The sequence below is a fragment of the Passer domesticus genome, unplaced genomic scaffold, assembly GCF_036417665.1.
Source record: "Passer domesticus isolate bPasDom1 unplaced genomic scaffold, bPasDom1.hap1 HAP1_SCAFFOLD_130, whole genome shotgun sequence".
NCBI classification, from domain to species: domain Eukaryota; kingdom Metazoa; phylum Chordata; class Aves; order Passeriformes; family Passeridae; genus Passer; species Passer domesticus.
This window is the reverse complement of record NW_026989922.1, coordinates 1-59,408: the sequence shown is the minus strand read 5'-3', so window position 1 is coordinate 59,408 and position 59,408 is coordinate 1. Positions and strand designations below refer to the sequence as shown.

General features: G+C 47.8%; 3 protein-coding genes and 3 long non-coding RNA genes across 6 annotated transcripts in view; 2 read left to right on the top strand and 4 right to left on the bottom strand.

Annotated features, from left to right (window-relative positions):
- The window catches only part of LOC135291832 (serine/threonine-protein kinase PAK 3-like), a 7,851-nt gene extending 5,590 nt beyond the window's left edge, over window positions 1-2,261 (top strand). Inside the window, exons 6-10 of the mRNA XM_064406081.1 lie at window positions 1-62; window positions 701-800; window positions 1,234-1,430; window positions 2,007-2,144; window positions 2,226-2,261. The exon at window positions 1-62 is cut by the window's left edge and continues 56 nt beyond it. Coding sequence (XP_064262151.1) covers window positions 1-62; window positions 701-800; window positions 1,234-1,430; window positions 2,007-2,144; window positions 2,226-2,261 — 533 coding nt within the window. The remainder of the gene's footprint in view (window positions 63-700; window positions 801-1,233; window positions 1,431-2,006; window positions 2,145-2,225) is intronic.
- A 756-nt stretch (window positions 2,262-3,017) lies between these two features.
- Window positions 3,018-9,496, bottom strand: LOC135291830 (uncharacterized). The gene is made up of 2 exons (XR_010354509.1): window positions 5,767-9,496; window positions 3,018-3,539 (listed from the first exon to the last, which is right to left on the bottom strand). It is a non-coding gene; the product is annotated as an uncharacterized LOC135291830 (long non-coding RNA).
- A 9,714-nt stretch (window positions 9,497-19,210) lies between these two features.
- On the top strand, window positions 19,211-20,404 carry LOC135291831 (uncharacterized). The gene is made up of 3 exons (XR_010354511.1): window positions 19,211-19,403; window positions 19,738-19,826; window positions 20,349-20,404. It is a non-coding gene; the product is annotated as an uncharacterized LOC135291831 (long non-coding RNA).
- A 3,170-nt stretch (window positions 20,405-23,574) lies between these two features.
- LOC135291838 (uncharacterized) lies at window positions 23,575-28,115 on the bottom strand. The gene is made up of 6 exons (XM_064406091.1): window positions 26,705-28,115; window positions 26,123-26,200; window positions 25,919-26,011; window positions 25,142-25,267; window positions 24,628-24,778; window positions 23,575-24,487 (listed from the first exon to the last, which is right to left on the bottom strand). Exons 1-6 carry the CDS (start codon window positions 26,793-26,795, stop codon window positions 24,124-24,126), a joined length of 903 nt encoding a protein of 300 aa, XP_064262161.1. The 5' UTR covers window positions 26,796-28,115; the 3' UTR covers window positions 23,575-24,123.
- A 7,627-nt stretch (window positions 28,116-35,742) lies between these two features.
- On the bottom strand, window positions 35,743-37,097 carry LOC135291833 (uncharacterized). The gene is made up of 2 exons (XR_010354512.1): window positions 36,592-37,097; window positions 35,743-36,111 (listed from the first exon to the last, which is right to left on the bottom strand). It is a non-coding gene; the product is annotated as an uncharacterized LOC135291833 (long non-coding RNA).
- Window positions 37,098-38,427: 1,330 nt separating this feature from the next.
- LOC135291827 (TOG array regulator of axonemal microtubules protein 2-like) lies at window positions 38,428-59,188 on the bottom strand. The gene is made up of 18 exons (XM_064406078.1): window positions 58,992-59,188; window positions 58,511-58,557; window positions 55,840-56,051; window positions 54,168-54,328; window positions 53,687-53,733; window positions 52,019-52,107; window positions 50,917-51,064; window positions 49,663-49,824; window positions 48,804-48,936; window positions 47,056-47,161; window positions 46,089-46,324; window positions 44,922-45,074; window positions 43,653-43,770; window positions 43,159-43,203; window positions 42,586-42,689; window positions 41,002-41,206; window positions 39,614-39,830; window positions 38,428-38,534 (listed from the first exon to the last, which is right to left on the bottom strand). Exons 1-18 carry the CDS (start codon window positions 59,186-59,188, stop codon window positions 38,428-38,430), a joined length of 2,487 nt encoding a protein of 828 aa, XP_064262148.1.
- Between the last annotated feature and the right edge of the window lie 220 nt (window positions 59,189-59,408).

The following is a 59,408-nucleotide window of genomic DNA, read 5'->3' as shown; positions in this document are numbered from 1 at the left end:
TACACGATGTCATCAGGGAGACTCGCATGGCAGAAGAAGAGATAGCAGCTGTCTCTCGGGAGGTAAGGGATGGCACTTGTGCTTCCCATGGCTTGGTCGGGATGGTCCTTCCAAATGGGTGATAAGGAGAGGAGAGATTTCATCTTCCAAGCCTTTCTCTTATGTCCTTGGCAGTAGCAAGAGCATCAGAAGTGCCTGCCAGTGTCCCTGCCCTTCTTCTAGTGTGTTTGTCTTTGCCTCTCTAAACACTTGCCTGGAGCCTGTGTGTGCTGCATTCCTTCCCTGTAAGGGCAAAGGCACTGGTGGCGCAAAGTGAAGCAAGGGGCAAAGACAAAGAGATACTCACAGGACTCTCCCAGAGCTCAGCCTCAAAGGAGAGCCTTGCACCCAAAGTGGTGTTTGCAAAAGCATCCACTGCTGTCTGGCTGGAGAGAGCACAGCCACTGCAGCAGGGCTCCTTCAGCCTGTGTTTGCAGGGCACTGGCCAGAGGAACAATTGCCCTTTCTCTTTCAGAAGCAAACACACCCTCACTTAGAAAGGCACTGCTGTTCTCGTGGTGGAGCAGCAGGCTCTTGCCCTTGCCAGCAGCCTGTCCTGCCATGGCTCACCATCCCCCAGGAAGTCAGTGTTGCAGATGTGCCACTTTGCTGCCTGTGGGATGAAGTCCACTTAGGCTTGTGTTTCTTTTTCCTCTCTCAGTGCCTGCAAGGCCTGGATTTCCTTCACTCCAAGCAAGTGATCCACCGAGATATCAAAAGCCACAACATTCTCCTGGGCTTGGATGGATCAGTCAAGTTGGGTGGGTGTTGCTGGCCAGGCTCAGCCGTGGCAGGCTGCGGTGTGGGGCTGCCTTTGGGTGGCTCCAGTTCCCTGCAGTGGGACCTGTGGCAGTGCAGGCTGCCCTGCTGCAAGCACAGAGCACAGCCACAAGGTGCAGGGAGGTGTTGCTGGGAAGAAAGGCTCAGGGATGGCTTTGGGTTGTGTGTGTCCCTTCCCAAGCAAGGCAGTTACAGTCTAATAGCTTCAGGGGACTAAAATCCACTGCCTGAAACTGGGGGCTTTTGCTAAGTGGCCAATTCCGTATTTCCTTGGCTGCAGGCCTGAGGAATGGCAGCATGGCTCCTTTACAGCTGGGTTCCACACTGCCTTCTTGGACATTGGTACAGTGGGGATTTCTTTTGTTTGCTTTCCTAAGTCACGCTGGCTTGATCAGAGTGGTTTTTCCTCCTCAGCTGATTTTGGCCTTGCTGCTCAGCTTACTGCTGAGCAGAACAAACGGAGATCAGCTGTTGGGACTACTTACTGGATGGCGCCAGAAATTTTCACCAGGAAGCCCTACGGCCCCAAAGTGGACATCTGGTCCTTTGGCATCGTGGGGATCGAGATGGTGGAAGGAGCGCCTCCGTACCTGATGAAAACCTCCCGCACGGTACGCTGCAGCTGCTCTCAGACACTGCTGTCACCCTAACAAAATCTGCTCCCATCCTTCTGCCTGGGAAGCTTGCCAACAACTGAAAATGATAGGTTCCAGGCTGCACAGTCTCTCGTGCTTCTTGGCCAGATCATCCCCTTGCCATTTTTGTGCATGAACAGGACCTAAAAATCAGGATGCCTTTTGCTTGGCAGAAGCTTTGCCTAAGGGAGCAGTGAGCAGTGCTGAGCTGCATTTTATGGAATAATCCTTGGAAATAGAAGAGTTGGACAAAAGTCAGTCTTCCATATCACTTGTAGAGGCTGTGTGAAGCAAAGTGTGCTTTTGCTGATGGAGTTGCTGCTACTTCCATCATCCAGTGAAATCAGGGGTCAAGGCAAGAGCCTTTGCCTACTGGACTGGCTATGGCTGCCTCTGGCTTTGGGTAGTTTTAGTAGGGGTAGGAAAGGTATCTGCCACCCTGTGGCAGGGAGTAAAGTGCCACTGGAGAGTGGAGCTTGTCCAGTGGGGTCTGTGTGAGCAGTTTGGGGTGCAAAGGAGACAGGTAGAGTGTGGCATTTCCTTCTTCTCTAGGTTCAACAGCTGATAAGCACCGGGGCCCCCCTGAAGCTACAGAAGCCCAGGCAACAGTCGGCGTGGCTGCGAGACTTTCTGCACTGCTGCCTGGAGAGGGACGAGGACAGGCGCTGGTCTGCCCAGGAACTTCTGCAGGTAAAAGGCAAAGCGGCTGCAGGTCCTGGATGTGGAGAGAGAGGTGCACAGAATGCCCTCCTTTCTGTATCTTTCTGGTAGCCAGAGAAAGCCTGCTTCAGGCTGTGGGGAAAGTAGAAGTTCATTGCTTCTTTTTCTCTTTGGGCTGCATCCGTTTGTAACATCAGCCAAGCCAGTCTCCACCCTGACGCCTCTGATCATGGCCACGCAGCAGTTCATGGCTGACAGCAGATTCTAGCCCTGGAGGAGGCCTTTGTTGTTGTTTGTAGTTTGTAGTTTGTAGTTTATAGCTTGTAGTTTGTAGTTTGTTATGAGTGATAGTCAGAATAAATACTATAATAAATAAATAAACCCTTCGTGTTGGAAGCTTCCTTTTGTTCTCACCCTGTGAATAAGCTCTAAATTTGCTTCTGAATGGTCAGGTGTTTCTGCTGTGTGGGAAGACCCATGGATGGGGTTTGTGGCACGGTTTGTGAGCGAAGATCCTTTTCCTTCCTCGCCTCCAGGCCACAGCCTCTTGTGGAGATACAGGCTTGCAGCTGTGACTAGAGGAGCAGGGCAGGGCAGAATGGAGCAGAGCAGTGGTGTCACTGCTGGGGATGCTGCTGTGCCTGTGGTTGTGTTGCAGCTCTTGGGAAAGGTTGGGAGTGTCTGTGTTGCTGTGGACAGAGGGGGAGGGAGCCGGGCTTCTCCACAGGCTCAGGTGCATGTGAGTGTCCAGTGGGAAGACAAGTTCTGCCACGGGAACTGATGCCAACACAAGGGAGTACTACACATACTTGCCTTGGTGGAGTAATTTCATGCTTTGCTCCGAGGAGCTGGCATGAAGTCTGAAAATTTGCTGAATGTGGTAAAAAGATACAGCTTTGGCGATTTGAACAAAAATAGGGTGTTTATTTAAAGAGGAAAAACAAAAAGGGAGGTAAGGAAAAAGAAGAAAGGAAAGAAAGAAAAAAGGATAAAGTCCCAAGCCCAAGGATTGAGGAAATCTCTAGCTGAACTGGCGTTTGGCCCCAAGGCAAGAACCCGAGGGCATTGCAGTGAATGCACTTAGTCTGCCCTCAAATCTGGAAAAAGGTCTCTAAAAAGAGATATTGACCAAAATCTGCAGTGTGGGGTCCCCTGCTGTAGCTAAGTCACAGTCCCAGGAACAGTAAAAGACAGCAAAGACAGCTCTTCAGGCCAGGCTGCCCCTTTGATGTTCTCGATCCCCTCAGTCTGTACTTGCAGTTCCGCCCCCATAGTCTCAGGTGATTGGTGCTAGTAGATGATGGGGTAAGATCTTCTTTCCCAGAGTGTGCTGTCACTGGGGTGGGATGATATCTCTGAGGTTTTTGATGGGAAGCTCTCTCATTAGTATGCACCATTGCTGTGGCATCAAGTTACCAGTTCAACCTGGAGTGGGTTAGAAATTGTCTGTAAAATGCTGCATGTTGTTGGTGAGAGGAAACTGCACTGGGACCTTTGAAAGTATAAGGCTACTAAAAAGAGATAAATAAATTTACAAATAATGTAATTAGGTTAAGAACAAAGGATTATAAAAATAATATAGTTCTTATTTTGCTACCTATTTTAACAGGACTGTTAAACATTCAGTTGGGATCTACTGAATAGCTAGTATAACTTGATAATGATTTTATATTATTTACTTCATTAATTTGAACACTTTTATTTGTTCAAACTAGTAACTTTAAACAATTATAAATGCAAAAGCTAATTAACAGTTACAAATATAAACCAGTCACAAATGCAAAAGCCATGTAAGGGATTTTATAAATGACAGTTCCTCCCTCTTTCTCTTATGTTAGTCGTTGGCTTTTGCATTTACATAAATGTAAAAGTTCTTTGTTGATAGTGTTTAATTGTTTAGAATTAATCTAAACTTGCTGGGCCTTTTTACCCGTTTTCCTATCGCTTTTGATTGGATTGAGATTTATGATTTTCTTGACAGTAGGCATAGAATGTTGGCTCGTTTGAAGATTTTGACTAGCGAACATGCTTTGTACTACTGAGGTAATTAGATGAATGAAACATGGGATTAAGCAGGGGAGAAAGAGAAGGCTAACTAAGGAAACTCCAAAAATAATTAAGGCTTTCTTCCACCACTCCCCAGAGAACATGTTTTTCCACTATTCAGGTGTAGTGAGGGAAAACCGGACTGGACCATGTGTAAGCTTTCTGATGTTTTGGGTAATTTCAGTAATAGTTTCACCATGGTCATCAATATGCAGACAACAGTCTGATGTGTTGAAATTGCCGCATATTCCACCCTCTTTGGCTAATAAATAATCTAGGGCTAAAGAGTTTTGATATACAGCTGTTTTCATTTGCTTCTGTTGGGCGTTGAAAAAATCAATTGCACTCTTGGCCTGATTAGATATGACGTGAATCAGGGCTTATAGTCCAATAATGCGATTTAGCATGTAAATGGGAGTTTGATAGCCCCAGCTCCCATCCTGAGCCCAAGTGGCAGGTCCGTAAGTTTCTAAAATTCTCTCTGGTGGCCCACTCTTCCTCGCCCCATTGTTGCATTCCCCCTATTTCATATCTTTTTTGTCTCTTTAATTTATCATCTAGGGGAACTCCGAGCTGGTTTCCAGCTGCTTCTGATAGTAGAAAGGGGCTAGGTCGTATTGCTCCTAAGGTACAATTGCCACACCAGTGAGAAGGGAGTTTAGAATATGCTCTTTGCCCACAATTCCAGTATAAACCGTGGGGGGCCTCCCAAAAATGTGAAGGAGTGATAAAAGTGGAGGTCCAATGCTTAGAAACTTGGGGTAATACTGAATAAGGCTGACTTTTAAGGTCCCAGCACTAATAAAGTTGTTCATTGGGATGTAATATGCAGTTCTTGTTTCTGATTTTCTTCTTTGACCAAAAGGTATCTGGTTCGTTCAGTATCCACCACGTCTTGTGATCCTCAGTTAGTAAATATCTTTTACAGGTAGTTTCTACAACTTCCTCAGTGTATCTTTTTCCTTTTCTCCAGATACATTCTTCTCCAAGAACTGTGTCCCTCAATAGCCAATTGTCTTGATCTCTTGGAGTTTGGGAGGGGAAATAATTTAGTTTAAGTCATTTGAGGGGTCCAGTACTGACTCCTTGCTGAGGCCAGGCTTCTGATTTGAAGGTGCCTCCACAAACCCAACAATTGGTTATATTTTGATTTTTACTAATTTGTTCTGCTAAAACAATAAATAAGTTTTTATCGGTAGCTAATGGATTGTCCCCCTTTTGTTTCCCCCTTTCAGTTATTACAATTTCTCGAATCAAATCAACATCATAAGTTTTCCTTTTTAACAAATCCTTCTTTTTCGTTATATAATTAAATTCGACATATAGCCAAATCTCTTGATCAGGGCACTCTCCATTCCTTTTCTGGTTTGCATTTCCAATATTTCTACCAATCCACTGTTTTTTGCCTGATTGTCAGTATCTACTCAGTGTCATCATATTATAACAAAAGGGATTTACATAAGTATGTGCCTGGAATGAGTGTTTTATGAGGCAGGAGTTTCCTTTGGTCAGGTACACTGTATGTTAGCATTGGTGGCAGCAGACGCAGGCTCTGACAAGGGGGATCTACAGGATCCAGAGGGAGAGTATGAGGAGTAGGGCGCACCTTCCATTCCCTAGGGGTCAATGGGAAGATTGAAGTGCTGTGGTACTCTCTGATAGGTGGTGCAGACCTTTCAAGCTCTCTGGTTTTTCGACTGGGTTCAGACCCCTTGGTTGTCATGGGAGTGTACCTGGATGCAGGAAAGTCCTACCTGGAACTGGCCTTGGTTCTATTCATGTTGTTTCTCCCAAGGAAATTAAAAAAAAAAAAAAAAAAAAAAAAGATATAGTTATTGGAAAGTAATTTCTCAGGGAAATTATACTCTTCACTGGTGGAGAAATGGAATTGAAAATTCGTAATAACTTGTTAAATAGTAAGTACAATAACCATTAGATTCTCTGCTGTAAAACAGTGAGAGAATAACAATTGATATAATAATTTCAGGGATAACACGGGGAGGACTGTTGTAGAGAGTAGTTCATGGAGGTTTCTCGTTATCTTGTGGTGGTGTTACTGGACCTTTTACTCGGCTGACGGAAGTGCACCCTTTTTCCTGTGCTCAGATGGCTGTCTCTGTGGTCAGTTGAACTTGGAAAGGACCTTCCCCTGATGGAGTCAGGGATTGTTCCTTCCAGCATTTAATAAGTACCTACTCTCCGGGGCATATCTTATGTAAATAGAAGTCTAAAGGAATGTTCTGGGGTACACGACCTCTCTGCTTTAAGTCTTTTAGATTCTGGGCAATCATTTGAATATACCTTTGCATATTTCTATTTCCTCACTCTTTGGCAGTTACTTGATGTGGGGTGGCTAAATAGGGAAGCCTATATAACATTTCACATGGGGAACAGCCTTAGTCAGCTCTGGGTTAGCTCTGGATTCTGAGAAGGGCAAGGGGTAGGCACTTTATCCAAGTCCACTTCATTTCTAACATCAGTTTGGTCCGGGTTGTTCTAATAGTCTGATTCATGCGTTCTACCCTTCCCGAACTTTGAGGGTGCCAGGGGTATGTAATTTCCAAGTTATTCCAAATTATTGAGCCAATTGTTGCAATACTAATGATGTAAAATGGGTACCTTGGTCTGAATCAATGTTATTTATAATTCCATATCTTGGGACTATCTATTCTAGGATTACCTTACTTATTGTTTGAGCAGTGGCATTAACAGTTGGAAATGCTTCAACCCCATTGGTAAGGTGATCTACAATCACTAAGAAATACTTCCATCTTTGGACATGGGGCATTTCTGTGAAATCAAATTGCATACTTTGGAAGGGTCTAATTGCAATTTCAATTCTTCCAGGTCTCATTCTCCTCATTAATTTTCTATTGACTTTTTGGAAAATTATACAACCTATGGTAATTTGGTTAGCTAATTCATCAATTCCCTGACATCCAAAATTTTGAAGAAAGTGACCTGCTAAAGCTTTAGATCCCCAGTGCGTGGCTTGGTGGAAGTTCTGTAAAATTTCTCGAGTGAGCTCTTTATTTAACATTTGGTGGCCATCAGGAGGATGCCACCGTCCCTCAGAATCTTCCTTTCCACCTAGTGATATGAGTTTCTGTTTTTCACTGTCTTTAAAAATAGGTATGGGAAGAGTGTTGTCCAGTGTACTCTCGGGTGTGTGTCTCTTGGATAAAATCTGTATACCTTTACTTCCCCCTCAAAAGCAGCCTCCTTTGCAGCATGGTCTGCTAGGATGCTTCCTCTAGTTTCTCCAGAGTTCCCTTTTGATGACCTGGAGAACGTACCATTGCAATTTCTTTCGGTAACTTAAGTGCCTCTAATTTTTAATATAAGTTCTTTGTGTAAAATGTCTTTGCCCTTAGATCTGAGAAACCCTCTTTCAGCCCAGCTTTTCCCGAATGTGTGGACTACTCCATATGCATATTTAGAGTCTGTATAAATGGTTCCAATAGTTTAGTCTGTGCAATGCTTTTTCCAAAGCATCTAATTCACATACCTGGGCAGACCAGGAAGGTGGTAGTTTTCCTTTTCTAACATGTACAGTTGTTTTCCATCTCTGATGGAGTATCCAGAGCACCTCTTTCCATTTACTACTCTTGATGATCCGTCGATGAACAGGATTTCTCCTTCAGCTAATGGGCTCTCTAGGAGGTCTTCTTGAATTTTTGTTTGCAGGTTTATAAAAACTATGCAGTTGTGCATGAGATCTTGTTTTTGGGGAATTCCACATAGGAACTGTGCGGGATTGGTGTGGGTAATTGTTTTCAGGGTTACATTTGTGGAATGGATGAGGGTGCTCCCATATTGTATAATATGAGAGTCTGTTAGCCATTCGGCTGCTCGTTGTTTAAGAATGGTTTGGATGGAGTGTGGTATGTATTCTATCAGATTTCTCTCAAATGTAAGTTTTTGGCTGGCTGTTACTAGGATGGCTGCTGCAGCGATTGATTGGATGCATGTTTGCCATCCTTGGGACAGAGGGACCAACAATATGGACAAGTAGGCTACAGGTTTATGAAATCCTGACCACTCTTGGGCCAAGACCCCGTAAGTAATTCCTATATAGGTTTAATATATAGGTGAAAATCTTCTTCTAGTGAAGGAAGAAAGAGAACTGGGGTCTGAATCATCTTTTGCTTTAAATTTTCTAAGTTCTTATTATCCTCTTGGGTCCAATTAATAGGTTCTGATGTAGTTAATTTTTCATATAAAATTGTGATACTTTGTGTGTATTCATCAATCCATATTCTACAATACCTCCTTAAGCCTAATAATTGTCTAACCTCGCTCTTTTTTTGTGGAGGTTGTAAATTTAAAATTCCTTCTATCCTTTCAGTACTCAATTTTCGGTACCATGACCAATTACATGTGCGAAATATTTTACTTTGGTTTAACAAATTGTAGTTTGGATTTAGATACTCTTAGTCCATTCTCTCCTAGATGGTTCAGTAATTGAATGGTGCCTAATTTTACAGTGGGTTCTTGCTCTCTGGAGAGTACTATGTCATCTACATACTGTGTTACTTGTATTCCTGAGGGTGGAGAAAAGGAAATGAACAGGCTCTCCAAGGCCTGACCGAAGAGTGTGGGCAACTCCGTGTACCCTTGGGGTAGCCAGGTCCTGGTCAGCTGCTGTTTCCTTCCAGTGTCTGGATCTTCCCAGGTGAAGGCAAACAGGTGTCTAGAAGGAGAATCTACAGGGCATGACCAAAATGCATCCTTCAGGTCAGTTACTGAGAACCAAGAGTGTGTAGGTGATAACTTAACAAGGTGTAAGGGTTTTGTACTAACGGGCACACAGCTTGCACTCTTTTATTTACTTCACGTAGGTCTTGAACTAGCCTGTAACTATTGTCAGGCTTTTTAATAGCAAGAATGGGGTGTTGTATGTGGAAGTACATGGCTCTAGTATATTATCATGTCACAGTTCAGTTATTATGGGTTTTAGCCCATACCTTTTGGTCTTTGTAAGGGGGTGCTGGGGTACTTTTGCTGGTTTAATGTCTGGAAGGAGATTCATTACAATGGGTGTAATGTTCATTTTATCCCAGCGACCTGGTTGGGCCTACACTGTAGGATTAATCAGTTGTTCATCTTGTGTGGATAAAGTAACCAATTTGACCTTCATCCTTCCTTCTTGTGGAACTCCAGCTTTCAAAGGTATCTGGAATTCCTGACCAATTAAGTTGTTACATGCTGGAGGTAGAAAAACAAATCTCCCTTTTCTGGTTAGTCCATTACCCTTTATGGTGACATTCATAATGATGGGAATGGGGAAGGATTCCCCTTTAGCAGCACAGATATTGAAAGTGTCTTTGCTTATGGCACATGCATTTGGTTTTTCAATTACACAAGATCTCTCTGCTCCTGTGTCTACTAAAAATTCCATTCATTGTTCTAGGGGTCCTATCCTTGATTTTATCAAGGGCTCTTGAAGATGGTTTTTGTGCCCCAAGAAGAAGAGCCCCTGACCCCCTCAGTTCTCTGAGGGTTGATTCTCCACTTGGAGAATCTCTTAAGTCCCTCAATGTCTTAAAACAGCAGGATTGCATATGGTCTTCTTTCTTACAATAAAAGCAAATAGGTTTCTTTAATTGAATATTCTCCCCATCCTGCCTAATTGGTTTAGGAATTTGGACAGCAGCCATCATCTTAGCTTTAGTCTTCATTTTCTCTTCATTTCACCTGGCATAAACTTACTGTGCTTCAGCTAATAACTCATCTAAACTTCTTTCTGGCCATGCATCTAATTTCTCTAATTTCCGTTTTATGTCAGGCCAAGAATGTAACACAAAGTGGACCTAGAACATTGTCTTCCCTCCTTCACTATCTAAATCTATTTCTGAATATAATTGGATGTTATTCTTTAAGCGAGTTATACAGTCAATTGGGCTCTCATCTTTTTCTTGTTCATCACCAAAGGCTTTCTTCAAGTTATTAACTCTGGGGACTGCCTCTTATTCCCCTTACAATTCGGGTTCTTTATTCTGCTATGCATTTTCTTCCCTCATCTGAGCTAGGGTTCCATTCTGGATCTGTTAATGGTAATTTCTTCTCTCCAGTTGGTCCTAAATTATGTTCTCTGTCCCATATATTGATCCCTGAAGTCTAAATAACTTTTCTGTCCTGTGGAGAGAAAAGGGTTTGCATTATTGAATTTCATTTTCCCCAAGGGTAAATCCTAGGCCCTAAGAATTGGTCAAATTGTTCTGACCAACCTACTGGGTCACTGAATGATATCTCCATTTCCTTTCTAAAATGCCTCACTTCTGAAGAGGTGAGGGGTGCATTTCCATATCCTATTCCACCTTGTGCATCCCCCATTGGGACCTCTCTGAGGGGTGGCACCTTTGTTTTATCTTTACTGTTGGAGCAGAAAGAACATTTTTGTACCGCCAGGGTTCTCCTTTGAGTGAAGAAGCCTGGACCTTCTTGATTGGATGGAACTTCCTGCATGGCTGAATTTGTAATTTGCCTGGAGGAGGATGGTAGATTATACGTTTCTTCTGATGTCCCACTGTTACTTTCAACTTCTTCAGCCCTCTCAGTTACATGACTCGTTGAAGCCTCCAATGACTCAGCTGCAATTGCAGCTGGTTTGTTAGGAGGTGCAGTAGCGGGGAGGAAATTTAATGGGTCCCACCTTGGTTGACTGGTTTTCCTTGTTGTGTCTTTATCATTGATCGTTACAGAGAGAATTTGTTTCTACTTCCTTTTCAATGTTCCAATATTTAAACCAGACCTCCACACATGCTGCAATCCAAGTCTGCATTTAATTTATTTTGGACGTAATTGTAAAGTACTTTGCAAATCCACATCCTGGTAGACCCATGCTTCGGCCAGTGAAGACCTTGTTTTAATTTCTTCTTTGGCCATTCTAACATGCAATGCAAAATCTTCAACTGTGGGTCTTTAGTAAGTTGATGTTCTTCCCATTGTTTTAACATGGTTCTCAGAGATTCTCAGGGAAGATTCTCTATTTCTGTAATTGCTTGTTGTTCTTACTATGCTTTTGTCCCATTCTGATATTATGGGGGGGGGAAAAATTAATAAATATTTAATTAAGCAAGGTAAGTATAATGATTTGAATAGAGATGCTGTATTACAATGTTGGAAAAATGAAACCTTGGGAATTAAAAAGAAATCAAAACTAAACCACTCAATATGGCTGTTGTCCATCTGTGGGAAAAGGTATGATCTCTCCCTGTGGGTATGATCCTGTGTGGGTGGATCATTGGGCCTTTCCAAAAGACAAATTAGAAGCACTCCACGCCCTAGTGTGACAACAATTATTAAAAGGACACATCGTACCATCAACTAGCCCCTGACCCCTGTCTTTTTATAAAAAACCTGGCAAAGACAGATGGAGGTTATTACAAGACTTTTGGAAAGTAAATGATGTTTTAGAAGACATGGGCCCCTTGCAACCAGGCCTCTCCTCACCTTCTATGCTTCCCAGGGACTGGCAGCTCACAATCCTTGATATCAAAGTCTGCTTATTCAACATCCCTCTCCATCCCGCACTCCCAAATTAGCATTTTCAAAACCAATCATCAACTGTCAAGAACCCTTTAAAGGATATAATTAGATCATATTACCACAGGGAATGAAAACTTCCCCTGTTTTATGTCAAATGTTTGTGGCTGGGATTCTATCTCCAATCAGGAAAGCCTTCCCTGAAGCTATAATTCTACATTACATGGACGACATTTTAATTTGCTCCCAAGACAAGACTTACCTTAACACAGTGATCAGAAAGACTATGACAGCAGTTGAAGATGCAGGTTTTGATATGGCTCCTGAAAAACCCAGTAGACCTCCCCATGGAAATACCTTGGATTCCTAATCAGTGAGCCAGCCATTATTCCCTAAAGTGTCTCCATCAAAGATAAGGCTCAAATGCTAAGGGACATACAACAGTTGTGTGGCTCCATCACCTGGATCCGACCACTGCTTGGACTCACGAGAGAAGAGCTGTGCCCTTTGTTCAGCCTACTGAAGGGGAGCCATGACCTGACCTCCCAGTGCATCTTAACCCCAGATGCCCACGACGCGCTGCGAAAGGTAGCACCTGCTATCTCATCTCGAAAAGCACACTGCGTTGACCGCTCTCTAACCTCCCAGTTTGCTATTCTTGGTAAATCCCCACATTTCCAGGCACTACTTTTTCAGTGGGACCCGTCTTCTACAGATGAATTGTTAATTATAGAATGGGTATATTTGTCACACCAAAAAAACTATTACAATCCCTCCAGAGCTTTTAGCTCAGTTAATCATTAAAGGCAGGAACCGCCTCCGAACCCCTGCAGCGTATGATCCAACATACATTTATGTAGCATTTCAGCTACACAAATTAGAGTCCCTATTACATACAAATGGATACCTTTAGTTTGCTTTAGACAGCTATCCTGGACAAGTCTCTATTCATTATCCAAAACACAAGCTACTAAAAGAAACATTCCATCTAGTCCCAAATTCTCTAAAAGGTAAGGTTCCTCTTAAAGCCCTCACAGTTTTTACAGATGGCTCTGGAAAATCACACAAATCGGTTATCACTTGGAAAGATCCAAACACACAGAAGTGGGAGTAGGATGTTCAAGTTGTTGAAGGAACCCCTCAAATTCCTGAGTTGGCTGCTGATGTCAGAGCATTTAAAAAATTCCAACAACCTTTTAATCTAGTCACTGATTTGGCCTATATTGCCAGGACAGCTAAAAGGGCAGAACACACCATGCTAAAAGAAGTGTCTAATCAACAATTATTTGGCTTGCTCTGCAAGTTGGTATGGCTTGTCTCCCACTGGGGAATCAGAAGGCAGATCTTCTAGCTGTGACTGGTAACACCAATCACAGTCCCATGTACTGGGAAAGGTGCAGCAGATGCTGCCCAAGGCTTTGTTGTGCTGCTGCCCTAAAATATGGAATTCTGGAGCATAACGTTGACCCAACAAAGCAGCAGCACCATCAAAATGGGCTTTGACTCTCTACAAATCAGTTTCTCAAGGGCTGGCACCCTCAGGTTCCAATCAGACCTTTCATTCCCCACTGCTTGCTAACATCAGCCATCTGGGCCGCCTTCATGGAGATGCTGCCAAATTTTAGAGATCTTTTGTAGCACCCCAGTGTATCCCCAAGAAGCAGCTGCTGCTGCTATGGCACTTTTAATACTTTCCTTACCAGCAAAGAGCAATTTGTTTCACAGAGAGAGACAGAGAGAGAGAGAGAGAGAGATCATTTTGGGTAGCTGAAAATGGGTAATCATGTGTCTTCACTAGTGTGACTGAATGTAAAAAGCATACCCTAGACATGTGGGGAGGAAAACCAGAGATAAATACATGTTAGGCAGAGAGGTAGAAATAAGACATGTAGAACTAGAGATAGCCACGTGTTTATCCCACCCCCTTACAGCTGTAGTGAAGGGGAGTATTTTCCTCCAACCTCCATGGTTGGCAGCCTGCTGCAGCCCACTGCCATATCCAGCCCTTTTCTCAGCTCCGCGGGGTTTGGAAGAATTTGCTTAGGCCAATAGATTTTTGGGGTGGATGCTGTGAATTCCAGCTTTCTGAGATGAAGGAAGCATTTATAAGGATTCTTTGATTTCCAGACTGTGGGCAAACGGAAGAGGAGGAAAAGGCCTCCCAGGAAGGAGACTGGGGAGACCGGGAAGAGAAGCCGCAAGCGGGCTGGCAGCGCGGAGTGTCCCTGCTGCCAACCGCGCCAGCCGCCCCAGCCGGCGGGAGGCCCCTTTCCGTGCGGGCAGTGCCAACGGTGCGCAAGCTCCTCCTCCTTCTGCTCCCAGCTGCCCCTTTGGCCTAAAGCACGCTGACCCTTTCCAAAGGCACCACAGGGCAAGCTGAGGCCACTTGCAGGATCAGGATCGCCCCTGGCAGCCCTGCTCAAGCTTACAGCCCACTTGGAACCCAAACATCTTCGTTCAAACCCAGCATTCCCAGTGAAACCTTGCCATGCCCCAACAAGACACAGTTCATACAAGCAGGAACACATGCATCAAAGCTTGCTTTGATTCTGCTGATCCAATTAAACCTAGGATGAAGCAAAAGGAGGAAGACATTTCAAAGAATTGAAACCAGAAAGATCAGACTCACAGTGCTGATCACTTTACAAAGGTGTCACAGCCTGAAAAGACAAAAATTCATTCAAAAATGGAGATCTCGGCACCTGGCTTCATGGTGTGTATGAAATTAACAATGGATGATTTGTTTCCTGTCTTCCAGGGAGTTTGAAACCATCAAGGAGAGGAAGAAGCATAGGAGAAGACATCGCCCACGCAAGGATGCACAGCCTCTCCCCAAGAAGAAAAGGCCAAATTAGCCCCGCAATTGTCCAGGACTAGCAAGAGTTAGGCCTCAAGAGGATTAGAAAGAAATAAGATAGCTTTTTAAGATTTTAGGATTCTTTATTCTTCTATTAAGTTTACGTGATAGGAATTTCTCAATTTATTAGTTAAGATACATTAGTAATATTAAAGATGTATTAGTACGATTAGATAATAAGTTGTGTTAGATTACTAGTAGATTAATAGTATGTTATTTATCATTACATGTAAGAGGTTTGGTGTTCACCATGCTCCATCCTTTCTCATTTTGTCTTTGTTGAGACATGATCTGTCTGTATCATTAAACCAAAGTTTGTTCCATTTTGCCTTTTTGTCTGTATGAAATCCCTGAGGCAGTGTTCGTTACATTTCCTTGGTGTTGGAAACACGGCATTTGCCCTGAGAGAGCAATGGGGGCACATGAGTCCCCCCCAGGCCCAGCCCCTGGCTCAGCTGGCAGCACTTCCAGAGGCGTGTCCCCATTACTGCCAATGAAATAATGGTGGAGCTTCCTCCTTTGATTCCTGAACATCTCAGCTGGGAGTGGCTGGGAAGGCTTTGCTGAATTCAGTGCACAGGATCTAAAGGAGTGCTCTTGTCTCACTGTACTTGCTGGGATAAAAGTAGTGGGTTGAGGCCTTTTGGTTGCCCAGCAACATAATTTTGTTTCATTTTGGGGGACAGATGGACTTGAGCACCTTGGAGGACTTTTCTAACCTCTCTGATTCTAGAAAAGAAATATCCACATGCACTACAAAGACACCAGGAGTTCAGATTCAGTTTCTCTTTAAAGGACCAGGCTTTGAGCCTCCAGTAATGTTCTTAGCTAAAGCAGAGCGGCTGTGAACCTGATCCTCTCACTTCTCACAGCTTTGGTATTTGCACCAAAGAAGAATCCAAGTCACTCTTTTACCGAGCCCAGCAAATGGCTCTGCCTAGCAAAGCTTTGGCAGCAGGGGCTGTGGAGGATGGCGAGGGGGCGAGGCAGGGGGGAATGGCCAGGCTGCTTCTGGGAAGTGACCAAAGCTTGCCCTTGCCTGCTGGAGCCAGTGCAGGTGGGATCTGGAGCCTACAAAGTATCTGCCTTGCAGTGGGCCTCATTCCAGATGTTTTCCCAGCAGGTGGCTGGTGTGGGTGTAACATGCAGGCTGGGAAGGAAGCAAGATTTGCTTTTGCTTAAACCTTAGGCAGGAAAGCAGTACAAGTGGCCGGGTTTTGCCATATCTGGCACCTAAGTATTCAAACAAAGGTGAAGGCCATTAGTGTGGAAAAGAAATTCTCTTGGTGTTCCTTCCTTAGAGGAATGCCAGAGTAGTAGAGATGAACATTCTCCCTTCTTCAAGGGAGCTGGAAGAGAGACCAAGAAATTCTGCATGACCTGTTGACTACAGCTATGCTGGTGCACTGCCCCAGTGTGTGTGTCCCCTCCCCATCAGCTGCCCTGAGAAACATCCCGTTTCTCCAAGTTTCAGGGATGGGGTGTTGAGGTCAGAGACCAGCTCAGCAGGCCAAAGGAGGGAAAATATCAAGTGACATTATTGGGCACCAGGCAATTGAGAAAGGGGGCAGGATGAATGCCGCCACTTGGAGAGAAAGCTTTGCACTTGGTTCTGCATGGAACGATTTGCAAGCTCTAGCTCCTCTCAGAGCCAGAGGAGAGCCAGTCCTCCTGGTTCTGCAGTGCAGGAAATGTGGAATGGACCCTTGGACAGAGCCAGCTCCTGTGCCTGTTCAGCTGCAGGCACCTTACAGAGAAGCACAGAGGAGAGCCAGAGCTGTCCTGGCTCTGCTTTTCCATGTCCAGAGGACTGAGGAGAAAAGCCCCAGTGGGGAGCTCCTCAGAGCAAACTTGCAGCAGAAGAAGTAGAAGGGGCAAAGGTGGCCTGTCCCTGTTTCTGTCCCATGGCTCCCCTGGGGTTCTGCATGGAATTTTGGGCTGTGCCCGTAGCAACTGCCCTTGTCTGCTGCTCCTGCGGCCGTTGGTGGAACACTGGTGGAGCAGCGCTGGAGCAGCAGCTGCAGCATCTGCTCCTGGGCTGTCCCTCAGCAGCCACCTTCTGCACTCAGCGCCACAGCTGGCTTCTGCAGCGATATCCTCATCTCCTCATCTGCCGCCAGGCATCCCCACAGCACTTTGGCACTGAGCAAGGTAAGAAAATCCCCGTGGGCCCCCAAGGCACTCACAGAACAGCAGGAGGCTCCAGCTGGCTCTGCCACCAACCACCACAGACACAGTGCATGGTCACTTTCCCCAGAAGAGGTTGCACATGAAAGCAGGCTGCAACTTCTCCAGGAATAATGCTGCCTCCAGGGGAAATACAGACCTTTCCATAGAGGACGTAGGGAGCTGTCACGGTGCACTTGCAGATTCTCGTTTACTGATCGCCTGATTAGAAGTTCTTGGCACCCATTTAAGTCCTAAAACTACGTTGTGGTAACCCCAAAACCAACTGGTCATTCCGGAGGAGGTCAGGGGTTCAGTGTCCACTAATCGTGTTACGCCCTCACTCTGGTCACACCTGCTGCAAAGCTTCAAAAATCAGAAGGATGGGACTTCTCCTCTGGGATGCCTGCCCATCAGAGCATGCAAGGAGTTTGCTGGGCTTGTCCTGCAATACTGGCTTTCATTCTCCAAAATGATCTGGTTGCAGCAATTCTTTTGTACTCACATACTTACATCACTTCCAGACACTGGAACAATATTCTATTTTCATAGCTTTTTTGATTTTTTTCCACCTGCCTTGCATCTCTTTTCCAGAGAGATATTGCCATAGATTTGTCTGTGTTGTTCAATGTGTGTAGGGCTGGCTCTGCCTCACGGTCAGAGGCAGCTGTGAGATGCCCTCTTGAGTGGTGCTTCTCAGGAACACAATCACAGTATCACAGCATTTTCTGGGCTGGAAGGGACTCCCAGAGATCATGGAGCCCAGCACCTGGGCCTGCTCAGGACAGCTTCAGGAATCCCAGCCTGTGCCCAAGAGCAGTGTCCAAAGACTTTTGGAGCTCTCTCAGCCTTGGTGCTGGGAGCCCTTCCCTGGGGAGGCACTTCCAGTGCCCAAGCCCCCTCTGGCTGAAGAACCTTTTCCTTCCATCCAACCCCAGCCTGCAGTAGTGCATCTTCCATGCATCCTCTTGGCTCTTCTCACTGACCCCAAGACTCAAGGCACTCTAGTGCCTGCCCTTCAGCTTTCCTTCTTCAGGAAGCTGCAGACTGCTAGAGGGACCTGCCTCAGACATTCCAAGTGAAAAACACAGCAATGACACCTAATGGAGAGGAGCTGGGACTTTTCAGTGGTGAGGATGAGAAGCAAGGCTACCGACACATCTTGGCAGAATGAGTTTTATCTGGAGCATTGTTTTGATCTCTTTCAGGTGGAAAGGAGAGGCACAATGAAGAGGAAAGCAAGAGTCCTCACTAAGCCGTGAGTTTTGGCCTAGGGTTAAAGGACAGCAAACTTGAGGAATGGCGAGCAGGACAACTGCTCTTTCAGAGTCAGGGTGGGATTGGTCCAAGGCCGTGGCTGCACACCAGGTGTCTCTTGACCACTTGCCTTTCTTACGTCCACCTCCTTCTTCCTCTAGACACATCAATGTTGGCAGTGACTTTCAGGCCGAGCTCCCTGAGCTGCAGACCGGGCCGCCAAGTGAGGATGAAGAGCCTGCAACCCTGGTCTGGAAGCCCTTGGAGGAAGACAACTGTGACATGGAAAAACCGGACAGAGGTAGCTGTCTAGCTTTCTTTCCACTCCTGAGATAGTCGGGCATGTAAAATGCTGTTTTTTGGTAAAAAGGCAGCTTTTGGCAGGCTCTGCTTCTCTCCTTGTCATGCCCATCTTCCCTTCTGGAAGTGGTAGGGGCAAGGAGAATGCTCTGCTTCTGCAGGAGAGCAGGAAAAAGAGCAACTGTGCTGCTCTCCAAATGGTTCAGAGGCATGTGCCACTGGAAGAGGGGAGATTGGCCCCCACTCCTTATGCCAAACGCTGCATGGAAAGGAGAGGCAGCACTAGGTGGGCCCTTGCTTCAGCTGCCCCTTGCTTTGCTCTCCTTTTCGTGCTCTCCAAGCTGCAGGCTTTAGCTCTTGTGCTTTCCTTCTGCCTCGTATGGCAAGCCTTCCCCTTTGTTGGCTCAAGGCTGACTTTGGGTGGGTTTTTGTTGTGCTTGCAGTCAGAGAACTGTTGGACATGGCCAGCTCCCGTGGCCTTCCCGGGGCAGCAGCTCAGCTGGAGCTCGCCCTGCACTGCCTGCACCAGGCTGGCGGCAGCGTTCCGGTAGGAAGCGGCTGTTTGGGCGCGGGCAAGAGTGGGCAGGGAATTGATAAGGCCCGGGCAGCGGGACAGCCTTTCCTGGCTGCTCCTTGAAGAAGGGAGTTCACAAGCAGCAGAGCACTCGCTGCCTGCTGTGTCTCATCCAGCTGCGGCAGGGCTGAGCCCAAATGGCTCCAGCAGGGACAAGATCTCTCCTGGAGGCAGCGCCGCAGGGTCCTGCAGCCTGCTGCCTTGAAAACCTCCTGGAGATCTGTGTTCTCGAAGACATTTTGAGGGGCAATTCCCAGAAGCCGCAGTCAGCTGAGGCAATTCAGGGTGCAGGAGGAGCAAAATCATGGAGTTGGAGAGGAAAATGCTACCCTTGGGGAGCAGGAGCCAAGGGCTGGGCAGCAGAAATGAGGGACTGGGAGCAAAGCACAATCTTTGACCCATATGAGAGCCAGTGGCCTGAATCCTCAGCTGAAGAGGCAAAGCGTCTGAAGGAAGCATGGGTGGGGTTTGGCTCCTTTTTTGTGTTGTGGGGCAGCTCAAGCCTTTTTCCTTTGCATCTTGCAGGAGGCTCTGGAGATGTTGCTCTCGGGGGGGCATCCAACAGCTCAAGGCCATCCCTTGGCTGATTATCATTACGCAGGTAACCAAAGCCCAGCTTCTTCCTTCAATGACAAATGCTACCGTGCGCTTAATGGCCGTGTCAAGCATTTCTGCTTCAATTAGTTGTGCTTTAAACTAGCACAAGATCTCGCCTTCTCTGGGGATGGGGAAAGCACCAGCATCTACTCCTTTAGCTGGACTCGTTTTCCATGCTTTTTTCTCTGGGGAATGCCTGCTCTCATCTTCATCCCCTTCTGAGGGAGCAGACATGCACACACGTGAATGATGGCTGGTGCCAGCTTGCTTTCGGCAGCCAGTGGGATCTGCTTCAAGTGGCTAGAGGGATCAATTCAGCTGCTGCTTTTTCTTGCCAGGCTCTGATAGATGGACAGCTGAGGAGAAGGAGGCCTTCCAAAAGGCTTTCCACACCTACGGCAAGGATTTCCATCTCATCCAGAAGCAGGTAAAGCCATAAGACATTCCTCACCTTGGCAGATCATCAGAAGGACATGTTGATTATTGCTGGTACCAAATACTGCACCTATGTCCCTCTCTTCTCAAAACTGTTAAAGTAGTCACAGAACAGGACATGGAAGGCCTGTGTGAAAATGGTGATCCTGCCTCTGCAGACCTTCTCTCCAGGCTCTTTTGGAAGACAAAGCTCTGTTCTGTCAGACTTGTCTCCCAGGTGTGCTGTTGCTTCCACAACACCTTGTGCTGGGATAACTGCAGTGAACAGGGCAAAGAAGAACTCTGCTAGAGGGACTTGGTGTTGATCTGTGCATTACATGTGTTACCACGTAGCACAAGACTCGGTTTATTACATTGCATAATGCCTCTCTGACTCCTGCATATTGATTTCATTTTACACCCTCCTCAATTTTCTCCATGACTTTAATTCCTACTTTACTCTGTATTCTCATTGTTCTCCAATGCACCCTACAGGACGGCCGTTTCAGATTCCTTCTTTTGCTTTTCACAACAGATCCCAAGTAAGACCGTGGCACAGTGTGTGGAGTATTACTACTGCTGGAAAAAAGAGCAGAAACTTGCCAGCAGCACTCTTGCTCAGGTGAGTGGGAAGAAAATCCAGACATGCCAGCAGGGTCAAGAAACTGGCAGAAGGGCACAAACCCTGCTGCAAGCCATGCCAGACACCGCTTTGCCTGGCTCCCTTGGTCCCACGCAGCAGGAGAGGCGCAGCAGGTGCTGCCCGGGGCTTTCTTGTGCTGCTGCCCTGAAATACAGAATTGTGGAGCATAACCTTGACCAAACGAAGCAGCACCGCCACCAAAATGGGCTTCGACTCTCTACAAATCGATTTCTCAAGGGCTGGCACCCTCAGATTCCTATCAGACCCTTCATTCCCCACTGCTTGCTAACATCAGCCATATGGGCCGCCTTCATGGAGATGCTGCCAAATTTTAGAGATCTTTTGTAGCACCCCAGCGTATCCTCAAGAAGGAGCTGCTGGTGCTATGGCACCTTTAATACTTTCCTTACCAGCAAACAGCAATTTGCTTCACGGAGAGAGACAGAGATAGGGAGAGAGAGAGATTATTTTGGGTAGCAGAAAATGGGTAATCATGTGTCTTCATTAGTGTGATTGAATGTAAAATCCATGCCCTAGACATGTGGGGTGGAAAACCAGAGATAAATAGATGTTAGGCAGAGAGGTAGAAATAAGACATGTAGAACTAGAGATAGCCACGTATTTATCCCACCCCCTTAGAGCTGTAGGAAAGGGGAGTATTTTCCTCCAAGTGCTGGGTTGGCAGCCTGCCGCAGCCCACTGCCATATCCAGCCCTTTTCTCAGCTCTTCGGGGTTTGGAAGAAATTGCTTAGGCCGATAGATTTTTGGGGTGGACGCTGTGAGCGTCTCAGCTTTCTGAGAGGAAGGAAGCACTGATAAGGATTCTTTGATTTCCAGACTGTGGGCAAACGGAAGAGGAGGAAAAGGCCTCCCAGGAAGGAGACTGGGGAGACCGGGAAGAGAAGCCGCAAGCGGGCTGGCAGCGCGGAGTGTCCCTGCTGCCAACCGCGCCAGCCGCCCCAGCCGGCGGGAGGCCCCTTTCCGTGCGGGCAGTGCCAACGGTGCGCAAGCTCCTCCTCCTTCTGCTCCCAGCTGCCCCTTTGGCCTAAAGCACGCTGACCCTTTCCAAAGGCACCACAGGGCAAGCTGAGGCCACTTGCAGGATCGCCCCTGGCAGCCCTGCTCAAGCTTACAGCCCACTTGACACCCAAACAGCTTCCTTCAAACCCAGCATTCCCAGTGAAACCTTGCCATGCCCCAACAAGACACAGTTCGTACAAGCAGGAACACATGCATCAAAGCTTGCTTTGATGCTGCTGATCCAATTAAACCTAGGATGAAGCAAAAGGAGGAAGACATTTCAAAGAGTTGAAACCAGCAAGATCAGACTCATGGTGCTGATCGATTTACAAATGTGTCACAGCCTGAAAAGACAAAAATTCATTCGAAAATGGAGATCCCGACACTTGTATGCACTTCATACACACTTGAGCTCGGTGTGTATGAAGTTAACAATGGATGATTTGTTTCCTGTCTTCCAGAGAGTTTGAAACCATCAAGGAGAGGAACAAGCACAGGAGAAGACACCGCGCACGCAAGGATGCACAGCCTCTCCCCAAGAAGAAAAGTCCAAATTAGCCCTGCAATTGCCCCAGGCTAGCAAGAGTTAGGGGTCAGGAGGACTAGATAGAAATAAGATTGTTTTTCAAGTTTTTAGGATTCTTTATTCTTCTATTAGTTTACGTGATAGGAATCTCTCTGTTTATTAGTTAAGATATATAAGTATTATTAAAAATGTATTAGTAGTGTTAGATTTAGCAATAAATGTAAAAGGTTTGGTGTTTATTATGCTTCAACTTTTCACATTTTGTCTTTGTTGAGACACAATCTGTTTTTATCATTAAACCAAACTTTGTTCCATTTTGCCTTTTTGTCTGTATGAAATCCCTGAGGCAGTGTTCGTTACATTTCCTTGGTGTCGCACACACGGCATTTGCCCTGAGAGAGCAATGGGGGCACATGAGTCCCCCCCAGGCCCAGCCCCTGGCTCAGCTGGCAGCACTTCCAGAGGTGTGTCCCCATTACTGCCAATGAAATCATGGTGGAGCTTCCTCCTTTGATTCCTGAACATCTCAGCTGGGAGTGGCTGGGGAGGCTTTGCTGAATTCAGTGCATTGGATCTAAAGGGGTCCTCTTGTCTCACTGTACTTGCTGGGATAAAAGTAGTGGATTGAGGCCTGTGGTAATCGGCGGAAGAAATGCGGCACTCAATATGAGTGATCAGCAAATCTCAAAACTTTATTGATAGGCACATACATTTATATTGGTGCTAATGAGGCCAATACATATTGCAAAAGTCGAGCTCATTTTTGGTTAGTTACTTATCAGCTAACTACGCCTACCTTAGCATTCTTGTGGCTACTATGTTGCAGCTGTCCACATCTTTTCTTCATATTTCTAACTAACGATCCTCTCCCCCATCCTGATGTTGCACCAAGGGCACAGTGCCCTTGCCAGATTTGGACACTGACTGCTGACTCCTATACCCATCTCCTTCTTGCTTAACTAACGCTATTATATCAGTGTGACCTTTGTCAACTAGCTAGCTGTTCACAAAATCCTCCACAAAAGTTCTCTGTTGCATTCCAGCTCTGGGCTTTTTTCCCATACTGCGTGCGACAAGACTGTAATTTTTATTATAATTATAGTCGCTGTTATCCATCTAATTTTTAAGAAGGCTCCTGTGATTGATAGGACATTCCTTCCCCTCTCACACAGCCCGGCTCCAGCTCTCCGCTCCTTGATGCTCCTCTCTTGAAGCTCTTCAGGGAGGGACTGCCACGACCTAAGTCACCACCTCGGGTCTCCTTGATGTGCTCACTGCTGGACAGCCATCCCTCGCAGAACATCTTTCCCTCTCTGCCCAGACCTTCCTGATTCAGGGCAGCATCCCAAATGAGCTCCCAGAGAAGTTTCTGCATGTCGCTGCTAGCCAGCGTGTCCCCGTGCTGGTGCAGGAAAGCTTTGTGAACGGCCACTGCTGGGAAAGCAGGCTGAGGTGGCACAAGCAGCTCCTGCACTGCAGTGCAAGTTTCTCAGAGCTCCTGTCACAGCCCCAGCCCTGCTCCCAGCTCTGTGCATTCTACCCCAACAGAAACAGCCGCAGCAGGCAAGAACTTACTGCTTTTGGAAAAATATTTATTTATCAAGATCAAGAAAACAATCATTGTCTGCTAATACCAAGTATCACTACCACTAAATGTACCACTATCACAAAAACAATCACCATCCTCCAATATTAACTATCACTATCGCTAAATACAATCACTATCCTCTAATATCAAATAACGCTATCATTAAAACCATCACTATCCTCTAATATTAACTATCGCTATCATTAAAACAACCACCACCCTCTAATATCAAGTATCCCTATCACTAGCACTAAAAGAATCACTACCACTATCACTATTTATGACTATCACTATCACTAATACAATCACCCTCCTCTAATATCAAGTAACGCTATCATTGAAACAATCACTATCCCCTAATATTAACTAACGCTATCATTAAAACCATCACTATCCTCTAATATTAACTATCACTATCATTAAAACAACCACCACCCTCTAATATCAAGTGTCCCTATCACTAGCACTAAAAGAATCACTACCACTATCACTATTTATGGCTATCACTATCACTAATCATCTATCACTATCACTAATCATCATCCTCTAAGAGATGGTAGTCCTGCAGGTATTGGTAGGAGGGCCAAGAGGATGCTGTGGGCTGAGGTGACTCCAGGGAAATCCAGTGGTCCCGTGAAGAGGCGTTGTCAGCCAGAGCACAGAAGGAGCAGGTGGGCAGAGGTGACTGGTCTGCGCTCATGTTCTTGTACAGCTGGGCGAGCTCTGCTGCAAAGAGCTCAGGAAACAGGCGGCAGCTGTCCCTGAACCCGTTGCCTTGGGCTCTCTCGCCGCTTCCCGCTCCTTCTCCTGACTCTGCTTCACCTCTAGGCTGACCACAGCTTTCCCAGGAAGAGTCCCAGTCCTGTCCTGTTGCCTCTTTGTCCTCCTGGCTCCTCCTGTAGAAACAGATTTCCAAGAAGACTCCTCACAGATAGGAATTTGGAGCACAGTTTCCTCAGAGCCCTGCTAGGAGCCGCCTGGGCGCTCCTGCATGCTGCAAAGACTTCCTTGCCAATGGCAGCAATTCATAACTCACCTGTCTCTCTTCAGCAGCTGATGCATGACTAGATAGCCAGACACTGCCCCAAGCAGAAGCAAAGCTGAGGCTGCTACTGTCCCTACTAGGATGTAGTACTTGCTCGGGTCACGGTGTCCAGCAGTCTCGGCTTTTTGCCCAGCGGATGACCCTGGCAGGAGCAGAGACAATGCAAGAGTCAGCGTCTGTGCTCTGCACTAGGCATAACCCCACAGTGTGCTTCAGATGCCCAAGGACTGGCACTGCTAGTGGATCAGAACTGACATCTGATGCTGTCTTCAGAGATGGCTTCCTCTGGCTCTGGTGTCTTAGCATCAGGGACCAAGAGGGATCCCATCAAGCTCTCATGCACAAGAGCCCAAGGTGTGCCAGGGAGCAGCACTGCCCCATCTACTCCTCCGGGCTGCAGGCCCGGGCTGCGTGCTGGGCACCTGCAATTCACCCATGCAGAGCACTGCAGGGATACAGCAGAAATGCTGCTCTTTGCCCAAGACAGCATCTAGCAAGCACTCACCTGAATATTCCTCAGGCTCAGCAAGTGTCCTGGTGTCCTCTATTGGTTCTCTTTTTTCATGTGAGCCTGGCACAGTGTCACTTTCTTCCACTGCTAAGGTCTCCGGCACAGTCTCAGAATCTGTCTCTTCAGAAAAAAAAAACATTGCACACATGAACCAGAAGCCACTGCCCCTCAGCACAAGCACGGTACCATGGCCTGGGCATTGCGGCAAGCAGCGCTGACGAGGCCGCTGTCCCCCCCAAGACAGGAGGAATCGACAGCTGGATTTTCTGCAGTGCAACAAGAAGTGCAGAGCCAAAGCAGCCAAGACTTAATCAACCAAATGACCCACAGAAGGAGTACCTTCAGGTTCCCCCTCACCCTTGGACTCCAGCTTCAAGCCGTCCCTGAGCCTGAGCTTTGCAAGGGGCAGCCAAGGCTTGCTCTGATGTCATTGCTGCCTCCATGCTGTGCTGAGCATGTGGCGAACCCAAATTCAGCACTGGCCTTTGCCCAACATCTGGATGCCAATGTCTGCACAGAGCAGCCCTGGCCAGGAATGCTACAACTGCAGCAGCAGCTGGAGAAGCCCCTGGCAGTCATCTGGAAGCACAGCTGCGAGCAGAGGCTGTGCTGGACCATCTCTAGGGCTCCCTGCAGGAGCTGTGAAATGGAGTGGGCCTGCAGCAAGACTCTGACTGAGTGCTTCTGCCTGTCCAGGATACAGCACATGCCTACAGGAAGCAAAAGCTCAGCTTCCCGGCTGCCAGGGTTAACAGAGTGGGATATACTAACCAGATGGGGCTTCATGCAAGGCTGCCAGGAGCTCCTCTGGAACATCTGGCAATCCTTCAGGAAACTCTTCAGGAACCTTGTCATCGTTCATCCCTATTGTTAGATTTACAAAAGCACGTTAACCTATGACGGTATTTTTCTCGTGAATAAAATAGGGAAAAGGGGCGCTCCTTTTTGTGAAGGCAGGACAGACTGACTACTCACGCTTGAGGTACCAGCTCGGAGTCAGCACGGTATCTGCCCCTCGCTCAGGGGCTGAAAGAGCACTCTCTGTGTCCACAACTACAAGCAAACACCCACAAGAAGTTACCATCACGTGCACTGCCCTGATGGGCACACCTCAAGGCCTGGATGTGGGAGGCACTGCTAGGGCACGCTCAGGCAGGTCTGCATCCTCACAGCTGCAGGGGGGTCTGGCTGCCCTTGGGAAACTGAGCTGGCAGCTCCCACATGAAGGGAAAAGCCGTGGCATGCCCACACGATCTGTGTGCGGGTCAGCGCTGGAGCCGGGCCAGAAGGCTGGACAACCAGAGCGGAGGGACGGACAGCCACTGCTGAGTGATGGAGAACTGGTGCTGAGCTTCCGGGCCTGACCCGACCCTCCCCACATCCTTGCTCCTTAGGAAGCTCTCTCCATGCTGCACCCGAAAGCAGCTGCAGCCCCTCACTCCTCCCCTGGAGCCTCTGCCCCTCTGCCTGCCCCGTGGTGCCTTCCTGGCTCAGCCATCCCTGCTCCCGGCCCCGCTGCTGCCAGCCAGGGCTGTGTGCTGGCCCCTGCCTGCCTACCTGCTCCCTGCCCAGCTGCTGGAGCACTCTGGGCATTCTGGGCTGGCAGGGCCACGAGAAAGAGCAGCAGGAGGTAGCGGCTCAGGACCATGATCCCCCCTGCTAGAAACACTCTGCTACTGCTGCTGCTGCTGCTGCTGCTGCTGCTGCTGCTGCTGCTGCTGCAGTGTTGCCCAGAGCGAGCACTGAAGAACACAGTGGGGCTCTGGAACGTGACATCAAACAGAGCTCTGTGACCTCATAACAAAGTGATGGCTGTGAAGGCCCCAATGTACGCCCACGTTGCCTGTGAATTCCTGCACCTCCCCTCTACTGAATTTCCTTCTTCTGCACAGGAATGGAAGGAGCCAAATGGAGAAGGGCTGGAGTATTTTGGAGGCAGCATTGTGCATGGGAATGCAGAGGCACTCATGTCTTATTCCTCAGAAATTCCCTAGAAGAAAACCTGGATGAAGGCTGCTGTAAAAAGCCCAAATTCAAGAGTGTTTCTTTGGTAGTATTTTTGTCTGCAAGAATTGTGGCAAAAACCTGCTTTTCCCATGACTTCTGCTACACTTTCATGACCTTTGATGGCAGCACTGCTTCCATCCTGCACTGTCACGCAAACATGGCTGTGCAGTGCTGACGCATCTCCCCCGTCAGCCTGCTTTACTCCCCTTTCCACTTCCAATGCTACTTAAAGCTCTCTCAAGGAGCCCTGCTAACTCTGGAGCCGAGAGCCTTTTTCCCTTTGAGGCAGATGTAGCCCATGTGCCACCATCAGGCCTGCTGTCCTGTAGAGTAACCCACGCTCAAACTCCCACACTGTTGCTGGGAACACCAGGCTGCCGGCCATTCACCTCTAGAGCCTTCCTGGGTCTGGCTCACTGCACGTGGCGGAAGAAAATACCACATGCGCCCCAGATCCCTCAAGCAGTCATCCAGAGCCCCTGAGCTCCCTCTGCCTTGTCCACGGACACCATCAGGCACCGCCACGGGACACACACAAATGTCTTGGTTGCTGCAGATATCAGGTAACACTGCTGGCCTTTTAGCCAAGCAGCTCTTCTGACAAATAAATATGCATGACTTATGTGTGCCAGGCAACCTCCGCTCAGAAGCTCTTGGACAGCCTTCTAGAGCACCTTTGGTACACTTGTCCCTGAAGCACCACTTAAGCCCCAGGTGTTTCCAGCTGCAAGCAAAGAGGCACTGACAGATTTCCACCCCTCGGGTCTCTCTCCAAGGCTCGTAAGAGTCCTATGCAGCTGACAAGCTGCAGAAACTCAGCCCATGGCATCCTCTGGAATCAAGCACACATCACTGCCCACTGTGAAGGCCGCAGCCCGTGATGAGCAGAGGGCCAGAGCAGGCTGGAGGGTGTCTTGGTGACATCTCCTTCCTACGCAGGACCCAGGCAGGCTGCCCAGCTGCCTCGGCCTTGGCTCTGAGCGCCATCTCGGGCCCTCCATTCCTGCCCCAGGGGAGGCACCAATGAACACGGCCCTCCTTTGTTCCTTGAGGGGCCACACGCCCAGGCTCTCCCTTACCGCGCTCCGCGCCACCGTGCTGCTTGGCGGCCTGTCACCAGCTGTGGCACCAGTGTCCCCAGAGCTCCTGTGCTGCTGCTGAAGCCGCCCGCGGCGTGTGGCCCGGCGGGGCGGCAGCGCTGCCCGCAGCCCGCGGCCTCCTCGTCCCCTGCTGCCGCCATTGCGCACGGGGCCCTGAGGGGCGGGCACGGGGCTGCGGGGCTGTGCCGGCCCCGCTTGCCGGGCCTCAGCCCCAGCTGCTGCCGCTGGCTGGCAGCGACCACTGCAGCAGGAAAACACCTCGGGCTTTACTGGAGTGCATACAAAAACTGCCCCTGGGCTTCTCCTTGTGTGTTGCTCTAGCCACTTGCCCGTCCCTTGCTTGCCCGCTATAGCCCTGTTCTTTGCCACTTGCTCTCTATTTTGTTGTCCCTCCAAAGCTTCTTCAACAGTCTCCATCCCGCCCCAGCCCAGCGTTCGCTCTCTCCTGCTCCCTCCTGCTCATTCTGCGTCTCTTCCTCTGTCCCTGCTGCCCCTTCCCGCAGCTCCGGCCCCGTTCCCTGGCCCTCTTTTGCTCCCCTTGTCTCTCCGTTCTGCTTCCTGCCCCTGTCTCTTGGGTCTCTATTTCTCGGCTCCGCTCCCTGGGCCATGCTCGCTTCAGACTCCCAGGCCAACCGCCCCGGCAGCCGCTCTCTGCAGCCGGGACACGGCGGGGAGCTCTCCTGCGGCGGCACGACAGCGGCCAATGGGGCCCGGCACCGGCGCCTCGGCCCTCGCGCCGGAGCGGGGCCGCTCCCAGGCAGCGGCGGCAGCTGGAGCTGCGGCCCGGGAAGCGGGGCCGGCACAGCCCCACAGCCCCGGGCCCGCCCCTCCCGGCCCCAGTGGCAGAGAGCAGGGATGAGGTGGCAAACCAAGGCACTGGCCACTGGACAGAGCAACACACAAGGCAAATGCCAGGCACGCTTTTTGCTGGACCCCTTTGAATCCAGAGCTCTTTTGCTGCTTCAGTGGCATGTCAGCTCCCTCAGAAGCAGCCGAGGCATTTCAGAAAGGGCACTGCAGGGCATGAGCATGCATATGTCCCACAGCTCTCAGTTGTGCATCTGGAAGGCTGCAAGTGTGGGTGTCTATATGAGAAGAGTTTGTCAGGCTTGCTTCAAGGCTAGAGGCACAGCTCTCTTCTGAACAGAGCCTTGGGCTGCCCTCTCAGGAGGTGGCTATCTCAGAGCTGCTGCTATCTCAGACAGGCCCATGAGAGACAGCGCACAGGCACAGCTGGAGCTGCTGTGGAGAGCAGAGGAGAGGAACAAGGCTGAGGATCTCAGTGCTTCCTCTTCATCACTTCAAAGGGAAGAGCATTGTCTTGGGACACTCTTTACCGCCTGAGCAAGAAGTAGAAGGACCCCCCCCAAAAGCCCACTGTCCAGAGATGCCTTCAAGCATCTCTCTGGCAATTGCTGCCGGCAATATCCTCCCCACACACTGCAGGCAACAGTCAGCCTCAACAGCAGCTGTGCTGCGTTCCTTGGACAGCAGCTTTGCTGCACTCACACCTCCAGCTTTGGCTGCAGATGGCCCAGCTGGAGCAGGCATGGGCAAAGGCCTGCAGGACCACCGTCAGTCGGACTCGTGAGCCCAGGACAGCAGTTCCCTGGCATGCTGGTTTCTTGCAGTGCCTCGCTTTCTTCATCTGAGACAGGCACTCTGTCACTTCTTTCCACCTGGAAGGCCTTCCTACATTCCATCACTTGAGAAATCCAGCAGGAAATACCCCCATCTATATTGCCTGAGTCTTAATCTCCCTGAACTAAAAGTTAAGTCAAGTCCAAAAACAGGAATAAAGGAGCCTGCAACTGCCACACTCGCTCAAACAAAAGATCACATCAAAGTTTGTGGTATTCCTCACTCTCCCACAAGCCAAGCAATTATTGAAAGAGCACATCAAACATTAAAACGCATTTTAGATCAACAGAGAGGGGGAGCAGAGGTCACACCACAGATGAGACTGAACAAAGCTTTGTATGTTTTTAATTTCCTAAACAGTTCGTTTTGCAGAACCTGATCCATCAATTTTTAGGCATTTTTCAAATAACACGCAGGCGAAACTGAAAGAAAATCCACCTGTTTTAATTAGAAACCCTGAGTCTGGACAAATTGAAGGTCTTTTCCAATTAATAACCTGGGGCAAAGGGTATGCTTCTGTCTCTACAGGTGCTGGAATTAGGTGGGTCCCAGCCAAAAATGTCAAACCATATCGCACCCCAGAACGTGTTGACAAGTCCAGAACCGAGGAAGCAAGTACGCAGATGTGAGCCGAGCACAGAGATCCCTGGTCACGCCTGACGTTCCTTGTTCATCGGTGGAACCTGCAAATTCTGGCTTTGTGTTAATGTTATTTATAAGTGTGTCAATTGTATGTCAAATGTTTGTTTTGTAGAGCTGACTTTTGGCAAAAGTTTGGGTTTTTGTTTTTGTTGAAAGCAAAATTTTAGAAATTGATATATATGTAAGGATTCTGCCAAAATTTAGCTCATGGATAAGATGAAGCAAATGCAAGTTGTATGTTGGTATTGGTGGGTTTTAATTCTTTTTTGTCGTGCAGATTTGCCTGTGGAACAACCAAAACCAAATGTTTGGGTGACCTTAGCCAAGGCAGCCGGCTCAGATACCATACGGTTGTCTAATTCGGAACCAGAAAAACCTTTCTCAACCTGTCTGGTTGGTGTGCCAGTAAAAGAGTTGCCTTTAGTCAAAAAACAATCCAATGGTAAGCCAGGTGAAATTGACAATGGAAACAATCCCACACTGAATTGGAACCTTTGGGCCAAAAAACTTCCGAGGTCAGCTTCTGAACCCCAAGAATTGGAAATCCTTGGTTCTTTAACAATAGATTTTTGCTTTACCTTCATAGCTAGTGCTTGGCGAAAAGGTGATCCTCCAAATTTCAATGTTACTCCCCATTACTTTGCATATAGAAATTTGAGGTTTTGGTGTAATTCTTCAAACAGTTGGGATGTGTTTCCTGAGGCTGACCTACATCTACGGCAATTGCCTAAGGGATATTGGTTCATTTGTGGAGACAGGGCTTGGCAAGGCATTCCAGCACACCTTGAAGGTGACCCTTGTGGCATTGGGATGCTCACTGTAATCGCACCCTCAGCTAAAGCGGTCATGAAAAGGAAACAAAGGAAAACAAGATCTGCTCATCATTACGATGAGAACTGTCAGAGTGATTTCATGCCTTGGAAAGCTGCAAGAAGGGTTTCAGCAAGTATATTTTTACCCCAATTGACTTCAGCAGTGGCTTTGAAACAATTAGATCCAGTTGGGTGTTGGCTGAGCAAGCAAACTAATGCCACATCCTCTGCCATTAGTGATATGCTGACCGATGTTGATAGTGTTGGACATGCTACCCTTCAAAACAGAGCAGCAATTGACTTTCTTTTACTGGCACATGGACATGGTTGTGAGGAATTTGAAGGACTGTGTTGTATGAACCTGTCTGATCATTCGGAATCCATTCACAAAAGCGTACAAAAACTGAAATATTTGACAGCCCAAATTAAAGAGGATGGTGAATCCTGGTTGGATGATCTGTTCCAAGAATGGAGCTTTGCACCTTGGCTAAGGCAACTTTGCAAGATAGGTCTCTATATATTGGGTGTTTTGTTAATGCTTCATCATGGCCACACTGTGGGTCAGCAGCCTGTCTTTGAAAGTGGGAGAAGAAGGATGTTGTGCCACTGAGGCAAGAAAAGTGGTTTCCAAGGCTGTTCACAGGACACCCCAGGAGCTCGTCAGGCAGCACAAGCTCCTGGGAGCGCTCAGTGTCTCTGACAAGCTCAGGAGGAGCTGGGCCCAGGGGCTGTTCAGCAAGGCCCAGGCCTCACAAGCTTTTCTCAGGCCACCATGTGGCCGCACAAGGCCGGGGGCATTCACCACCACAACCTGAAGCACAAAGTTTTGATGTAGGGTAAAAAGCCATGGCCCAGTGGAAGTGGGCTGTGTCCTCAGGCCTGTGGGAGAATCACAATGCAGATCCTTGTGCACCTGATTCCATCTCTCCCACTTTTCTAAGTTCTTGGTGGCAAGGTCATTTAGGTTAGACACACAGCTCACTGTAGCTTTCTGCACAATGAATTAAAGTGAGATTACACATCCCAAATCGTGTTCTCTTACCGTTTAACTGACTGATTTAAGGAATTTCTGGAGCAGCAAACTTGCTTCCTCAAATATTTACTGTGTGTGGCACAGAGAACAGAGGAAAGATTTAATATCAAAGGCATCGCCCAGGCAATGCTCTTTTGACAAGTTCTGCCCTGAGCTTTCCTGAGGAAGATCGGAAAGGTTCAGTGTCACTAGCACAAGCTCCTGCAATGGCTGCTGGCCAGCAGAGCAGGGCTGGCAGCTGGGAAACAAGTGTTGCCACAAGCAGCAGCTCAACCAGGGCACCAAATCCAGAGCAGGGAAGGAGCTGATCTGAAGGCCAAACCCCCTTTTAGCTCCTCCCAAGAGGGCTGGAACAGTTCCTCATCCCAGTGAGGTGCAGTGCTGGACCCCACAGCTCTGTGTGAGCACTGGACAAAAGTTTGCTCCCACTGGCTGGTGCGATGGTTTCTACAGGAGCTCTGGGCTCCTGTTTGTGCTGGACACAAGGAGGAGACGAGGAGCCAAGTGCACTGACACACCTTTGCCTTGAGCATAGCCCGGCCTGGACCAAAAACACTGCAAGGGTTCCCCTTTGGCCCATGTCTCGAAACATCAGGTGCACTGTTTGATGACTCAGGCTGGTTTGGTGTCAAGGAATTTGCCTCAGAAAGACTGGATTTGTCTCCCTCTGTGCCTTCCCCTCAGCAGCATTGCGGATGTTCCTGTGTGAAGCCATCTATCCCATGCAGTTTGAGACAACTTAAAACAATAAGTTGTGTCCTCTAAACTGTTCCAACAATCCCCTTCCAGCAACAGGAAATGAAAACTAAAGAAAAAAGGCCAGTGACTTCTAGATACCAAACTGTCAGACCTCACTGTCCCCCCTCTGGAACAAAGGCCCAAAATGCCGGAGGACAATCCCCCCAGGACACGCGTCACAAGATGGCTCCGGGTTCTCCCTCAGGAAGAACAGGAGCTGTCAGGGAGCAGTTCCAGCAGGAGATGAAAGTTTGGTGGCTCGTCTGGCATCTGGCACTTTCTCCCAATGGCAGAGCTCTATGGAGTGGTCACGGCAGGGGAATCAGCTGGGCTGGAGCCCCTCGTGTCTTTTCTGCCCAGTGTGGCACAGCTCACACTCTTGGGCTGGGAGTGGGACCGTTCCACTTCTGCCAGCACGATGTCCCTGGGCTTGGACAAACAGTTTTCTGCCAGGACAGCCCTGCAGACTGTTCCACATATCTTTCATAAAGCCCATAAAACAACTCCAAACACTCTGCCTACAGCAGCTTTCAGAAAGAGCTGCAGAAATCCAGGACAGCTTAAAGCGAGAGTCAGAAGGCTTTTGTCTTGTTCCTGCCTGCAGAATTCTTGATGATCTGATGCAATTTTATTCAAATGTAACATGGGATCTGAGTTTTTCTGTTAAAATATTTCATGATGAGTGCAAGCCTCTAGAGCATGAGGTACAGGAGTGATGTGTGAAACCATGAGCATATCCTCCAAAGTGGCCAGTTTAGTTGTCCATTTTACTATTCTTGTATTTATTCTACACTAATAAGCAAAATCAAGCTTTGCTTGGATGTAAAACAGGCACGGCATACACTACAGTCCTCACAGGATCACCAGGGCTGGCAGTGACAAAGCATGCAATCTGCTTCATTGTGAACCACTACAGAGCTACATCACAATGTGGGTTTAAGTAGCATGGTATTATTAAGACCTCCTTTTTTGCATGAGATACAAAAAGGAAGTCCCAAATGACCTTCATGCAAGCATGCAGTAAAGAACTGATCCTGCTATCCTAACAAAGCTTTGGCTTTGGCATTTACACTCTTCCCATTCATCTTTTGACACAGACACTCCAGGTTTTCCCCCCCACCCCTGCAAGGCTGGCAGTCGCTGTTTCCCATTTACTGTTCTTCCCTAGAGCCAGTACAGCGGCTGGTGAAACTAAAAGCCCTGAGATCTGGATATCATGAAGGAGAATGAAATGCTAATTAAGTGTTCACATTAGTAATACCCAGGTCTGCACTTCCCAGTGCTCTGAAGTAGCAGCTGGAGGTCCTTGCATTGTTCCTGTTTGTGGATGTTCATGTTTCAGGGCTGCAACAGCAATGGCTTTGAGGAGGGACAAGAATGCCCCTATTCAAACAGTGGCTGTGCAAGGAGATGTGAAGTTTCACTGCCCTTTTTAGAATATTTTAGAAAGATCTAAGAGAATATTGTGGCATGGAGCAGATCCCTAATTGTGTCTCCAGAGAAAGCCCCAAAGCACACGTTCACTCTGCCGCTGATGGCAACCCCATAAGCACACGGACTTGTTTTCCCTGCAACATGCCACCCTGCCTGGGCTTTACTAGGCCAGGACTAGACTCATAGCTAAGCAAACACATGCAGCCACGTGATATAGAGTTTTCCCATCAGAAAACCTAATTAACGCATTCACACGCAGTTCCTTCTGTAACATCAGAAGCTGGCAACCATGAGGACTTTGCTGTCAAAAGCTTGCAGTATGCATTGGGCCCAGGAAGTGTTTTCCCTTAAGGCAAAGCAAATTGAAATGTGAACTTTAAAAGTTTCAAAAGACTATGAAAGGAAATTGCAAAAGAATTTCTGGATAGGGAGTATTGTCAATGATTATGCAGCCCACCAAGCAATTCTGGAGCAGAATCCTGAATTGCTTGTTCCAGCTATGCAGGAATTCATTACCCTGGCAGGCAGTGGTCCATGGGAACAAATGATCCCTCAGCTCTGGGCTGAATGGTACACAGGCTGCACTTTAGGTTTGAGGAAACCTTGTCACTCGTTATTGGCCTCCCAGTCCACTCATCCTTCTGCAAACAAGTTGCAAACAACAAAGTTGGACTGCTGGCCTGGGTAAATCTATATACAGATGACTTTTCCAAAGCAGTGCATCGTTTCCCAGTGAAATACACGACCTCTTCTTACCTATGAAATTGTGATTGAAGACACCTGTGAGCCAGCTCTGTGCAAGATTGCAAAGGAGCAAAGCTTTGGCATTTGGGCACACTTCTCTTTGTTTCTTTGCTCAGGCCTTTGGTGAGCACAGAACTCATCTAGGTAGAAAACTTTTGACCATACAGGATCTTTTGGATCCATTGTCCCCCAAACATGTCAATGTGTGGCCCTGTTGTCATGACAAGTTAAAAACAGCAGCACAAGTGACACAAAGAAAACATGGCAAAAGAGGAAGAAGAGAGGCCCAGTGAAGAAAGGATGTGGTGAGACACTGCACTCCCATAATCTCCAGGAGATCCTGGTGTCACATTCTTCTTTTGGTTTATTTAAATTTAATTGATTCATTTAGGTTGTTTTAAATCATCAAAATAAAATATATACAATTAAAATATGTCATCAAAATTTAAATATACAATCAAACACATTTATTCAAAACTATCAGAACATAGATACATCTGCAACTATGAAGCCTAAACCTATTCCAAAATCCTAACTCCTATTGTTGATGAATCCTATAGTTGATGAATCCTATTCTTGATGAATCCTATTGTTGATGAATACTTTTCTTGATGAATCCTATTCTTAATGAATCCTATTCTTGATAATCCTAAAGCCTAAATCCTATTCTTGAAACATTCTTTGGACAGTTGGCAGCTTCTTCCTGATCTTGGAAGAAAGAGCATTTCTGGACTGGAGGCAAGGACTTTCTTGGTAAGGGAATATCAGAAATGTCCAGAGAAAACTTCTTGGAAAGACTGTAGCCAGTCGTATCTGTGGAGACACAAAGTTTAACAGAGCCTGGAATGCAAACCTAAAGCATCTGAAGCTCCGTATTTCATGGGACAAATTCCTTGGAAATTTCTAAAGAGCTGCACAGGGAAACATGCTCCTGCTGGCTGCAGCTTGAAGCAGACCAGGGGGAAAACCCTGCCCCACTTCCACAGAGCTGCCACAGGAACAGCCTGGCCTCTGGGCTGCCCTGGGACAGCAGGGAGCCCAGAGCCCTGTGCTCTCCAGCCATGGCTCAGCTGCACATGTACCCTGCTGCTGCTCTCCCTGCCCCACAGCTGAGCAGCCCTACAGCTCCACAGGGCACTGCCAGCAGCACAGCTCATTGCAGGGCACATGCAGGGCACAATGTGCACAGCCATTGTGTAATTCAAGCCAATGTTCCCTGCCAATGTGCACAGCCTCTCTGGGCTGCCACAAGACCCTTCCCCCCAACAGAGAGTGGCCCAGCTCCCACCTCACCTCTGTGTGAGGCAGATCCATGCTTGGTCTTCATCTTGTCCTCTGTCTGCAGTTGCTTCAGGCTGATCCATGCTTAGTCTTCACCTTTTCCTCAGTCTGGGTTCACTTGAGGCTGATCCATACTTCATCTTCACCTTGTCATCAGTCTGCTGTTGCTTCTGGCCCCCCATGTCATGACTAGGAAGGGCAATGGTGATAACAGAGCGGGGGCAGATCCACACCCTTCCTTAGTATTTTGTCATTTCTGGCACAGCTGAAAAGTCACGTCCCGTGGTGTCCAGCTCAGAAACTTGTCCGCTTTCTGGAGAACATCAAACCGTTACCAGCCCAGAAGGCTGTTGAGGTTTTCCTGCACGTGTGGAGGTGTGCTGTCAGCAAACTTAATGATCTGGCTGCCCAGTGCCTCACATAGGGCACAGGCCAGCTTGGTGACCACAGCGCAGACGTTGGCGCTTCGCACAGGCAGCACCTTGTTCTCCAGGCAGGACCAGAGCACGGGCAGGGCGTAGCGCTCGACCGCTTCAGGGCTCCTGGCATGAGCCCATTCCACAAGCACTGCCGGGAGAGAGACACAGCTGCTTACCCACCAGCCTCCATGCAAACAGGGATCTACCTCTGCTCTTGCTTCTTGGAAGCCTCTCGGGCCAAGATCAGTGAAAGCACACACAGCCCCGTGACCCAGAAATGGGCAAAGCCGCTGATCATCCTTGAAACACAACCACCAACCCCTCGGGACTAATATCTCCAACCAGAGCCTTGTACCTGTGGCAGACTTTGTACCTTTACTCAATTATTGCACAATTTCTTTCTGCATGAACAATGAATGAAACGTCAAATTGCCTTCTATTTCCATTAACAAGTTGTCTAAACCCACGTAGAAGATTTGGAAATGCACCCTAGAGAGACAATTGAGAGATTTCTAATAAAAGCAATGATTCCATTTTTGAAACTTTGATGTCAAGGGCCAAAAGTCTAATCTGGCTCTCCCCTTTGCTCCGTGGCACACAGCAAAGGGCAGTATTAGAACACACTTCAAAACTCCAGCCCACCAGAGATGGCTGCTACTTGACAGCTGGATGAGAACCACCAGAGACTAGCTGGTGTCTTTGGCAGAATGCTTTTGTGGCTTCCAACAAAGAGCTGTTTCAAACCTCCAAGAAACCTCAGGGTGTCTTGGAGAATTACCCAGACCCATTGCCCTGGCATTTGCCCCGGCACTTGAGCATCTCCACATTTTAATGACATTTTCCCTCCCAATGTTAATAGCATTTCTTCTTACAACGTGCACTGAAATAGGGGCATAGAGACAGAAAAAAGCTACACAGGGGACTGAAATTTATCCAAAACACGAGGGTTTTCTCACATTGCCTCTGGAATCTGCTCTCTGCTCATTTTCTGAACTGAACTATACCAAACACAGACAAAAAGTGACTACCAACAGGCTCCTTGCATGGCAGATTTGGCTGAAAGATCAAAACCTGAAATGCTCAGGAGACCAGTCTTGTTTCCTGATCAGGCAAACTGTTATGTAGTAGCCATTTACTATTCTGTGGTGGAAGAAACTTCATTTCCTCTATGCTGTTAATCCACCAGCAGTCATCAACATTGAAAAAGCTCCTGAAAGTACCCAAAACCAATTTGGCTAAGCAGGAAAAGGGTTATGGTACCCATTCAAAAATGGGACTTCATTTGAGTTTAAATGCAATTAAAGGCATTGGCCACTATGGGACTTGAGAAGGGCCCCAGTGAGAGCTCAGCACCTCCTGATGTGGAGGAGCTACTCTACTGTCTGTTCACTGGCATTCCCTGTAAATACTCCCTCGGAGACCTCTTGGCTTAGAAGGGGAGGCCGTACCTGTGATACGCTCCGTGACATCCAGCAGAGCTTGGCCACTCAGTCGTCTCCATTGGTTGGCAGAGCTCTTTCATCAGTGATACTTCATCTACAAGTGAAACACACGTTTCTATTCACTCTTCTGAGGGCATAGGAGAGAGAACAGTGGTGAGGGAAAGGGCAGGGGCAACCCCATTTTATACAATAAAGTCCATTTCTGCTGATTTTTGAATCCTTTTCTTCTTTCCTTCCAGCCTACTTGTCAGTGTTTAAAATGCCAAAAGAAAAGCTCTCCTTTCACATTTGTAAATCCAAAGTTGTCTGCTCTATCAGGAGCTATGTTAAAACATTTCACATCAGGGTCCTCGAGAGTTCAGTCACATGGAAGCAATGAAAAGGTTCTGCATCCCAGAGCCAAAAGGAAGAAGCCTATACTTGGGACACAGAAAGGCACTGAGGCAGTCCATGACTTCGCAGAGCAGCTGAGGTGGAGAAAGTGGAAACTCCCCTTGAAGACCTGACTCTTCAACACTCCATTGTTCAGCCATATTCCCCCAGTGTGGCATTTTCAGACCCGACATCAATCTGTGTGGCAGAAAAATTTACAGCTGCCCTTGCCTCTATAGGTATTTGCCATTTCCTTCTTGTCCCATGCAAAACAACGTGTGGAACAAGGCATCATTGACAGATGGATTTTGACCCGTGTGTTATAAAGAAATGAACTTGATGAATCCTATGGTCCCCTTTGAAAAAAGAAGACAAAGAAGAAAGGTGGAAAACAGGCAGCTACTGCCTATAATGTAGAGCCTTCCAGGTGGCTGCTGTGCAGAAGCTCTGATGGGCCGGTGTCCCTTCATGCCTACAGCAAAGCTGTTCATTTGGCAAGTCAGACGGGGCCCAAGCAAACTCCAAAACCCCTTTGCCTCTGAATTGCAGCAAAGCTCTAGTCCAGGACTTGCTCTTCAGACCAGCAGCACAGAGCCAAGGGCTCCTGGGACTGTTGGGAAATGCTGCTGCACATTCCAGCCAGTTGGGGATGGTGCATAAGGACTGCACCTGCACAGCTTCTGGTGGGGGTCAGCTGGAGCATTCCACAGACAGCAACAGCTACCAAGGCACTCAGCGTTCTCTTGTGTCGGAGAGACAGAGACACAGGTGAGGAGAGTCCATGCCAGAGCTCAGCCTTACCTAAATGCACAACAGATTGGTCCAGTGCCGTCATAGCTGCAGCATGAACCCCGGGATCCTTTGAGTTTAGGTTCTTTGTTATGCCTTCAACCAAACGGATCATCAATGGGTTCATGGCATCCTGCAGCAGTCCTATGATTTCTGCCAGCGCCTCCAGCGCCTTCTGCTTCACTTTCTTATGTGTGTCACAGATTCTCAGGCCAAAATAATCAAAAATCTGTGAAGAGAACAAACAACATGAAAGCTTGATTAAAATGACCTTTTTTGAAGAGGCGATGTAGAAATGAGCACTCAGGAATCTAAAAGATGAAAGTGATCCTTTCTCTCAGGTCAGCCCTTGCTTGCACATTTTCACTGTTTTCCTGTGGGCCACTCACTGGAATGGTTGCACAACCTCATGCTGCTTGAAAGATTTTCATCTGTTTTTAAGAGGTTTGGGTGGGGACAGAAAAGTTCCTATGGTGTTTCTCTCCACCTATAAATCATTAAATCAATTCCATTTATTAATTCAAAAGACTACCTTTGCTTTACAAGTATGGAAGCAGATGTTTACAATGCCCATTTTTTTATACAGTTGCCTCAAGTATTGAGGGCAGCTATGATTTTGCCTAAACTATGGCTGGAGGAGATCTAAGTTTTATTTTCTCTGTCTCAGAACCTGTGTCTGGAGAAGGGCAGGGCTCAGATCAACTCTTCCAGGATCCAGACCATTGCTCTGACTAACAGGTGGACTTGTGAAATATAATGTGCTGTACAGCTCTCATTCCAGCAGGTTCAGTCCCTTGACAGCCACATTATCAGGCACACTTTTCTGGAAAAAGGGGAAAAGAAGCTACAGGGAGGACAAGGGATGGATCTGTCCTTATTTGTTTTCTTCCTTTCCAAAGAGAAAAAAAGGCCCCCCAAGAAGGGTGAGCACCATCTTTACCAAGAGGAATAGGGACGAGGATGGAAATGAGTTTTACCTGTGCAAGACAAGATGGAGTTCACAGAAGTATCCTTTTAAAAACATTTTGTTTAAACCAACCCAGCCTGATACTTCTCTTCCCCATGCAAACCCATTTTTTCTCTAGAAAATAATTGCCATGTCTTCAATGGCTCAATTCCCTCCACTTAACCCAACTGGGAGTAGGAGACAGCAGAGGTTACACCAGCAGAAAATTCTGCCATCATCTGATGAACAGCAGCAATAGGCACCTGCCAGACAAATACAGCTGGACTGAAATAACTTGTCCTGAAGCCTGGAGCTCAATTAATTTGTCTGGATAAGAAGGGCCAGTCTGTCCCAAACAGCCAGGATATAGTGCCAAGACACACTGAATTGAATTTACTTCTGCAGGCTTGGGAAAGGAGCTAAATGAAAGGAGCAATGAAGGTATCCTACATACTTGGACAATGTTAGTGGAGATGAGCTGGGGTCTGGTTTTGGACAGGTCTAGGAGGAGTGCCACTCCTTCCATCCGTGTCTGGAACGCCTTGGCTTCCAGGAGATGGTAAAGCTTCTGGAGCAGCTCCCTTTCTTCCACAGATGCAGGTAACGTGACCTGGGCTCTTGCACGGTGTAGGCGGCGTCCACCAGTGGCAGACTTTGCCCTGGAAAATAAAATCAAATTAGGATCTGTTTCTGATAATCCCTTCAGTTAATTGTGAGCCAAACATCTTGGGGAGCTTTCCTAATGATGTGATTTCAAGCTAGAAAATCATGAGGCTCTGAAGTGAAGAACAACGTGGACCTCATGACAATCATTATGGGAAACAATCTGCAAGTCACATTCTCCCAGTGCTCACGCAGGAAAACCAAGGATGAGATGCATCTGATCTAGCTTCAGATGGCTTCTAAGACACACAGGCCACGTTGCTTTGTGGGGAAAGAGAGACACTGCTTCCAAGTTTAAATGCCTCCTCATACGGGATGTGTGTGTCTTACAATAAGGAAACTCATCACTCTGGAGAAGTGTCTCTACAACCAGGCATGACAATCTGCAAAAGTAGCTCAGATGCATCTGAACAGATGAACAGGGGCATAGCTAAATGATCCAGAAAATCAGTAACAGAGAGAAAAACAGAAATCAGACATCCCAGAACTACGCTCACATTTCATTTGCTTCCCTAGAAACTAGATGCACAGCGTAACAAACCCACTGGGAATAATCCTCTTGGATCAACCTGTCTCTTCCATGAGAATGGGAAGATGCTGGGTATGCTACTGAGGCATGTGGTCACTTTCTTGCCACCGCTGAGCATGACAGAGCTAAATAAATCCCCTCTGTTGTCAGAGGAGAACAGTACAAGTAGCTCTGCCACTGGCATGAAGAGACAGCAAGGACCAAATTCCTGTCTTAAATGCTGATTGCAGCACAGAGCGAAAGAAACCAAACACGCTGTCCATCAAGCAAACTGTAGGAAGGACAGGAATCGCAAGACAAAAAGTCCACCTTGAGATACCTGTTGACCAAAATGGCTTAGGAATTGTCTTGCTCCTTACTACTCAAACTTGGTACTGCTGTTTGAGGGTAAGAAAACCAACAATCAGCTAGACCAAACCTCATGGAAGGGAACTGCTTGTTTGAGGAATGGCATCCTGCCTCTAGACTGGGACTTCTCATTAAAACACCCATCTAAAAAGGACTCCACTTGGATGAAAAAAAACCCTGGTTGAATTTACTTGTCTCAAGTCAGGCAGCAGAGACTTGGCCCTCTCTCCCAGCCTCCACAGCCCTGCCCTTGCCACTGCACTGGATCATCTGAACTGCAAGCAATGGGTGACTTTTTGTCGCCCAGTATTTGTGGAAAGCCCTCCAGAGAAACTGTGTTCAACACAATGCAGAAATAGATATTTTTTATCCTAGAGCATTTGTAGGGAAAGGAAACAATCTTTGGCACTGGTCATTTCCATCAGAAAGATGTGCCTGAGGAAGAGGCATGTGAAGTTTTTCATGGGCTTTGTCACATCTGGCAAAAGTGCTCAGTACCGTTTGCTAGGAGGTGATGTGGCCTGGGGCTTCTGGGAGCCATCATTCCTCTTCTTCACCGGCTCCTGCACAGGTGGGAGTTCAGCCTTGTTGTTTTCCATCCCCTACAGAGACACAGAGAAACCCCATCAATCTTTAGAATAGAACTAGGAAATTCCCTCTTTAAAACACCAGTTAGAACCAGGATCACTGCTACCAAGGCCTAGGGAAACATTTCCTAACTTACAGAAATAAACAGACCAGAGATTCAGTGATGCCAACTCTTTGTTTTTGGTAGCCCAAGGCAGGTTATGGGTGCTACCATACTGAGCTGCTGTCTAAAATCCCAAATTTATGAGTTTTGACCATAAATGGGAATTATGCAAACTGGTAGGCAATGAGTGGTCTTAAAGGAAGCAGCAGAAAGAACTGGACTCTTTGGGGGTGGGCCCATTGTGTTGGAAGTTGATTTGGTTCAACACTTATTCTCCCTGCCCCTGCATAAAGAAACACTCCCTTCTGTAATGTAGATAAAAAGAATAAAATCCCTCCCAATCAAAGAAATGATTTTCCACTGGATGCTGCTGAATTTACCAAGCTTCTTCCAGCTCCACAGGGCTTGACAGCAGGGCAGTATTCCTAAAAGACAGACAATAATTGTAGTAACTAGGATTGACTTGGACATCTTTTGTATATTTGGAAATTTTCTTGGTACTACTAAGAGACTTAGAGTCTCTTTTGCAAAGACTCTGTTATGTTCAGAAGCACTATTGTCACTTAATTGCTTTACTGAGGGCAGGGTAGGGAGAGTGCTGTGGGGGCTTACACATGAATATAAACCCATTTTCTCCTCTCTCCCTTTCCTCTTTGTGACCCATATTCAAAGTATTCAAAACCCCACTTTTCCCCTAAGAATACAGTTCCTCTGTGGTCTGCAGAAGAACACGCTGAGGATTAACAGCTCATTTTCAGGAATAAAATGATTCAGCAAAAGAGGAATGAGATACAGACACATTCGGTATGTTGGATCTCCTATTAGCAGTGGCAATACTTGCACAAAGGAGACATTTGTCCTGCCAAGCACTTACTTTCTTCTTAATTCTCTTCAGGATATCTTCCAGGTCATGCGTTGAAAGAGATTGTTCCAAAAGCTTTTTAAATTTTTGATTATTAAGCAACATCTTCACCATCTCCTGTCCATAATGCCTAAGGAAGGACGGAAGGAAACAAAAGAAAATTTAACAAAGGAAGAGTGTTAACAGAAGAGGCTGATGCCTTAAACTCATCGGGTGCAATGTTTGCATGAGAAGGCGTTACCTACACTCAGCAAAGAGGGAGATTTACCTCACTTGACACTGCACAGTGCTGTCAGCTGAACACAAGAGGCAAGAGGAGAATGTGGGCCAACAGAAAAATACCATTTCTCTCTGAAACTGGGGGCGTGCTTCTGTGGGATCAAAGGATCCCAGGCAACAAGGGAAACACATCTGCTTTGTTGTCAGAGCCTATTAGCAGTGTTCTGCTGCCCTTGCACATCCATTTTCCTTCCTTTAACTGGCAGGGAAGCCAGGACAAAACACCTCATCCTTGCTTTTGATTATTCTATACTATCTGTATACACATGGGCAGCTAGTTGCTCTGCTGTTCTTGGCAGCTATTAATGGGAATTTCATCATCAAAGGAAGGGGATTTTGGTGGCTTGGGGTGATTTTGCCACTAGGAAACCACAATTTTCTTCAAGAAGAAATGTGGAGGTCACTGAGCCACAGATAATAGCACTCTAGAAATCTGCAGAAGAGGTTTAGAAAGACTGAATACATTGGCTAAAGACCTCTAAAATATTTCTAGGGAAGTCTTAAGTTAATGAGAAACAGATGTTTGGGATCCTTCAATGATGAACATTAGCCAACACTTTGGCTTTCTCTTGTGCACCTAAGGCCAAACAAAACTGTTGGACTGGCTAATCAGAGCTCTTGTGATCTCAGTAAAGAATCTTTCAAGTGTCACAGGAAGTTGGCAATGCTCCTTGCTGCCAACCTCAGGTTACCCAGTACAGTCATGTCCCCAGACAACCCAGAGCAGTGGTCACAGCACCAAGCCTGACAGAGCTCAAGAAGCGTTTGGACAATGCTCTCAGGCACATGGAGTGACTCTTGGGCTGTCCTGCACATGGCCAGGAGCTGGACTGCATGACCCACATGGGTTCCCTCCAACTCTGCATATTCCATGATTCTGTGCCCCTTAGCCACACTGTGAGGTCACTTATTATTGCCTTGAGTTTCCACTCTTTCTGGTTTTAGCTTAAAGCCAAACACAAAACGGTTTTCCTGTTTTAGGAGGTGAAAGAAGATCATTACCTCGTGTCCTTGTGACTGTCCTGAGCAAGTGTCCCTGCCACCTGTGCCAGCCTCTCAGCCATGGGTGTGCCTGCAAGCTTTGTGAGTCCCATTTTCTCCATCAAGGACAGGAGGAGTTCGGCCGTACACTTCCGTGCAGGGACGTAGCGGCTCCTGGGAAGGAGAGAGCAAACCCTGGGACACAGGGAGAAGGAGCAGCAGCAGCACAGGCCTTGGCCACAGCCTGCTCCCTGTCCGTGCTGGGGGAAGGAGCCTGGCTTCTCCCTGCAGCTGCAGACACCTGTAGAAGGTTCTGTCCTCAGATAAACACAAAGTTAGCATTGTACAGAAGGGCTGTCTGCATGGAAAAGGGAAGCATTCAGTCTCCCTGCACTATCGGATGCTCAATTTCTTTCCCGAAGTTTACTTGGAGAAAGATTAAAGTAATAGATTACATATGAATTATTTAGAAATTAAGGATAATTCGTGCTGACCCATCAGAGGGCACCCACTACCCAGAGCTGCAGCAGGATGAGGCTCTTTCCACCCATTCATCCCCAAATCTGCAGACCCCTGGGAAAACACAAATGCAGAGAAAACACGCTGTGGGCCGTGAAGTTGAGGAATACCCAGCAATGCAGCCTGTTTCTTTTGTAAAGCTTGGCAAGGGATACGTCTGAGTGCTTTACCATATTCCAAAGCTGAGGAAAGGGTGGCAGTCAGTTTATCCAGCTTGTCCTATTCTAGAGACTGTCTCTTGGAAACTATCAGGCCCAGCACCAACACTTAAGGCATTATTTGCTTCAGCTGTCCCATGGCACTCAGCCGGTGAGGGTGCCTGGAAAGTGCTCCATCATCTCAGGGCTAACATGAAACATCAGTTTGAATAGAAAGCAGAGCTCTAAGGCCAGGACAGTCACACAAGACTCCTTTTGGCAGGAGCTGCACCTGCTGTGCAGGCTATGCCACACCCAGCACATTCTCCCTGATGTGCTCCATGCCCCAGCAAGTACCCTCCTTATTTCTCAGAAAGGAGAAATTAGGTTGATCAGAGAATCAAGTCACTGAGTCCACAGGAGATGCAGGATACAGGGCCCTTCCCTTCCACCATTCCTGTTCTCTCTGTCATCCCTTCCCTCACCCACACACTAGAAGGTCAAGAATATCACAGAAAGAAGAAGAACCTACTTGACTCCATTGTCCATGAGAGCAGTCATTGCTCGTGTAGGAGTCACGTTCTCTACCATCATGCCCAGGCTCTGACAGGCTGCCTTCTGAATAAACTCTGGGGAGTTCCGCAACATGTGGAGAAGGACTGCAGCAATCTGATCCACCTCGGAGTCCATGTCCTTCCCCAAGATCGCAAAGAGCTCTCCCAGAGTGACAATTGCAGAGCAGGACACGTTGGACCGGAGGTTGGTCACCTGGGGAAGTCATGAGGGGAAACATAAGCATCACCTTGAAAAGAAAACCAGTTTCCTTAGACAAGACTCCCAGGAAATCGCAACACGTCCTACTGTGTATAAAAGCACAGTAGGAGCAGAAGAGCCCAAGCACAGAAAGGCACTTACTCTGGCACCAATTTCTGGCCACACCCCTGCTTACTGCAGGCATGAAAAATAGGCTTTACTAAAGTGTTCCACTTAACCCTTCTATAATGTCTACTGCTTTGATTTTAGGCCCTTTTATTTGAAAAACATAGAAGCAAAATATAGGAAGGGCTGCTTTCAAACCATAAAGGCACAAGGCATAAAGATAAAACATTCAGATGCTCCTGTTCAAAAAAGCAACACCTATAGCTGAAGCAGCCAGGCAGAAAACAGAAAACAGGCTCAGGTCTACAGACTCATTTGCAGTGTTCAATTACAGCTTGAGCAGAGATTGGGACTCTGGTATATCATGTCATTAGTGTCTCTTTTCTGCCTTGCATTATAATGGTACCTCACTCACAGACAAGTGTCAGATACCCGACCTGCCAGTAAATACAGCTACATGTACACACAGATCCTACAGATAGCTGACAGACATTAGAAATAGAAGGTCTAAAACCAGAAATGAAGGCAGTCCCTGAGCACACATGGAGATGAACAAGCACATATTCTACTCTACAAGCTGTGTATCAAGTATGGGGGACAATTCAGAGCAATGTTCTCACCTCACTGGTAACTGCCAAGCAAATCTCACGAAGTCGACAGAGCAGGACTTCTGAATGGGACTCAGCCAGCAGTGTGATGTTCAAGAGTCCCTTCTTCTTCTGTTCCCTGAAAGGCAAGTACAAAAAAGATTGATTTTTCTCTCTACCCAAGCACTTGGCAGCACCCTCTGAAATCACCAGGCTGGCAGCTCAGTCAAAGCATGGCAGGTGCTTTTCAAGGAGTATTTAATGAAATCGTGGAACACATTGCCACAGGATGTTGTGGCTGTCAAAAGCATACACAAATCCAAGAGGCAAAGAGAGGGCTTTCAGAGTCTTCATTTGTGACCTTTCTGAAAATCTCTGCTATGAAGTCCCTCTGTCATCACTGCTTCCTAGAAGCTGTGAGGCCAGGCCATGCTGCTGGTTCTTGTCACCTCCCCGTACCTGTCCCTGAGACACAGTCCCATTGGGCTGTTACTGGGACATTTTCCTTCTTTAGCAGCCCCAGCAGGCAGTTCAGCACTGAGAGTCTGCACTGGCACTCTGGAGCTGAGTTTCCACTCTACAATCGAGGCCTGTGTGTCACCCACTCCACCTCACACGTTCCCCAAAAAAGTAGCAGGATGCCCCAGAAGATTAAGATTCCACCCCTGGGCAAGAACTGTTAAAACTCTGGCTTTTCCCAGAACACTCCGACCTAAAACAACGCCCACAACAGCAAAGTGTTATTGAAAAGGGGCAAACAACTCCATCTCTCAGCACTTGCTTTGTGCAGGCCCTCAGCTACAGGAAGGTGTGTGAGGCATCAGGGCTGCAGCCAGGGTTGGCAACTGATCCCACGGGCACCCCTGAGTGTCATCTGGACCCCCACACCTGCAGAAGCTCTCTGCACCTCCCAGGGCATCAAAGAGAAATGGGGAAGAGAAAGCAGAAGAGAAAGGGCACAGCAAAGGAGACTGCACAAGGAGATGCAACGTGGCTAATTTTTCATGCTTATCCCTGTGAGAATGAAGCATCCACCAGTGAGTGGATGCTAACCCAGACATCAAAAAGACAACCAATATCACCTAACATTTGTAAGGGTATCACCTCTGGGCCTCCTTCTGTCTGTGTAGAGTTTTGGGACACATTGTGAGTATTGACAAAATATCTCAAGCCCGTATGATTCCTTGAGAAGGAAAAGTTGAATTGCAAAAGTGCAAGATTCCCAGAGGATTTTATTTCTCTTTCCTTCTCTTCTGCCATGAGCCCTTCAGGAGTAATGGCAGGCAGAGGGACCTGAAGGCACAACTCAGTCCATTTCTCAAAAAGAGGAGCTGCCTGGAGCATCTTCTGGGACTCACATGCAGGAGTCCCTGCCATTGCTGTCAGCAGTGGGAGCAGGGAGGAATCTTACTCAGTCCCACTGGGCCAGTGGCCCAAGGCACCCAAATCTCTACACTCAAAACTGCTGCCATCCTGCTTCTGCCTTCAGCCAGCAAAGCATCTCGTCCCACAGCTTTCTCTCTTCCCTCAGCATTTCCTTTGAAGCTCCATGGAGCAGCAGCCAAAGCCAGGAAACAGCATGGACCTGCTGCAGTTGGAGCAGTGCTGCAGAGCAAGGCCAAGAAAAGGCTGCTCTCCATCTTTATCCTCTCACAGCTCCACAGTGGTTTCAGCAGTGCCCTTTGGCCCTCTGGGCTCTCGGGGCTCAGAGGCACCAGCAAGACACACTTCTGACCGACCTTAATGCCAAGAGGGACACAGAGTGATGGGGCCTTTCTTACCAGTCGTCGCTGCCCAGCAAGGACAGTGCCTCCTGCAAGGCCTGCTGTGGGTCCGAAAAGGCTCTGTCCTTCTGCCTGTGCCCACGGAGCGGCTCCTCTTGGCGCTGGGCACCAGTGGCTGTCTGCGAGGTCTCTGCAAGGACAGGGTCGGCCATGGGCACTGCAGGCCCGGGCAAGGCACCCGCCATGGAGCGGCCTGCAGCCCATCTCCCAGCCAGGGTTCCCTGTGGCACACACTGCCACTGGGGCAGAGACTTCCCTGCTCTCTGGATCCTGGGGCTCCCTGCTTTCTCTCAGCCTCCCCAGCTGAGCACAGCTCCAGGCTAAACCTGACAATTGCCCCACAGCCCCAGCTCCAAGTGCCACAGGTGCCACAGCCAGCGGCAGGTTCCTGAGGCCGCAGAGCTCCCACTCCCTGCCAGGCAGTGCCAACAGCAGGACTGGCCAGCCCAGCAGGGAACCCCTCAGGTGCCCCTCTTGTCTCAGCACACTGATTTTCCACAGCCCTGAGGACAGGGGCTCTTGGCAAGTCCCTGAGGAGAGACCTGCAGCTGCCTCGTGACAGCACCAAGCCAAGCCTGAAGAACCCAGCCCTGCTGGGCCTAGCTCAATCCCCAGGGAGCAACAACCAGGGAACAGTCACACCTGACCCTTCACACCTGACAGTGCCTCTGTTTCCATTGACTTCAAATATTCTAGACTACCAAGCTGGAGTAACTCCAAAGTAGATTTGCTGTTCATTCTCATTACAGACTATGGACCCAAGATCCCGGCTGTGCTGGCTGAGGCAGGAGGCAGTTCGTGCTCCTTTTGCAAGGACAAACCCCTGCAGGAAAATGCTGCCATGGAGCAGGCTTACCCGAGGAGCTGCGTGGGAAGCTGCCATCTCCAGGGAGGGTGGGCGTACTGGGCTGTAAGGGCACCGTGTCCTGCTTTCTCACGACCGTTTTCTTCATGGCGCTACCAGGGTCTTTTCTCTGTACACTGGGAGCTGTGCCATTGATAGGTGGTAGGCTGAAGCCTGCAGGGACCAAAGAGGAGCCTGTAAGTGGTGAGTTCTGGACAGGGTGACGATGGAAAAGGCCAGAGAAGTTGCTAGAGCTGGGTAACATTCTTTGTTGTCCCAAAGAACTTCAAGTATAACAATGGCACACTAACATGGGACAGTGATCACAGAATCCCAGAGAAGTTTGGGCTGGAAGGCACCTTTAACCACCATCTAGTCCAACCCCTGTGAGCAGGGACGTTGTCTAGATCAGGTTTGTCAGAGCCCTACGTAAACTGGCCTTGAACACCTTCAAGGATAGACCAACAACAGCTTCCTTTGGCAAATCCTGCCAGCTTTTCATCCCCTTCATTTAAGAAAAAATTCTCCTTAATATCTAATGTAAATCTGCCCTCTTCTAGTTTAAAAGCAAACTGCAGTGACGTTTCTCCCAAGAAACAAGGAAAACCCAGTATTGCTTTGCTTTTGTTCTCCTGTTCCAGAGGCAGGCAGGGAAGTTACCAAAGTGCAGATAGCCTGGTGTGATGCCCTCGGGCTGAGTGCTGCCCCTGAGGGCCCTGCTGCCGCCCTCGGGCAGCGCTCACGGCCCTGCAGGCTGAGCCCCTCAGACAGGATTCAGTTGGGAATGCTGCTTGCTCCTGGGGCTACAACACAAGCACTGCCTGGGGCTTCAGCACAGCTCTACAGTGCCAGCTCCTCAGCAGGGAGCGGCAGGAGAAGGATCTCTGGTGTTTTCATCAGAAGGAATGGAATTTAGTTCCTTCCAGGTTGCAGCCTGGTTGAAAAGCATCCTTTTGGCCTCACCTTCCCTGGAGGCTGCTCTCCAGGAGAGAGTCTGAAGTCCCAGTGTACTTTGCAAGACAGAATTTTCTACTCTGAAAGACTTTACAAGTGGAGGTGGGAAGCTAATATTCTGTTACTGACTCAATGAGGCCATGGGCAAGACACTTCATGTCTCTCTATTTTTCTTTAGGAAACAGAATTAAATCCTAATGCAAGCTTCTTACTCATATGCAAGCAGAACAGCCCCCCCAGTCTGATTGCAACATTGTGCAAAGTGCAAGCAAGTGGTCAAAAAGGACCACTACAAGTGTAGCCACCACTTACTTGCTTCAGCTGCATCCCCAGGCTCAAATGTCTCTGGAGGAAGTTGCAAGGATTTTTCATTTTGTCTCCTCTTCATCTCTTCCATCAAAATCTCCATTTTCTTCAGCTCTAAGTTCTCTTTAGCCAACCTGCACAATTCAGCGTGGGTCTAGGTGCAATGGAAACACATCACAGACTGTAAGCAGAGACACACCAAGCAGACACAACATCTCATCAGGAGCACAGAGTGCACAGAGTGCCACAGTCTTCCATGCAGCTCCATATCCATTCCAATAGTTTCAGAGGAATGTCTCCCATGCTCACCTTGGCAATTACACACAGTGAGGTGGAACACACTTCACTGCCACAACCTCACACTGCTGCAACTGCAACCTATGTCAGGAAGCCCTGCTTGAAGCATGAAAGTCATAGGAGTGCTCCAAGACAGATGAAGAGCTCACATGACAGTGAGCAGGCAGTGCAGTTCCTACAGGCCATGGCAGAAGAATGAAAACCATGTGCAATAACCAGCAAGGAGGGGCAATGGCTGTTGCTTAACACTCATGGCCAGGAATTGCAGCTGTTTCTCACTTCCTGGCTTCTGAAGGACTCAGCTCTGAAGGACTTGGTCTCTGAGGCCAGCAGACCAAAAGGAGGAGTCTTGTGAAAACAAGTTGCACAAATGCTGATGTTAATGAGCAGAAAACATGAGAATGAGAGGGCTGTGAGATACAGCCACAAAGGTAACCAGGAAAAAGCAAACTCTCCCATTTTAGTTTGCAGCCTTGCTCACACTCAACATTAGAGTCTTTGCTTCTCTGCATCCAAGGATGCACTTCTCCCACATTCACTGATGTCTAGCATGATCTGCCATTCTGAACTTCTCTAAACCAGCCTTTGCACATAAAGAATGCTTCTGGCGTGACCTTAGCACCATCTCCAAACCAGACACCTTGGCACTACTGGAAATAGCCAAGCAATTGCTATGTAGCTGTCAAATACATTCCCAAGAGAATCCCCATCCCCCAAGGAGTGGAAGATTATGATTTTCAGTGGCATTTTGGGCCAAGCACTAAACAGCCACTGGAAAGGAAGTCTGCTCATCCCTGTTCTTATCCCTTACCTTTCCAAAGCTGTCCCTCCGCTCCTTGTCACTCCTAAGACCAGGACTGCTGGGATGATCTGTCTCCTTGGCCTGACTCAGTGAGAGGCCTGGGAATGGAAGCAAAGGTTCCTGTAAATCTCTGGCACCACGTGTTGGAAGCAAAAGAAGCTTTGCTTTCCTCATTAGATGTGCCCAGTATTCTGCAATCCTGTATTTACAGGGAACAAAGTGCTCATCCAAAAGTTCCACTTTTGCTCTCCATCCTCGTTCCAGGGGTTTATTCTCTGCTTTCTTTTCAGCAGAGACATCCAAACCCAAATAAACATGACCTAGCTCAAAATAATTTTGATCTTGGCTGATATTGACAATTCAAAATGTCCTTAATAGAAATAGCTGATGGCCGGTCATTCTGAAACACTCCCCAACAGAGCTGGTAGAACTAGGAGAACTGATTCTTCACATGGTTTCACAGAGGATAAAAAAATGTAGCAGTCAAGCACTATGAGAGGTATACCTGTCTTAAAACTGGATTCTATCACCCTGCTAAATGATTGGGTCAGTAACAAAACAAAGACCGGAAAGGATGAATGACAGAAGTGATTTATAGTCCAGAATTAATCCAGAAAAAATGTCATTTACTTACTAAGGACTACCGCTGCCTAGCTGCAGTAAGCATTGCAGTTGCATATACACAATTAAGGAGTTATTCCAAAGGTGCCATACTCAGGATGTGGCAGAACTAACCCTGAGCAAAGGGACCAGGTGATCTGATCCCTTTTTCTGCATCAGCAGAATTACTTCTCCAAGTCTCATCTCTCCTATCATTACGCAACCAGAGATGCCAAAGGAACAACAACAGTGTCATTGAGGCTTACAGCTTGAAAGCAGTGGATGACCCAGAGGTGCCAGAGACTGCATTTTGTCTGGCATAATTCCACTTGTCTGGGATCAGGCAAGGCAGGGACAGGAACAAGGCAGGAGTCATCTCCTCCCCAGCCTCAGCCTGCAACACTGACACAGGCACAGACAGCCAGGGAAGAGATTTGTCATTGGGAACCTGCCACAGGTGGCTTTGGCCTTGTGCTGTCAGAGGATGACAAACTCACACCCTGCCTAGGCTGCAGCCATTTGGAAGTCTCCTTCTCCTTCACTGGAAAATTCAAAAGGACTTTCATCATAGGAGGTATGCCTATTCCATACAGTGCAAAACAAGGAATAACCAAGTGCAGACCAAAAATCCATGAATCTCCATCAAATCTCAAAGGGTTCAGACCAGAAACTACCTCAAGGAATGGTTTACTCCTTCAAAAGCAGGAGGAAGGAGTGGAAACATTTCTCATTTCATACTAAATTCCTTCATTTTCTACTCTAATTTTGACACAAGAAAGGCTGCAGGGAGATAAAAGGCATGTGCAAGAATGTTTCCTCTTCCTGCACAGCACATCCAGGAGCCAAGGTATCCCCCCAGCTCCTGCCACTCAGCATTTCACACTGGAGGAATTTTCACTGCACTGCCAGAGAACACTCCGAGTCATTGGGCTCTGGGAGAGTCCACTGAGCCCATCAAGAAAATGAAATTAATATAAAGATATCTTTAAATGAATGTGTTTTATCAAAGCTTTCCAAGTGTCACCTCTGAGTCAAGATCCCAATGATCATTTTAGGACAGACATGCCCTGTACATACTTGCATGCTCCGGGGTCTTCTCTTGGCTTCTGCTGCTGGGTCTTGCCCTGAAGAAAATGGAGGACAAAAAAACATATGAGGAGCTAGAAGGAGAAGGGAGAGAATGGGTGTACCATGCAAGGAGGCAAACCTTCTTAGCATGGTCACTGTGACGAAGGACGAATTGTAACACATAAACCCAAATATGATTTATTGTCCTTAAGCTTTCAGTTGCTGGAATCACACAGAACTGGCCAAGCTCTGGCTGAAGTAACAGCCAAGTCCAGCAGGGGACCCATTCTGACATGTTTTGAAGCCCTGCCTCCTCTTCCCCAGCACCACCTCTGCTCTTGGGGCATTGCTCTTGGGTTTGACATTGGATGGGCAAAATGCGGAATATTCAGAGGTTTGCCTAAATACATGGGAGACTGTGCCAAATCACCACAGGAGATGGGAAGAGTGAGGTGAAGAGCACACTGGAGCAGCAGACACCTTGGCTTACCTCATCTCTTGGGACTCCTGCAATTCCATCTTTGGAGAGCTGTGCACAGACCCAGCAGCACTGCCCACAGGGGGAATTCCTGCCTTGCACAGACGGGGGATTAAAGATTTTCCCAATTGTCTCTTCTTCATTTCCCTGCCAGTGGAGCACAGCAAGGAGGTCTGGAAAGAGTAGAACACAGTGCTCAGATCAATCATCCACACTTGCCCCCTTTGATGCCTCAAGAATTTTATCAATGCTCTTAACTGGGACCTGGTAGGAAAAGTCAAACTGATGCAGCAGCTTGGCACAGGATTGGGAATGCAAAGGGAACTGGGAGAGACCATGTCCCACATTTCTGAGCTCTCCCCACCTTCTCACTTCCCTGGAAATGCGACTACATTCCCAGCTGGCATCCACATGTTTGACATCAAGGTGTTGTGGGGTGCCACTGCCTCCCCTGGCCTTTTGGATGCCATGGCAGTGGGTTTAGATCACTCTTCTCTCCCTGCCCCTAATGTGTCTCACAGCCAGTGCTGATCTCCAGCCAAATCCCCACAAAGCCATTCTGCAGCATGTCCAAACCTGCTTGTCTCAAGCCCCTCATTCCTTCTGCTGCTGCCCTTCCCTCCTACACTTCCCCAGCAGCCTTGGAGCCCAGATGCTGCTGCTGAGCTCTCGGGATGCTCGCTGCTCTCCAGCTCCCACACATCCATCATCTCAGCCTCACTGCCATTCAGGAAGTTCAGCAGAGCTCCCTGCCCTGCTGCTCTCTGCAAGGTCTCTGCCTGCCCAACTTGCTCCAGGGCCCCCATGCCATGGCCAGGAATGGGGGAGGAGGGGCAGATGCACACCCATGCTTAGTATCCAATCATTTCTGGCCCCACTAGAGAGCCAAATCAGGACCTGTTCAAAGTACACTGAAAGGGTCAGTTCCTGTATACACTGAGCCCTTTCTCTGCAAGGCTGAAATCAAGTGCCCAAGCCTTTGATTGGACATTCTGTCAACCAAAACTGTTGTTCATCTGTCTCCTCCTGCACCCCACAGCAAACCCAAAACAACTGCACATCCTGGCCGTGGTGCAAAGAAAATCGTGTGCCTGGGATCTGGGCTGCTTTCCCGATGGCCACATGCCATCTCTTCCCTACGGACAGAGCCATGCCAGAGCACACAGCTGCCCAGAATCTGATGAACTCTGGAAATAGCATCAGAGATTGCTGTGCAGGGGGCATGGCAGTACCACTCACAAGCTCAGACAACCTGACTTTGTAGGTTCCAGCAATCATCTTTTTCCATCCAAAGCAGACACAGCTGACAGAAAACATCAGCAAAACATACAGGTGCATCATAGATACCTGTAGATTACTCAGTGGGGAAGGATTGCTTTCCCAGATTGCAGAGCTTTAGCTGCTCTGACTGCTTGTTGGTGTTTTCTCAGCCATAAGACAGACGAGGAACTACAACACAGCCCAGAAACCATTCAAAGACCTCTCCTGCTATTGATACATGCTGAGGACATGACGTCTGCACTACACACCCATTGCAAAGACAGCCTGAAGCGCAGTGTCCAGCTGAGCTCTTCCTTAGCTCAGCTGCTTCCCTGGGCTCACAGCACAGGAAAAGGCCTCCTTGCTCTGCCTACAGCACATAAAATGAAAATCTACCATCCAGGACTTAGCTTGGTCTCCTTACCTTATGTCCTTTTCCCTCTGAACTCTGCTCCGCGTTGTTTCTTCTGACATCTTCGTTGTCAGTGCTACTTTTCCCTTTCTGTTCCTCCCCATCATACATCTTGCTCAGCTTGATGGAAGAGCTCTCTTGGATGGGAGGCAAGGGCTTGAAGGGAAGGAGTGAAGCGGGACGTGTGTCAGGAAGATTCGTGGCAGGAGTGTAGCCAGTCAGATCTGCAAAGTGGAGACACAAAATGTAACACAGCCCCCAGTGCCAAGATGAAGCATCTGAAGCTCCGTATTTCATGGGACAGATTCCTTGGAAGCTTCTAAATAGCTGCACAGGGAAACATGCTCCTGCTGGCTGCAACTAGAAGCAGGCCAGGGGAAAACCCTGTCCCACTTCCACAGAGCTGCTACAGGAACAGCCTGGCCTCTGGGCTGCCCTGGGACAGCAGGGAGCCCAGAGCCCTGTGCTCTCCAGCCATGGCTCAGCTGCACATGCACCCTGCTGCTGCTCTCCCTGCCCCACAGCTGAGCAGCCCTACAGCTCCACGGGGCACTGCCAGCAGCACAGCTCATTGCAGGGGCACATGCAGGGCACAGCTGTTCCCTGCCAATGTGCACAGCCTCTCTGGGCTGCCACAAGACCCTTCCTCCCAACAGAGAGCGGCCAAGCTCCCACCTCACCTCTGTGTGAGGCTGAGCCACGCTCACAAGGGAACAAGTGAGTTCGGTGAACTCCAGTTTTTACAATCAATCCATCTAATGGGTGAGGCATGCAAGGGGTGTTTTCATTATTCAGAAGATCTCTCTGCTTTTTCTTTTCATGCAACTACCATCACTAGAATTCCTTTGAAATGTATGGAGCTGGCAAACCAGGAGAGAAAGCTTCTACAACTTTGCTTATGTGCTGTTCATTACCCATCCACTACTTTGAAATCCCTTTCCTTCTAAACTGTGGGCAACCCACAGTGGTCAACAGAATCTGACAATTACAACTCAGAAGTAATTGCTTTCCAAGTTAGTGTTCATGGCCTTTGTTTCAGTAACTCCCACTCAGTTCCAGGTTGGGTTTTATTGCTTCATTGCTTTTCTTTCTCTTCACAACAGAGGAAATGCTGGCACGTGAACAATGGCCCCTCATGTTGGAAGAAGCTTTGCAATCCAGGTTACATGACCCCAGTACTCAAGGAGTCTGCATTTGCAGGGCATAAACTGACCATTCAATTGGAAATTGCCACTTTTGCTGTGCTTCATTGCTCCATGGGTTTTTCTCCCTGCGTTCTTTCATGCAGACAACAACCAACCAACATAAAACCCAAAACCAACATAAACATGATCTGCCACAACACATTTCTTATCTTGGCTAATACTGCCAATTTAAATTTTCTGAATGGGAAGAGTGGAGGGCAGGTGATTCTGAAATGCCCTCTAAACAGAGCCCTTAGAAGTAAGAGAACTAATTTTTTACATTATTTCACAAAGGGGAAAATAAAAAGGCAGCCAAGCAATACAAAACGAACGCTTCTCTTAAAACTGGGGCCTTTCAGCCTGAACAATGCTCTGGTCAGTAACAAAAGAGAGACAGGAATCATTCAACGACTTAAGTAATTTCCAATCCAGAATTAATCCAGAAAAACTATCCCCCTGCTTATGGAGCAATACTGGTCTAGTGCTGCATTCAGCATTGCAGCTGCATTCCAGCAATGAAGGAGTCATTCCAAATAGGGCCATACCCAGGATTTGGCAGAACTAACCCTGAGCAAAGGGACCAGGGGATCTGATCCCTCTTTCTGCATCAGCAGAATTACTTCTCCAAGTCTCATCTCTCCTATCATTACACAACCAGAGATGCCAAAGGAACTACAACAGTGTCATTGAAGCTTACAGCTTGAAAGCAGTGGATGACGCAGAGGTGCCAGAGACTGCATTTTGCCTAGCACAATTCCACTTGTCAGGGATCAGGCAAGGCAGGGACAGGGACAAGGCAGGAGGCATCTCCTCCCCAGCCTCAGCCTGCAGCACTGACACAGGCAGAGACAGCCGGGGAAGAGATTTGTCATTGGGAACCTGCCACAGGTGGCTTTGGGCTTGTGCTGTCAGAGGATGACAAACTCACACCCTGCCTAGGCTGCAGCCATTTGGAAGTCTCCTTCTCCTTCACTGGAAAATTCAAAAGGACTTTCATCATAGAAGATATTCCTATTCCTCCCAGTGCAAAATTAGGCAATATCCATGAATCTCCGGCAAATCTCACAGGGTTCAGACCAGAAATTACCCCAATGAATGATTTTTCTCCTTCAAGGGCAGTCGGAAGGAGTGGGAACATTTCTCATTTCATGCTAATTGGCTTATTTTTCCATTCTGAGTTTGGAACTAGAAAGGCTGCAGGGAGATAAAAGGCATGACCAAGAAGGAGAGGAATGTTTCCTCTTCCTGCACAGCACATCCAGGAGCCCAAGGTACCCCTTCAGCTCCTGTCAATCAACAATTAACACTGGAGGAGTTTTCACTGCACTGCCAGAGAACACTCCCAGGGACTGGGCTCTGGGAGAGTCCACTGAGCCCATTAGGAAATTGAAATAAATGTAAAGATATCTTTACATAAATGGGCTTAACCAAGCTTTCCAAATGTCACTTCCGTGTCAAGACTAGAAAGGCCACTTTCGGACAGACATCCCTGTACATACCTGCATACTCTGGGGTCTTCTCTTGGCTTCTGCTGCTGGGTCTTGCCCTGAAGAAAATGGAGGACAAAAGAACATATGAGGAGCTAGAAGGAGAAGGGAGAGAATGGGTGTACCATGCAAGGAGGCAAACCTTCTTAGCATGGTCACTGTGACGAAGGACGAATTGTAACACATAAACCCAAATATGATTTATTGTCCTTAAGCTTTCAGTTGCTGGAATCACACAGAACTGGCCAAGCTCTGGCTGAAGTAACAGCCAAGTCCAGCAGGGGACCCATTCTGACATGTTTTGAAGCCCTGCCTCCTCTTCCCCAGCACCACCTCTGCTCTTGGGGCATTGCTCTTGGGTTTGACATTGGATGGGCAAAATGCGGAATATTCAGAGGTTTGCCTAAATACATGGGAGACTGTGCCAAATCACCACAGGAGATGGGAAGAGTGAGGTGAAGAGCACACTGGAGCAGCAGACACCTTGGCTTACCTCATCTCCTGGGACTCCTGCAATTCCATCTGGGGAGAGCTGTGCACAGACCCAGCAGCACTGCCCACAGGGGGAATTCCTGCCTTGCACAGACGGGGGATTAAAGATTTTCCCAATTGTCTCTTCTTCATTTCCCTGCCAGTGGAGCACAGCAAGGAGGTCTGGAAAGAGTAGAACACAGTGCTCAGATCAATCATCCACACTTGCCCCCTTTGATGCCTCAAGAATTTTATCAATGCTCTTAACTGGGACCTGGTAGGAAAAGTCAAACTGATGCAGCAGCTTGGCTGTGGATTGGGAATGCAAAGGGAACTGGGAGAGACCATGTCCCACATTTCTGAGCTCTCCCCACCTTCTCACTTCCCTGGAAATGCGACTACATTCCCAGCTGGCATCCACATGTTATACATCAAGGTG

Bases quoted from the DNA above. Each gene is read 5' to 3' on its own strand.
- LOC135291838 (XM_064406091.1), bottom strand. From the start codon at position 26,795: ATGGTCCTGAGCCGCTACCTCCTGCTGCTCTTTCTCGTGGCCCTGCCA. The intron at 26,012-26,122 runs GTGAGTAGTCAG...ATCTAACAATAG, and splicing joins TCCGAGCTGGTACCTCAAGC to GGATGAACGATGACAAGGTT. The intron at 24,779-25,141 runs GTGAGTGCTTGC...TGCTCCTGCCAG, and splicing joins TGAGCCTGAGGAATATTCAG to GGTCATCCGCTGGGCAAAAA.
- LOC135291827 (XM_064406078.1), bottom strand. From the start codon at position 59,188: ATGATTGATCTGAGCACTGTGTTCTACTCTTTCCAGACCTCCTTGCTG. The intron at 58,558-58,991 runs GTAAGCCAAGGT...CATTTTCTTCAG, and splicing joins CAGGAGTCCCAGGAGATGAG to GGCAAGACCCAGCAGCAGAA. The intron at 54,329-55,839 runs GTAAGGAGACCA...TACTCTTTCCAG, and splicing joins CAGAGGGAAAAGGACATAAG to ACCTCCTTGCTGTGCTCCAC.